The 72089-nt window shown below is 37.2% G+C and overlaps 2 protein-coding genes and 1 long non-coding RNA gene across 5 annotated transcripts; 1 reads left to right on the plus strand and 2 right to left on the minus strand.

Moving 5' to 3' along the window:
• Positions 1 to 16928: 16928 nt before the first annotated feature.
• Positions 16929 to 21686, plus strand: F3 (coagulation factor III, tissue factor). The gene is made up of 5 exons (XM_026057552.1): positions 16929 to 17068; positions 19224 to 19408; positions 19797 to 19978; positions 20103 to 20262; positions 21547 to 21686. Exons 1-5 carry the CDS (start codon positions 16929 to 16931, stop codon positions 21684 to 21686), a joined length of 807 nt encoding a protein of 268 aa, XP_025913337.1.
• On the minus strand, positions 20326 to 28304 carry LOC112961877. Its single transcript, XR_003252149.1, has 3 exons — positions 28108 to 28304; positions 24318 to 24417; positions 20326 to 21651 (listed from the first exon to the last, which is right to left on the minus strand). It is a non-coding gene; the product is annotated as an uncharacterized LOC112961877 (long non-coding RNA).
• A 7606-nt stretch (positions 28305 to 35910) lies between these two features.
• Positions 35911 to 59985, minus strand: ABCD3 (ATP binding cassette subfamily D member 3). Of its 3 annotated transcripts, XM_026057549.1 has the most exons (22): positions 59949 to 59985; positions 57461 to 57559; positions 54814 to 54902; positions 52817 to 52886; positions 51827 to 51924; positions 50985 to 51108; positions 49848 to 49904; positions 46995 to 47137; positions 46590 to 46659; positions 45117 to 45186; positions 44889 to 44986; positions 44691 to 44782; positions 44002 to 44090; positions 43846 to 43918; positions 42523 to 42586; positions 42021 to 42098; positions 41861 to 41926; positions 41667 to 41756; positions 41327 to 41446; positions 40788 to 40892; positions 39836 to 39892; positions 35911 to 39045 (listed from the first exon to the last, which is right to left on the minus strand). In XM_026057549.1, exons 2-22 carry the CDS (start codon positions 57533 to 57535, stop codon positions 38968 to 38970), a joined length of 1806 nt encoding a protein of 601 aa, XP_025913334.1. In that variant the 5' UTR covers positions 57536 to 57559; positions 59949 to 59985; the 3' UTR covers positions 35911 to 38967. The 3 variants fall into 3 exon arrangements, with proteins under 3 accessions (XP_025913334.1, XP_025913335.1, XP_025913336.1); XM_026057550.1 differs by lacking the exon at positions 59949 to 59985 and having other exon boundaries at positions 54814 to 54898; positions 57461 to 57532; XM_026057551.1 differs by lacking the exons at positions 52817 to 52886; positions 57461 to 57559; positions 59949 to 59985 and having other exon boundaries at positions 54814 to 54901.
• Between the last annotated feature and the right edge of the window lie 12104 nt (positions 59986 to 72089).

Below are 72089 nucleotides of genomic sequence, written 5' to 3' on the forward strand. Positions count from 1 at the left end.
ACTAAAGTAGTTCTAACTGAATTAGCTAGACTTACTTTTTTACTAATTTAAACAGGCCCATTTCTATGCCTCACATTTTGTGTAGCCATCTACACTTTAAAAAGTGGATGTATGACACTACAGAATCATAACTGTACATTTGTAATTCAGAAATTAATAATAGCCCATTTGCATATGCACACGGGTTTCTGAGAGCATGGCGATTATAAGAGGGAATGGCAACAGGCCTTTAACACAGATCCATTTAAGTTAAGATCCAGCACAGCACTGGGACATTACAAAGAGTGTCCTAATGTGCTGAAAGGCCACAGCCTCTAAACTTCCCTCTGATGTCATGTCATGATGCTACTTCACACATCCTGTCTCTATCTCTGTCATAGACTTTTGACTCACTGCTGCACATGAAGAGACATATCAAGCAACATTTCTACCCCAAAAAAGAGTGAAAGGGAGTAATAGAATTTAGGTAGTAACATGTATCTAAAAGAGTTAAATATGGATTCATAATTAATGGCATCCAGCAGCTGAACAAAAAGGTAACTACAGAGAATAAATTGGAGTCCAGCTGTCCTTACACATCTTTTTAAAAATAATTTCAAATTTTTATCTTTTCTGCAGCTTTGTTCTTAGGAATGGCAATGAGCCATTACTACTGTTTCTGAGTAATGGCAATGGTCCCTCTAGTAAGGACCTCTTTATCATCTAACCTCAATCAACAGGTTTAGATAAGATTTTTATTAAAATGTGTGTGACTGCCAAGCATGTCAGCTATCCTGTAAATCCTACTGCTGCAACACCCAGGTGTACTTACAATAATTGTGGCAGGTTATGAAATGTCTTAACTGTTATGTATCTTATGTCCCTGTGATAAAACTCAAAATGATGGTCTTTGCTTGTCCATGAATTGGAATGGTAATAAATTTACCAAATGGATATTTATCCATTCATTAAATGGATTATTTTATTATTAAAATGCTTATAGCAGCTGGGCATTTTGCTGGATTACTTAAAACACTATTCATTCTTACCCATAAGGCTAAAAGCATGTATCAGTTCAATTGATTTGCTTCTGAAATTCGGTTCAGTTAACAAACTTTCAGAAATATAAGATCTAAAAATCAAGGATATGTTTACTTATAAGGCAGATGAAACAACTTGTCTATACAAGCTTTAAAGGCTCCTCTGTTGCAAAATATTTTATGGCAGCACAGCATACTCACAGCAATAAATTTTCAACATATAGAAACACATTAATCTTCAATGTTACTAGAATGAAGAGATAACCTTGAAGACAAACGGCAACAATGCTGAGAGCGAGTTTTCATATTAATGGGAAAGAGAAAGTAATTGTCAGCTGTGCTACTAATGCTGCTTCAAAGAACTTTTAGAAATCATTTTAGTTGATTTTTAAAGAACAATATTACTTTATACACATAAGAAATTAGCTTGAGGAATATGTAGCTGAAACTCAACTGAAGAGACCAAACAGAAAGCAGAAACAGTACAGAGTTTTGAAATAATCAAAAGCCTAGGACACAGGTTTGGTGCTGATTATTAGTGGTGGCCAGGCTCTGAGAACAATAAAGCAAGATCACTTGGTTCTTCATATACATTAAAATATGCACTGTAGAATTTCAGAGTATCAATATCAAAATATTTGAAATGGATGCTTTACAGAAAGTTCATCTGTCAAGCAGAAAACTATGTTTGGGAATATTTCATTGCTCTATATTAATATAGTACACAGTTGGGAAATGGGAAAGAGCTGGTTTGGGGATGAGATTCTACCATAAAATAAATGCAGACTCATAGTTATGTCCATATTAAATTAGACCTGAAAATTCCTTAATTTTTACTGGCAGCCTTGTATCCTTATTGTTGGTAGCAAAAGTGAAAATGCACAAGTGGATACGCGCATTTTTATCAGATCACACAGACAAACTAAACAACATGAGGCTTAGAAAGTTCGTAGCTGATTTTCTTCTCCTTTCCATCAGTGAATTAATTCCATAGAATTTAAGCTGTCATATAGCCAGTGTTACCAAGATTACAGTATGCGTCCTTCTAATGGAGTTGCACAACTACTTAAGATTACAAATAGATGCAAATGAGTTAGAAGTAGGAGATTTAAAACTCACTTCCAAGTTCTTCAGATTCAAGCTTGTTATGAACCACACACCTTCAAATTATAAGCGTGCCTTGTAATTGAAAAATCTTCTGATCGTTCTGATAACAATCTCCTCTCTCTCAGATCTGCAGAGAATTCATGCTTCTTTAAGACTGGAAGGTGACTTTTGATCTGCCTTAATAGTACACACTTTCTGAATCCAGAGATTACTGACGTGCAACAATTTTGGTGTGTATTCCCCAAGTGGCACATATGGCATTGCTGTTTTCATGAGATTATATCAGTAGGGTAAATAAAGTTTCCAGACATCAGATGTATCTGAAAAAATGGAAATATTAACTGGGACCACAAAGTTAGCACATGTGAGCTAGCAGTGCAAGAGGAAAATCTCTGAACCTGAAGTAGGACAGAAGCAACTGAGATGACTATTTTCTATTGTCTTTCTTTTGAAAGCACTATTGAAGGGAAATTAGTGAAGGATTGGGCCACTCATCTTCAAAATAAAGACACTTAAAAAAAAGAAGAAAAATAAAAAGCCTTTATACTTATTGTAATAATTCCAAGAACAATGACAAAAATATTTATAAAGCTGGAGTTATGTCTCTGGATATATTCCATTCAAATGTGGTTTTTGCAATTAAAAATGTCATGAAGAAAAAATGAAATCTCCAGACAGATTAATATTTTGAGTGTGAGCTGGATTTACACTAATACAGTTAGACCTTTGTAGCTTTCCCAGACAAAGATTTTCTACAGTTGTCTGCATATGCCACCTTTGCTGTTACAGCTCAGTTCACTTATCAAACACAGGTAAACTGTACAGGAAAAAACAAGAACAGAAGTAGTTAACGCATATTTGACATTTTTTTTCTTATATTAATTACCCTTTTGTCTGAAAAAAGCTAATATAACAATTTTCATCTGGAATTACTGTTTTGAAGAACAAATAAAGATAAAAAAACCCTAATGTTAGCTCTGTCCAATACAGCAACATATTTCTGCGTTATTTTATTTAATGAAAGGTTATAATTTTTATCATCTAAGACATCTCCATTGTATTTAGCAATATCAGTCGCTTTCCACTTCTGTACTGACAGAGAGAGAACCTGGGAGAGTTAGTGGAACAGAACTGGAAAGGAGCTGGAGAACTCAGCTGAGCAGAATGCCTTTAAAAACACAGCTGACAGGGGAACTTGTTGCTGAGCAACAACTATAGAAACTTGTCAAACACAAGTCATAATTGCTGGCTGATCTAGGCAAATATAGAGCTTGTGTGTATGCTAACTAGTGTGTCAGTCCAGCTTAACACCATTTTTATCTACAACATTTCTTTTTAAATAACTGACTTTTCTTTCAGGGTTAAACTAGGGCAGGTTATGACTGTAAGTTACAGCCAACAGAAAAGAGATTGATACAAGCTTCTCCCCTGCCTACCTTTCTCAAATGCAAGTCTGCACTGCTGGTCAGTGAATAACCCAAGAGACAGAACAAAAATTTCCTCTGTTTCATTCTTGGCGGCAAGAAAATGTGTTTCTCCAAGTACTTCTGTTAGTTTCTTTAGACTTCTACCTTCTATGCCATCAAGGCCAAGACCAAGAAAGCGTCCGTCTCCATCCTTTCTTTCAAGTGGCACATAAAAGCTTTTGTGAATCTAGTATTATGTGTGTCAGATTCCTGGTTAGAATGATTCACTGAGTGATGCATTAGTCAAATCATGAACAAAGCAGCCTATATTTATATTCAGAAAGTGTCCATTTTCCAGTTCTTAGTGCTACCTCCTACAAGAGGAAAGTAGTATAATCTTTATCATATGAAGGTTTAGGAATTAGCTGAAGTAATGAAAGAGGAAATTCTCAGTGCATACTTAATCCAAAAACCCGTTACAGAATTGAAACTGTTAGTTAAGCACGTATTTTGCACACCACTACATATGACTTCCCAGTTAATTCAGGCAGTCTTTTCAAATGAAGCAACACAGAATAAACACTCACTGAACTTTGAATGACTTAGTCTTTTGGACAAGAATCCACAGAGTATTCGGAAATATGTGAGACAGCATAGCAGAAGGACTGGAGAGAGCCTTTCGGGTTCTGGGGATATAGTTTTGGACTTGACACAAGATAGCAAGCCTGGATATATGCAGAATTGTGCAGTAAGTGCACGAGGACTGTGTCAAAAGAGTTTGGAAACTGAAATCCAGCCAGCTCTGGCCTCTCATACTGGAATTCCACCTCCCCCGTTTAATGACTGTCTCTGCCTGGCAGTACAATGTGCTTAAAAAAGGAACACCTCAGGATCAAAGGACTACAGAATTCCCCCTGAGATTTTAAAATTCCAGTATTAGCTCAAGCCTCTGCTGTATGTCAAGAGATGCCTATGCCAAGCATGCCTCTCAGGATCAGAGAACAGAGGGAGGAAAGGATCCTGTGAAATATCTGAAAAATGCAATTCAAGATTTTGTTTGCCTAGCCATTTTTACATGTTAATTACAAGGCTCTTAAATTTCCAACCAGATTAACAACAAGGGAAAGCAACATATAAGGTTAGAATCTGATGCTATAGAATTCTATGCCTCCTTTTTTTCTAAAGCATTTCAGGAAAATTTATTGGGGCCGATCATGTAAAAAAAAATAACAACAGGAAAATGGAAATGCTGTCAAGGATAGCAACAGCAGGTCCATAGTCCCTATTTTTCCCTCAGTGGGACTGCTAGCACACCTTTATCTACCTTCAGTCTCCTGTATATACTGCACAATGTTATATTTGGTAAAGCAAAAGATCAGCATAGATGCTACAAATTATTCACAGGGAAAAGCAAATCTATCCATGTCAAGCAAAATCTTTCCAAATCTCTCCATACCTATCAAAAACTGAAGTACTGCTAGGGCAGGGGGTGATTATTCAGTGGATACTGAGTGTATACTCTGAGCTTTGTTGCTGCAAAGGCACCTGCAGAAACTATGCGAGCTGCATTTATGAAAGTCAGGGTCTTCTTCCCTGCATAGGACTTGCACTAAAAAATTGAAACTTCCTCCAGTAAGATTAACTGACGGATATAGGCAGATGTGATTAAGCAAGAGGTATACTGTGCTATATCTATATATCTGCATGAATGTAAGTAAGCCTCTGCATCATTATCAGACACTGCTTTGTTCTACTTGCTCCCTTTCTCTTATGCCCCCTCCCCCAAAGCCACCTCCCCCCAAAAGTAACAATTGCACTGAACTGCAGCAGCAGAAGGTACTTCCTTTGCATACTCTTTGAACATGAGCCTCCCTGGGTGTCTGAGAAGTTAGAAGGGGAGACTTTAAGTATGCTGGTCCTGTTTTGAACCCTCTGCTCAAATGTTGCATAGTGCATCTGCTGAAGGTCAAGCATTCTGCTATTTTTTAATGAATTGGACTTCATCATATATGAGGAAATCTCATTTTGTATTCATGAACTCCAGTGTTTTCATATTTCTCAAGTTGATAAACTTCAAGTTTCTCAAATTCTTATGTCTCTGTCATGCATTTTGAATTAAATATTGCTTTTGTTATGTGAAACATATGTTAAATTTTGTTCAAGTTAAATGTGATTATAGAAAATGATGGGTTTGTTTTTAGGTTTTTTTAATCAAATCTAGTAAATAACCTGCTATATAGTGATGCAAAAGCTATTTTGGAAATAAAAAGTACTGCACAGTAATATCAATTGTCACTTAGGGTCCTAGGAGATTACTATCAGTTTGTTCTATTCGTTATAACTTCTGTCTTTTGATTATGATTGCTTCTTAAAGGATGCCTTCTGAACATCCTGTTCAGGAGAATCTGATTTTCAATGAACACAATACTCAAACTCTAACTCTTCTATTTCAGTCTAGTACATAAATTCTTGAAGTAGAGAATGGTTAAGGGTTGCTTCTTCATAAGGAGGACCCGGAGAATCTGTGCTGTTTCCCCTCTGGATGCTCTCATTCCACATCAGAGTATTTGTTATGGAACTAGGTTAAGTCCACTGGTAGAGATGTATAAAACCCTCTGAAGTCCTAGGGCACAGAGTGTATGAAAAAGACCTAGGCAACCATACTTCAAAGTTTCTGCTAACCTGGGGACCTGTCACCAACGGACATACTACTCCTAGTTCACCAAAGCACTGAGGAGCCTATGTTTGTAATTGGAAGATTACAGGGGGGTTTTACTGTCTAGATATCTTAGATAACCAATGAGTATTTTCTCTTTATATGGAAGGTACTTTTCCTCCCATGCTGACAGTTGTTATGTTAGTCAGATACCAAGCGCACTGTTTAAATCAAGAGAAAGCAAATTAGGAGCTGCAGGAGAGATTCATTGTCCAAGATGTTCCTGCTGGTATCAGCAGGAATCACTATTGCCCACTGTGGTATAGAAGATGAAGACTAGTAGCAGGAAACAAAAATCAGTTTGATTTTGTTTTGAACTTAAGTATCAGGGAGAAAGAACAAGCATAACTGGACTCCAAACAACATCAGCTTTTCAAACAAATAAAAGTGTAGGCTATTTCTAGCTGTTAATAGAATTGTCTGAATACTAAGTGCTGGTTCTTCATGAGCAAAAGCAAAAACATTTGAAATTCAGACAAGTCAGTGCTACCCATTTTTAGCTTTTCTTTGTTCTAATGAAAATATTCAAACTAAGAACATTTTTCCTCTGTCTACTTTACATTCCATTCAAATACTCTCACAAAGCTCCAAACACAGCTAATCAAACATTTCAAAATTAACAGCACTAGAATGCCAGAGTTACAGCTCTATTAGTGACCCTAACTCGACTCCTTACACATTAAAAAACAAAATATAATGGCACAGTTGTTTTAAATTTCTTGAGACTCTCAGGGTTCGACATTCAGTACTTTGCTGCAAACCACAACTTTTTCAGCTAAATAGTGGTTACTGGAAGTTTACTCTTGCCCATGCTTTACTGATGCCTAAGTCAAACCACATAGGTCAGCAGAAGTGAATTCTGTTCACTGTCTGATATGGTGAAAGAATGTGCTTGGGCGCTGGCTGCTGGAGGAGGATTACTCCACACACAGGAATGTAATACCTTAGTTCTTACTAGCTATGCTGTAATCATGCTAACCTTAAATCAGCTTTGTTAAAAGTATTTATGGCGTTCAAATACAGAAAATGTATGTGTCCATAAAGGCAAGTGTACAGATATTAAGCAAACCACTCCAGACCCTACCTCTCCTTCATCAGGACTAAGATGTTTCTTTTTATTTGTACTGGACAGCTAAGAAGCTGATTAAGAAGAGCAATTGCCCCTCCTTTGCATAGTTTGTTGAGAGGGCTAAAATGTTAAGATCATTACACTGATATCCACCATTTGAGTTGACAAACAACCTGAAGCAGCAGAGAACATCTAACGAGGGATACAGTCTCTGCCAGTAGGTTTAGTCAATACTGATGGACATCAGAGAGCTTCAAGACTCAAATCCTTGTTTCGCTCACAGCATCTGGAAGGTAGTGTTCACCCTTTCTTGTCATGATGTCTAAGTCTAAGCTCAAACCAATGGTGCTGCATTAGCCATTGAAATATTTTACTTGTTCTAAATCCTTTATAAGAAGATTCCAGGCCTAACTCTAGGGGGACAAATGCTCTAATTTCACTGAATATTATGCCTAATTTATGTAATTGTTGTTTAAAATAAAGTTGCTTTACAGTGATATTTAATTATTCAATAAATGGTAATCCATTATGTCAAGTTAAATAGATAATATGACTAGTGTTTGGATATTGTTCTTTCTATTATGAATTAAAGATATTATTAAAGAATAAGGTGTGACTTTAGTTGTATTTTTCTGAAAGATATACTATTATTTATCTCAAAATCCCTAAACAAAAACCCTTCTTTAACCAATAGGGTAACTATAATATTTAATGAAGTACAGTTCTAGCTATCATTGGCATACTTGGTTTTCTGAGGAAAAGAGAAACACAGGGACATTAGAATCTACAGATTATATCATATATGTGTTTATGAAGGTCATTGCAATATGAACCTAGAAAGTTCAACATACAAACTGTACTGTGACTGATATGTAATATCATTGCAAACCAGTCATTTCCCATTGCAGAGAAAACTTTCAGAATTTTAAGGGCTGCCTCCAGTCAAGGAGGTAATCAGTGCTGAGCCTTGTAGTGGACTATAGTAATTTAGAAACTGGGGTAGGCAACTGGGCTTGACTAGAGTTCTTTAGGGATGAGAAAAATACAGTATTGTGATGGTATAGAAGACTGACAGAACACAGAAATCTACTGGCTGATAGCTGGAGAAGCAAAACCATATCTATGTTATGTAATTATCAGTGTATAGACTGTAATTCAAAGTACACGATAGTCAAAAGCTGTCTATATACTCCTGTGCTAAACAGGAACTCTCGTGATATATTTTTAAGAAGTCAGCCCTGTGTTTGAAAAGCCCACTGACTCCCCCTTAGTGTGATACATGAAAGCAAACTTTGGAAGTGGAGAAATCATTTCAGAACAAAGTCTTTCGGACTGTAGAACAGATGAGCTACAGCTGGGAGTTACACTGCTGTATCAGGCTAGTTCTGCTGGATTACCAGATCCAGAATTACTCTCTTATAGATAAACTGATCCATCTTCCAAGAGATACACCATATTATCTATAATCTTTTCACCCCCTGGTCAGCAATGAAGGAAGCTTCACAACAGTAATGTAATATCAAGGAACACAGATGCAGCGTATTAAAGAAATTCTCAAGTTTGCTGGGTAGCTTCAATACAGGAATGTTTTTTGTTCATATCAAATGACTCCAAAAAAGAAAGCTGTATTAGAGGATTAAGCATTATAATAGCCAAGTCAAACAGTACAGTGTGCCTTGGTCTCTATTACAGCTCCTAAAAATGGGTGTAATGACAGCCTAGGGACTATATTTTTTCAGACTGAAGCTCTGTCTGTTTTACCTGACCTTCAAGTCATGCTCACAACAAAAATTTTTAAGGAACACTGAATTTGACTTACAGTGTCTTCATGGAGAAGTTATATATGGTCACATCTAATATGAAAGATGAGCATTTTAAAAACATTTATGGTGGGGAAGGAAATATTCTTTATTAGCTGCTGTAAATAACTAACTGGTAGGATTAATTTATTACAATTACTTCATAGAAAAGTCATGAACTGAGACCAGATTTAATATGAAAAAAGATGCCACCATTAATGTACACACCTCCTTTTAAACAGGTTTTATTGTTACTTAATATTTATGTTGCAATTTTCTTAATTTAGCCACTTTATACTCAGAAAACAGCCACAAAATAAATTTCAGGGGAAAGAAAGTTGAGGGTTTTTTGACCAATGCATAAAGAATGCATATTGGTTTATGCGAAAGAATGTTAAACCTCATTCTGATCTACTTATATTAAAATATGAGTACCTCTACTAATGTCAGAGGAGATTAAATTTATAAAACCAAGCTAATTGGGATTAGGACCACTGACTTTACCAAGGAGTCTCTCTTCCTCTCACACACAAGCAAGGGAAGAAAACATAAGTAAACAAGATCTGATAGTTGCATTAGTGTTTGTCATCATTTGGAAAAAAATTCTTATGAGGGATGTTCCAAAGAACTGCAAGATTAACTCCTGTTATTAAGACATTCTGGGGTAAAGGAATTACTCTAAGAGGCTACTCCACTGTTGTGGTGGAAGGTCTGGTGCAAAGAGAGGACTGACAGCATTACAGTGTCAAACAGTATATATGCAATGTAACAACAGTTTGGTTAGGCTAACCAAGACCATCTAGGCACAGGAGAAATTGATACAATTTAGGATTTCTCTCTAGCACCATAGTTTCTGCTGAGCTTTGATGACATTTATTACTACTTGGCATTACTTGCCCACAAGCTGGAGAGTGTCACTCATAAATAAACACAGTTGTGTATAGCACCACATCAGCACCTTACTACTCCTGGCCAACACAGCTGTGATATTGCTATAGCCACTGTTAAAACCAGCTTCTGAAAAGTCTCCCATGGGTCAAACTAAGCAAATGGTTTACATTTAGCAATTCAGCTTAAATTTTTGTGTATGCTTACACAATCTCATTTACCCCAAGGCATCTCTGATGACAACAAAGTTAAATGTACACACATCTGTACATCAAATTCCTTTCTAAGAAATAATGCTCCAAAAATCTTTTTGAAAAGGATGATGAATGCATCACACATCACACTGTGAGTAAGAAACAAGAAAGCAGCCAGCAGTTTTGAATTAACATCAAAGAAATGTCTATGAGAATTTTCACTGTTGGAAAGGCTCAAAGCTTCCCACCCTGGGAGCCCTCCCCTGCCTGCCAAGCAGGCACTGTTACGGCACTGGGAGATCCCGGAGCGAGTCCAGACTCAAAAACTCCCACAAGATTTGTTCTTCTGCTAGTGTCTGTTTTTAAAGTATCGGTATGATAAGTGAGGGAATGTGTGTATGATGAACATGGTAACAAAACAAATTTTAAAAGTACAATATCAGAAACCCATAAAAATATTTCCTTGAAGTGTTTTAATATCAATCAATAATTCATATTGTACATGTGATTCCACTGTGAGAAATATCTGTTTTGTTGATATTGATTTGCTTTATTCATTTTTCTTTCAGCAAGTGAAAGGAAGTTCCATTAATATCAGACCTGGATTTAAATTTTAAACTAGTTTTATACCAGTGTAACTGTGTTATTTTCAGTTAAGTTACATGTGATTTCATAGAATCACAAAATACCTTTAGAATCATAGACTAATTAACCAGACATGCACAAGAAATTCACTGCACTAGGAATTTCATTGGCATGGAGACTTCAGAAATAAACACCACTACTACTCTTAGATATAAGAGATAAGAAGAGTTGATTCTTCACTCCTTTACACTAATTTAATGACATTGCTTTCCATGGGAGACAGTAAAATTACACTAATTCTATTTCAGTACATAAACAGGGGGACTAGGTACCAAATTTTACAATGTCATACAAAACCTCCTAATTACAAATACTGCTGTACAAATTGTAATTTCTTTAACTTTTCTGGCTTGCTGTTCAATAGTGTGCCAACAACCTACAATTCATGTTACAATTACAGAAAATGCAGCTGTTTAGCAGCTATAAAAATTGGCCAGTAATAATCAGAGTGCACAGTGGAATTTTTCAGTGACAGGTTTAACTTTTGACCGCTACCTGTAACTAATGAACTTGCACATTAGTTCTCATATCCACCCTCCACGCCTTGGTGCAGAACATTAGTGCACATCAGTTACTCAGCTTTCTGAAGATTTATAGAAGTATCTAAATACTGAATCTACATTTTTCCTTTATCTTCACTAAAGAATTTCAACAGATATATTGAAATTTTTCTTTGCTTAATAAAAAGGAAAGTATAGTCTTGTGATTATGGCACAAGAACAGAAATTGGTATAAAATCAAGACCTCATACATTCCTGACTTCACCACAGGCTTTCAGTATGTCCACAGAAAGGTGGGGTCTTCCCTACATACAAAATGGGTGTAATACAACTCACAAGATATAATAAATCTATGTGAATTAAGAATTTTAAGGCACTTACATGCAAGGCAGAAAGCATTGATGTAAACTTGCTCACACTTCAAGACTTTTGAAGTCTTTTAGCAAGTTGATTGGAATTGGAAAAGACAGAAAAAACAAACAAGACCTATGCCAGGTACACACAGTGCTATTGAATTTCACAGCCTATTTACTGGCACTACATACAGGTATGTTTTACCTGACAAAACTATTTAGTTACCAAATATATGAATTATAGTACTGATCATAAACAATGTTTAAAAGGTAGTGGTATTTGTATGTCTATGTATGCCTTTATATCACTATATTTGACACAACATATTTCCAAGAGAAATGTTAAGATATTTCTAGAAGCAGGTACCAAGTCAGAGGTTGCTCCCTAAACTTCTCTTTTATCTACTTAAATATAATTAATTGCATATGATAAATTCATTACCCAATAATATGGGTCACTGAGACACATTAAAAAAAGAGATCCGAAAAGAGAACTGAAAGGAGCAAATACCATGAGCAATTTAATTTTGGAAAAAGCTCTTGGAGATTTCAGACCTTACTCACACGAGTGAAATTTACCCTATTGGGCATGACAATATTGCTGACTTTAATGCTAGCATGGAATGATGAATGTTCTATAACACCACAAAATTTGAAAACATTAGTAAGTATTATAAAATTTTACTTAAAATATTGCAGAACTATCAACATAAGGAAACTGATCTGTTACTGATGTTATTTGAGGCACTCCACTTCTATGTCAACAACTATATATGACAGTATAGAAAGCATATGAGGAAATTGCTTTGCTAAGCAAGAAATTATTTCTTAGCTAACTCTAGGCTAACTGGTTTAGAGACCTGGAAGATCATACGATACACAAAAAAATATGCATCTCTCCAAAACAGAAGGGTTTCACAGATTTAGTTTCCCTTCTCTTCTCACCATTCCCATAATCAATATGTGGTTTAAAAATGCCTTGACAAACACTATATAATGCCCAATAACCCATCTGCAGGTTAGTTCCATGGTATACATATTAAAGAACAAAAATTTGTAGAGTCTGCTCCTAATCTGGAAAACTTTCCAGTGGTGAATAACCTTGATTCCAGTGTGAACTCGCCAGAGGTGCACAGAGAGGGCAAATGGTCATCTCCCTACCCCAGGGCATGCAGCCGAGCTTGCGCTCCTGCATGTGTCTGTTTTCTGCATATTCAGAAAACACACAGTAAGATCCTGGCCTCCATCAATAGAAATCTCCCATTCATTTCAATATGTAAATAGATTAATCTGATTTGCTTTAGATGTCTATACTAGGAAAATATGCATTTCACTTCAGGAATGAAATTTTCCTCTGCTGACTGTAAAATGAGCAGAGGATGACTAAATTCATTATAGACATGTACACAGTAGATACTTACATTTTGACATTCCACCATAGAAGCCAAATTCTGAATTTCTAAACAACTTGCAAGAGCTCTAAGTCAGCAAAATGCTTGCCTGCATCTAGAAATGTATTTTTAAAATAGTGGGAAATTTTTCTGTCCTAAATGTGCTTTTGAAATACCACTGAAGTGGACAGGAAATGTGACCTAGAATGTCACAGTGAGATCACTAATTGCTAAGCAGAGACTCAGCTCTGAGAGGCAGCAGCCCATGTCAGGCAAGGCCAGGTTGCTCTACCCCCACTGGTGCCTGGAGTCAGGCAGCGCTGTGCACATCATCCTTTGGTCAAATCTGCACCGAGACCTGATGAAAGAGGAGAAAGAAGAGCAGAGGTGGCAGCAGCAGCTGTTCCTCACCTCAGTGCTTTCCTCCTTTGTCCATCATCCTTTCCCCTCCTAACCTGTTCTAGTCTCACTGTCCCCTTGGCATCCTATCTCTCTCCCCCCATCCCCAGCTTTCAAATTTTCCCCTTGACTTCCTTCCCTCAGTATGACTAGCTTGGTAAAGTTACACTATTTCCCCCAACCACACAATTTCCCGCCCCTGCTTGATCCACACACATCCTTCTCCTCAGGCCCTGCTTCCCACTGCTCTGGTAAACTGATGGCCTCCTTCCCTCAAGCCACAGCATGCAACAGCGCATCTAAAAGCCTAATGTTAGGGAATACTGGAATATCTTGCTGGAATTTGGAATAAAGTAACACTGGTCAACCTGGCTAATTTGGGTAGAGTCTGGAAGGTTCCCAGCCTGTGAACCTCTCAGATACGAGAGGGCATGACAGAGGAAATGGGAGTGAGGAAAATGAGAAGGGAGCAATAAGACCATCTCCAAAAAAAATGGGAACCACAGCTGATTTGCTTTCCATCCTTTATGACTGAACTGCGAAGAAATTTAACTGGAGTTAGAGTTTAAAGGTGATTTAAAATATTATATAAATGTCTCTCCTTTAAACAAATGAGTATCATTTCTCCCTGTAAAGACCTCTAGGAATCAACTGTGATTTTATAAGATCACAATCTTGAAAATCTAGTCACACAAAATAAGTATTCCATAAAAGTTAAGAGCGCACAAGCTTTTTGACTGAGGTAATGCTGACATACAGCTGCATAGAGACAGCACTGAAATTTGATAAAAAAACAAGGCAGAACAATCAGAAGGTGTATGGCTGGATTTCAGTGAAGGTAAGCTGATAATTTAAAATTCTGGATTTAGATGCACCCTGAGACACACTGTATGAATTCTGATGCAGACTCCAGTTGAAACAGATATTGCAGTTTGGTCCATAGCTATTTATTTTACATTATGAGACAGAACTGATTGTATCTAAGTATGTGGCAAGCATGAAAATTAAAAGGCAGTTAAATATGAAACTTCCCCATTACTCTTCTCCTCTTACCTCTATCTTTCCAGTATAAGACATTGTAAAGATCAGCCTCAAAATAAAGAGAAAACTTAGCTTAACACTATAAAATGCTTCTACTCCCTTTCAATTTTTAATAGGTTCTACTACATAGCATTACCTTCCACCTTCCCTGTAGAAAACTCAGGAGCCAAGAAGTGGAACATAGCTCCCTCTACAGCTTGAGTATTAGATGAAAACAGAGCAAGCAAACCTCCACCTCCAAAAGCAGCGTTTAAGTGCTTGGTCTGGCCTCAGAAAGGCAGTATCAGGAGACAGAGCAACATGTATATGAGAGAGGACAGGGAGCATGTGGCAAAGGCTGCAGGCTGAGATTTGGAAAACCTTCTGTCAGAGCCTGTGCAAATGACATACATTTCCAGTGCAAGTTTATAGGAAAATGATTAAGAGGTCCCTGGTTTAAGGGGAAGGTGAAGTACAAATCTCTGAATAGAAGTTATTTTAGCTAGAGTTACAAATCTCTAGCTTGGAAGTTATTTGCTGTCTGGTAGTACAAGTGAACCTCAACAGGGTTCACATATGCATGCGTAAGGAGTGAGAAAACCGAGGATTTGAGTTGGCTGAACGGTCATGTCAGATGGCTCATGGGGTGAGATGGGAACTGACATACATATTTAACCCTCCAGAACTCACAGGGTCTAAGTTAATGAGCCAAACATCACTTCCCCAGGATCACCTGCCCTCCAGAGTCATTTCCAAGCAGAGGCCGCGGTAATACCGCTCGCCCTTGACAGCCAGCCAAAGCTTTGCAGTGGTTGAAGCTGATCCTTGAGTGCTGCCCACTTTCACCAATATTTCAGCCTACGGCCAACGGAGGGTAAACGAGGGGTGGCACAAGGGTATAGCAACCCTGAGAAGGCAGGAGAGGCAGTGTGGGCACTGCTGGTGCATCCCGGTGGGCCTGTGCTGGCGGGACAGCGGCAGGGCTGGGTGCGACCTCTCCCACCGCTCCTGCCGGGGCCCCTCTCGTTACGGGAAGACCAGCTTCCCCGCACATCCCCTCTCCCGCGCTTGCCCAACGCGGCGACGTCCGAGCGCTTCCGCCAGCCCCGCTCCCTCTCCCCGTGACCCCGTCCGAGCCTCTCCGCTCCCACCGCCCGCCTCGCCGAGCTGCCCGCGGGCGAGGCGCCCGCAGTCCCCGCCTCTCCGCCCGCACATAAAAGGCAGCGCCTCCCGCTCCCCCAGCAGCTCACCGCGACCAGCGTCGCCGGGCGCCTTCCAACTCGCTCCGCCGAGGATGCTGCGCGCCGCCGCCGCCGCCGCCGCCGCAGGCCGGACTCTGCTGCTGTGCGCCCTGCTGGGGCGCCTGGCCGCCGCCGGTGGGTAACGGAGGGGGCCGCGGCCGGGGGGGGCCGGGAGGGAGGGCGGCGCCCGGCGAGAGCCGCGCCGTCTGAGGGGCCGGGGCCAACGGCTGTGGCGCGCGGGGGCCAACGGCTGTGGCGCGCGGGGGCTCTGCAGGGTAACGGCTCCCGCCCGGGTGCCCCGGGGACCCCGACTCCCCCCCGGATATGCCTCAGTACCCGAGTGGTGGTGGTGGTGGTGGTGGTGGAGCGCTTGTGTCCCTAAGGGCTGTTGGGGGGGGGGTGGTTCTGAAGGGGATCCTTTATTTTCATAGCTGGGGAGGCGCTGGGGAACGAAGAAGGGGCGCTTCGTAGGTCAGTTGCTGAGCGACGGTAATAGAGAGTGATTCGCTCCGCTTCTTTTCATTGTCTCCAGTTTCCAGCTTGAGAAGGGGCAGAGAAGGCAGTATTTAGAAAATAATTAGGATATCACCAAGGGAAGTCCTTAATGTTCAGAGGCTACAGAGGCTGCGGCGCTTCCCTGTGGTGTGGGGTTTTCCCCTGCGGTTCTTCCCTCGCAGTTCCCAGAGCCGGTGTCGCCAGAGCCGCCGCCGCGGGCGTGTGGGACGCCTCTGCCGTTCTTCCCGTTTGCCCAGGCTACAGCTTCATCCTGGGGTAGCCCTTCTCCGATATAAGCATGTAGGGCAACTATTGTGTTTTGGGTTTTTTTTAAGAATTTATCTTCCTAAAATAAATCGGGAGCTACCAGTTAATGGCTACTACAACTAGAAATGAATTTGAACTATACCACATTTGTTTTGGTGCTTCGGCATTCTCATGAATATCTTCAAGCTTTTGTAGCCTCTTAAGAGGTCTTGTATTAAAAAAGTAGAAGGAAGCATGAGGCAGAACTCCAGACATGTTTCATATTTCTCACTTCTGCCAGGACACATTCCTTTAGTAAGACAAGCATGAGCCCAGAGGGCAGGACCAAGCCTTTGCCCCCAGAACTTCAAGTAGCAACAACGGCTTCTTTTAACTAAACAGTGAACGCAGGGAGCCAGGAGTTGTATGTAATGTGACTGATGGCACTCTTTTCTGTATTTAAAGGCAGTCCAGAACTACCAACAGCAGTTAATATAACTTGGTCTTCAATCAATTTTAAAACAATTCTACGGTGGCAACCAAAACCATCTGATTACTTCTACACAGTAGAAATACATGGGTAAGTAGATAACATCAAATGTGTGTACATTAATGACAATTGAAGAAGATGCAGATGGAATGTGTCTGAATAATTTTGAGACTGAGCGTAACGGGAAAATAGACCCAAAATGAGGATTTTAGGAAAACTGCCTACCCAATAGTTACATCTTCTTCATACCCAACTGTAGGAATATCTGATTCATGATTCTGGTTTCATCCACTTTAGAAATGGGTAGTTCAGCTTTAGATCAGTATTTCAGTTCTGGGGTTCAGTGCAGGCCGACTGGACTGGAGATCTGGGCCAGGGTACATTGAAGCAGTTGGCTATCAGACCATGCAAAATATACTTGATAAAACGTCACCTTTTTATGTCTTTCAAGGTGTCTGGACTGAGTCTTTGTTCTTTCTTTAATCTTGGGAGGTGTCTGATAAATGAGTCTGAATTTTATACTAATCAGTGACTCAGCATCAACGAAATGCTGGGAGATACTAAAAATTACCTTTGTTGGTCTAGCTCTATCGAAGCATTGTCTGTTGTCATGATTACAGTGGTTATGAAATACTGTGGACCATGAAAAACAGCCAGCCCATATGACGTGTCTAACATTTCTTTTAAAACTTCAGTGAAGTTCAATAATAAATCTGTGTGGTACTTAGCTCTCCTGTTAATTCACAGACCATTATTAAACATGCCCCAAAGCGAAACTGCATCAACTCTCCTACATGTAATGAATACATGGTACTGTAGCCACTTCTGTCTATAAAAGTTGTCTAGAAATGAGAGTTCTCTCATGACTAATAAATGAAATACCTGGGCAATGGTCCAATGTTCTCTTTTATCCTTTAATCTGAAAAGAGTGATTAAATGAATAGACTTTAAAGCATATGCTTGAGCAGAATGGCACAACATAGCTTAAGAGCTTGATCCAACAAAAAGGTTTCTCATGGACACAGAACCTTATCCAACAATCTGCCAGGTGAACTGTTTTGTGAACCTGGAGTTTCTTTCCAGCCATTTGTGCTTGCAAAAAACTGAAGTCTGTTTGCCCAAAATTCAGTACAGAATCAGGTATAGTTCTGATATTGAGGAACTTCTTTAGACAGGATTGTCTTAAGTACATTTCAATTTTTGCTTTCTGATCCATAAGTACATTTAAAAGCATATGTTTGTTTTGTTACAAACATCAAATCTCTTCTGTCCCTTCTCAAAGTATCTGCAGGCCACTGAGACTCACAGATTTGTGGCATCATATAAAATCTGGTGACGTGGGAAGGGAGTTCAGGCAACTCTTAAATAAAACTCTTGCTTGCCAGATCTTAACCTACTTTGAGGAAAACTTGTTTGTTAGCTTCCAAACACTCAACACTCTTGATCTTTCAACTGAGTTCACTAATTCTTTTTTGTTCTTAGTTCACCAGCAAAGACAGGGAAAAGAATCAGTAATATCAAATCTACTTTTCTATTTCCATTCATTAAGAAGCAAAGTGGGGTGCTAACACTTTTTTTCTAAGTTTAGTTATTATTTCTCAAGTAAATGACCCTGCTTTTTATCATTTAAAAATCAAGAGAACTTAGTAAGTCATGGGGTTTTTTTTTATTGCTTTTTATAATGTAACTCTGTAACTGAAAGTGCTACTGTCTGGTTCTTAGTGACATTTATACTTACATAGATGGAAACACAAGTGACATATGAAGAGACATTTTCATTAGATTAAACAATTAATATTCATGTGAGCAGAGCTTCTTAGGATAACTGATGTTTCTTTAGGCAATAGTATTCATATGCATCATTAATCAGGGATAACACTTTCAAAGTGATTTATGTATCTAAGTCCCCTTATTTTTATTGCAAGTCAACTGCAGAAAAAGCTGGAATCCAAACTACTGATGGCTTTCTATCACTTTTAATTCATATATGTATCCAATAACATCTTTTTTATATAATGAACAGCATGACTGTTTGATTCACTTGCTTCCACTTTGAACTATACTTGTTACAGGATAGTGTTTTGGGTTTTTTTCCTTATGCATTTCAGATTAGTACACCTGCAAGAATGTTGCACTGAGTGAGGGAAATCTGTACACATTAGAGGGGAGGAAATATTATTTTATGTATATGAATAGCTTTAAAAAAATCTGCTTAGAAAGCATTGACACTTCTTACTCTTTTCAGACAGACATCTGACACACAAAAAAAATGTATTCTGACAGCAGAAACAGAGTGTGATGTTACTGATGTGCTCAGGAACGTAAGAGAGACCTATACAGCACATATACTGTCTGTAACATCCTCGAGGATGGATAACTTTGAAGAACCACCTTTTGCAGTTTCAGAAAAATTCACACCTTATAATCGGAGTAAGTAGGATTGCCAATTTAATCTTGTCATAAACTTTATCTCAAAATTTCCACTGATTTAAACAAGGTTTGGATTGGGCCTAAAGATTTTTTCTGTAGGTTCTTATAGTAGCACTACTAATATCTGAGAATAAGATTTTCAGGTATGAAGCTTTTCCCATTGCAGGGAACTGCATATAATCTTAGTTATCATTTGTCCCTCACATCATTGAATAGAGCTTTTTATTAGCATTGTATACTAGATACAAATATTTGTTAATAATCTTGGATTTGCCTGTACTATTTTGGCTCTGCAAACTTATAATAGAGGAAGGAAGAGGAGTACAGGAAAGAGAAAAAAATATATTGTATGATGCCAGTTTTTTAATTCTTAAAAATCCTTGTTTAGCTATTCTTGGAAAACCAGAGATCCAGAATTATACACAAAAAGATTCTGAACTGAACGTTGTGTTCAAAGATCCACTTACACCATATACGTTTCCCAATGGAAGCTTTCAAAGTATTCGAGATATTTTCAAACATGACCTGCAATATAAACTCTATTACTGGAAAGACCAAAGTTCTGGAAAGGTAAGGTCTTACTCTACTTTTCACGTATTCTGTAGCTTTACTATAGCTACACAATTTCTGTGCTTCCTTAACAGCTAAAGCTTTTGAAGAGAACATCTTGAAGTATTTTCTTTTTCTTTTCCAGAAAGATGCAATAACAAAAAGCCATAAATTTGAAATAAATGTTGACAGCACAAAGAACTATTGCTTCTACGTACAGGGAATCATTCCCTCTCGCAGAGAAAACCGTGGTGGTCAAGAAAGCGTGGTGCTTTGTACCAGTGTAGGAAGAAGTATTTTAGATGGTATGTATCTGAGGAAGTCTGTCACAACATCTTCAGCATTCTAACAAAAAGACACTTCAATTATGAGTATATTTTTATATGTCTTCTAAGTGTGGTGCCTAAGTTATAAAACAAACTATTTGCTGTTTATATGAGAGGACAGAGACTGGACGGAGAAACTAATGGCAAGAACTCCCATTAAGTAAGAGTCACCATCTTTAGCTAATTGGAGTTGTTTTTAAGGTTTTGTTAAAACTGTTTTGATTTAGTTTTAAATTAGCTGAGTTAATGATGGATCACTGAGGTTCTAGATTTAATCACTAGGCTTCAGCTTCTTTTTTTGTTTTTCTCATTGCTTTCTTCAGATCCTTCCAATAAAGAGTCCTAGGGTAAGTGCTTGAAGCACTAGCTGTAAAATATAGGAGTGCTGGAAAACTATGCAACAGGTATTTTCACTGACTTGTAGTTTAAACTGACCTGGGGAAACTCTCACTTTTTTCCCCCCTTATGCTTTAGCTATTATCTCAAAAACAGGTGGGGAGACTCAGCCTTTCTTTACTGTTACATTGCAAGCTCAGAGATTGGCGCCTTGACTTCTTTACTGGTAAACAAATTAGTGGACAGTCAGTGAACCAGTTATCCAATCCCAGACAAACAACCTGGATAACATTTTGTTCAATATTAAGTCAAAAATCTTTATTAAAATAATATCATATTTCTGTATCGTATCTTCTTTCTCCACCAGGAAGGAAGGACTATTTTCACTCTAAGTGAAAAACTCTTCCAAAACTGTTTTTCCCTCTGTCAAATGAATATTCTTTTCTAAATATATATTTTTATTTATTACAATAGTTGAATTCTAGTAAACTATAGCTTCAATAAAAACTCCTTTGGTTGGTCTTTTTCAACTTCTAACCTAGAACAAATTTCTACTTGGACCTAATTTCACGGAGATAATGTGGTAGAAGGGGGGATGATTGGTCTTACTGCTGTGGTGATAGCATGGTAATTTAGTGGACTAACTATACTAGATTAAAACCTGGCTTAAACTAATTGAAATCAAGCTTTAATACAGTTTAACAGATCCACATTAAAGTGAGTTATGTTCACACTGAAGTGATCACTCCTGTGGTACTGTAAAATACAGAAAGTATTTCTGAGTCCAGTAGAATGGGTTCTAACAGTTTGTAGCACTAAAGGAGAGGTATTCGACACCTCAGAATGGGGACGCAGCCAGACACAACTTGAAGGAAAATCGCTATGTCTTCTGATTACTGAGTCTTGGATTCTTTTCCTCTCTTACAGAATATGGAGCTGAAGTCTTCATTATCATAGCAGTGATAGCAATTGCAATCATCACTCTTGCCGTTGTCCTGTCAGTGATCCTGTGTAAACGCAAGAAAGCAAAACCTGCAAGAGAAAAGGAACCGCTTAATGGTGTTTAAGGAGTAACTGTTGTGGATACTAGTGGCAGTTCTGAAGAAGAAGAGGGGGAAAAAAAAAAAAGGGAAATTGGGTGGACCCTTTAAGCTCTCTGCTACAGGAAACTGTGAAGCCAAAACTTCCAAAATTTCTGTGGATTCAAAACTTCATGAGACAGTCACAGATGAAAAATACATTATAGGCACAAAGAGATTAGAAAGCCCCTGTGCCACTAATAGCTGGAAGAGTATTCTGGGAAGATACTACAATATGCTTACCCTGTTCATATACTCTTCCCAAAGCAGCCTCTATTTTTCTGTCTGACACAGGATCCTGAACTAGACAGACCTTTGATTTGACCAGGTACGGCCATTCTGAAAGTGTGGCCTTAATGAGCCAAAAAACTTACGGTACTTGTGAGGGGAAAAAACACTACTTTTTCTAAGTACTTGTGTCCTTTACCTAATGAAAAGGAACATTTTTCTGTTTCTATGAAACAAAACCTGTATTTATCTGTCTTTTATAACATTATTAACTGGAGAAATGATCTGTTAGTTCAGATTTGAAAAAGATACTACTCTTTCTGCACTTCTTGGATAAAACTGGCTTGGTGTATTTATCTTTGGATATAGACAATCAAAGCTAAACAAACTGAAATCACTGTATTGGTAACCTCTATGGAACACTCTTGAAGTAGGTAGCTGCTGTCCATCTGGAAAAGGCATATGCAAATTACACTAGAGTTGTACAAATAGGATAATCTGATAATTCCAGGTTAGTGTCAGGATAAATACTTTGCAGTTTTTGAGTCAGCAGTAACTCACTTCATGCAAACACTGAGTAGGTAGCAGTATTTACTGCATATGGAACACTGATCTTTTAATTAAACCATTGGTGAATCAATAGTTTATGTTGGTATAGATTCAAACAATCCTGGTGATGGGATTTGGAGGTACCTTTTGCTATGACTATTTTAATATTTATTTTATAAAAGAATTTTTATACTGGTGATATCTGTATTTATGAGGGTAATTTATACTTTTCTAGTGAAATAAAGGTGACTGGGAAAATAACTTTCTTTTCCTTATTTTTAAATGAAGTGCAATATTCATTCCCGAACTGAAATTAAAAATATACTTAGGAAATGTACTCTTGTGACAGTAGTGTAGGCAGGCTGAGATCTGACCAGGACTATGTAATAGACTATGAGAGCAACTACAGTCTATAAGCATAAAAATAGAAGAAGCCGCAGATCACAGAACTGATAAAAAGATTTTGAAGAGTCCTGAGTTTCTGCTCAGCTGTCTGCTTATCTGAGTGATTATTCAGTGCTTGCATTCAGTTTCTCATTCTGATAGAAAGTATATTGGATGCCTACTGAGATGTCTCATGTAGGGATTCCCATACTAGTGCTCTACCTCTTGTGGTGCTAGTTTATTCAAAATGGCATGGGGCCTGGCCCAGAGAAAGGAAGTGCTGCAACTAATGTTGGTATCTATTGCTGCTATTGGCATCTATAGGCACCAAAAAAACCCCAAACCCACCCTAGATAAAGCAAAAATGCATCTTATAGTTGACACTAATTGGATGTATAGCTCAAAGCCTATATGCCTTACAACAGAATAACATTTGTGTTTATGAAAAGGAATAACATTCTGTAAAATGATTATCCCAACCTACTGATTTTTACAACATTTTATTCTATATTTTTCATCCTTATTCTATTATAGATAATTCTCTGTATGGAGTAAGAATACTGTAGAAGTGAGAGTAGTTTGCGAGCTTTTTTTTAATTCCAATTTTACAGATAGGGTGGTGTAACCCCCAGAAAACTCTACATTTTAGCTAATGCTGTGCAATAAATGCTTAATGCATTTTCTGCTGCACGTATAAGCCTTGTATAGAGGGGGAACCTCACAACAGGAATCAAAAATATGAGAGCTTGTATGAGTAAATTTAAAGGCATTTTAAAGTGGTGATCACTCCTCCCCTTCCCCATGCTGTTCTGCTTCCTCAGTTTCATTCAGTATAAAGCTCAGAGAAGCAGAGAAATTATAAGAAAAGGAAGGCCTGTGGAGTATGACACAGCAGTTATTAAACTAGACCATGTAGCCGATATTGCCATAATCTACATAGAATACGGATATAAATCATGCTTCAGGCAATTAAGAGATTTTTGTACAAAGATTGTTTTTATTAAAAGAACGAACACCAACAGAGAAGCAAACTACCTTAAATGGCATAAAAATGACCCACTACTGCGTAAGTTCTGGAAACCCGCAGCACTTCTCTTCCCTGGCCACGTGACACTAGTTACTCAGCATTTTTGAGGAGACAGAGTTACTGGGTCCTATTCAGAAAGGGTTTTTGCTATTGGTGAAGACAGTTGAGAATGATGCTTTTTTTTGCAAAACTTCTGGAAGTATTATCCCTTGGGCCAGTGCATACAGCCTGTGCAAAACATGCAGAGATTTTACTTTCTCAGAGTATCAGGGTAGGCATAGAGAATCGCTGGATAAAGGTATTGTCAGTGGGAAGAAATACGAGATCCTATCCACAACATACACCCGGCCAGCTTCAGCACTGTGCTGTTTTAAGAAGGAACCAGGTGCCCAGGGAAGCGATCTCAGAAGGTGAAGGCTTTTCTTTCATACCTTAGTTCCCCAGCTTATCTTCTGAACAAATTCTTGTAAGCAAGGGTGTTCCTACTGACGGTCCTAATTCCTCCTCCTCCTCCTCTTTGCCCCTTGTCATCTATTGAAGAAAAAGGTATGCCAAGTAGAAAGAAACATTTGCATACTTCACTGATACAGTACCTGTGTTTGCTCCTTATACAAGTGAATGTGTAACACTGCATACTGTAATAAGCCACTATCATTTTACAGTATTGCTTTAATACCACATTCTTCTCCTTCATGTAAGTGAATAAAGGATGATTTCTGTCTGTCCTAACAGGACTACAAAGAGTAACATTACTGCCATTACTTAAAATGAACATCTGTACAGGACTTCATAAAAGTATAAATGATAGGAATGACAGCAAACAGCCTAGCTACTGTATTTCTAGTATAGCAGACTCAGCTTTTCCCTGTGAGAAAGCTGGTGCTGAAAGGCATGTAATTAGAAAAATGCGATTATAAGCTTAACTTGGATCACAGTTCTTGTGACAACTCAGGACAAAGAGTTTCTGCACTAAGTGCAAATAAACAGCTGTGAAAGATTACCTTCTTGGTTCAGTTTTGTAATGCTGATTATTTTTCAGCTTGGTATTGAATGCTACACAATTTCAAACCTTGCAATACACAGGAATGATACACCCTTGTGTAACAAGTAAGATTCTCCTTACAAGCTAAAAGTTAAAATAGGTAGAGATGCCTAGTATGTCTTCACCTGGGCCTGTATAACTCTGCTGTCTTCAGGGGGCTTTGGCTGTACAGTACTAGACCTGAGAGTTAATTCAGTAATCTCCAGTTACTCAGTCTTAGTGCCTATCCACATACTTGTAACCATGCTTTCCACAGCCTATGTTTGCCACTAAGGGAGAGAGAAGTCCTGGTATTTGTGTTTGAGAAAGACAGAAAACAGGTACAGCCTGCTATGGAGGACAGCGAAAGGAATTGCCCTGGCTGAGTATCCTTCAAGACCCATGAGCTGTGGTGCTATGCACCACACTGTATGCCCCCTCGCATCGTATCCCATCCTGCTCACAAACAGCTCCTCTCACAGAACACTGACCCTTCCTTATTTGCTGCTCTGTGTAGCTAGATTAGGTAAATTCAAAGGAAGATTTGCCTCAGGGGTGATTTTTTCCAGTAAAACCTGCCACTACCTGGGAATAAGCAAGCAAGTATATTCACTGCCTCCAGGGCTTTTATAGCTGGTGCTATTTTCTATACCCAATTGCAGGGTTTGTCACCTTTTTGCACTTGCTCCTCTCTCATCTAATCAAGAATGGTGTCCTATTAGTGAAATGCTTCAATGTTTTGCTCCTGCAAGCAGCAGGAAGGACCCAGCTTTGTTGCTGCTTACTTCCCTTCTCCTTTGTTGCTGTTTCCATTCATTTCCCCCAGCCCCTACACATCCCCTTATGTTCTTCCCCAGAGATGCAATCACCATCTCCTTTCTGTAACCAGCTTGTTAAGATCTATTTTAAATTAAAATTTAGCACCTGAAAGAGTATCTATCCTTTAATCAACAATGAAGAATATGTTAATAGCATGGCAGCATTTTTTGCTCTCTTCAGCTTCTCTTGACCTCCATAATTAGATCAACAGCCTCCAGAACATGCACTAATACTGTTCTGAGTGGCTTCCTCAGAGCACAGACTTACCTTTAAATAGTAACTTTTTTTAGTAACTTGTTTAACTAGCAGTGAAGTTACTAGTCTGAACTCAAAGACTTACAGTTCTAGATCTCAGTTACCTGTGATGATGATGTATGGTTTTTTTCTTCTATTTTTAAATACCCTACTATATAACTTCAGGAAATATTTAAAAAGCAAAGTATTCAAACATTATTCATCTATATTTACAAAACTATTTTATCAGAAGACTAGTTTAATTAAAAACCTCCTTCCTCTGAATAGAGAAATATTTTCCAAATGAGATCACTTTATAATTTTTAATTAATTCTTCAGTAATCACATAACTCAATTGAAAATCCAGTGTAATAGGAAGACCTAGAACGACAAGCACAATTTTAAAATCTACTCCAATAAAATGCACTCATTATTCAAGGGAAAAAAATTTTGTAACTAAAGAGCACACTCCTGATTAACTGAGAAGGTTTTCCCCCTGCTGCCTGCATGCTTTACCATCCATTCACATTGAAGACATGTCTCTACAGAGATGACAGTCAATCTGATTTCCCATATTTCCACTTTGTTCATGAATATAGTATGTTCATTTGTTTCCATAAAGCATCAAGTTGTCAGAGTCCAATACTCTCTCACCAGGTTCTTTTAGATATTCCACGCATGGAGGGTGTAATGTTTAATATCTAATTTACTTATCTGAAGATATTTGACATTACATGGGATTCTGACTTAGCAGAGTGATACAGCAATATACTGAAATCACAAGTGTAAGTTACACTTAGCAGAATATAGCAATTGCAATATACAATTGAATCGCAATACAAATCTGATTCCCATTACCAGTCTCTATCATATGCTCCCTGTCCCAATGCTAGTTGCCCCCAGTCTCTGGGAAGCAATACATGAGCTGAAACCCGCTCAAGCCCATTGCTCTCTTTGAAGTTCTTTTGTTATTTGTGCAGTTTCTATACTCCATGTTGGGCTGAGCCATGTATACGCTCTCCCCATGCTGGTCTTGCTAACTCAGGGAGGCAGTCACACTCCTCTGATTAACTCGGGGAGAAACATTTACACAACCAGTTGATCCACTCAACTATGATATAGTCAATTGAACCACAACTGACAAAGTCGTGTATCTAAAAGAAAGGTTGCCTTCCAGTCCCCTTTGCGTTGAGATAAATTCAGCTTTCTTTGCAACAGCTGCGGTCAGTCACACCCTGCCTTCCTCCCTGGGCACCTCACCCTTGCCCATCTCCTCCAAGCCTTCTTCCATTGCTGGGGCTTATTGGTCAGTCACGTTCCACCTCTTGGCTCAGACCAACATTTAGTGATTACTGGTGTTGCACAGTGAGCTTCATAAATTCACTGTATGAATGACCAGCCCTTGTGCCTGTGCACAGTGGGGGTAAGAACTTATATATATGGGAAAACAGTAATTTACAGTAGTTTTGTATGTGATTGAACTTGAGTTAATATTTCATGCATGTGTACTACTCAATTTTTAAGATAACAGATCAACATCAAGGTTGCAACAAATAACGATACAGTGATTATTAACAGTATGAGCATAGGATGTAACATCAGCTGCAACACATTGGTAGCTTTTGATGACCAATTTTTAAAGATACTGTACCAATGATGTTCAGTAAGACTGGTTTCCACTTTTGCTAACCAAATAAGTTCATTATTATCATATATCATTTTTCTTCTCTTTCTTCTAAGCATTTTCCAATTTCAGACAGATGTTGAATAATCTTGGTATTTTGTTTGAGAAAGTTGTCTTGTTGATGGAAGGTTACTCCAAGTGTTACTGACGTATTAAACTGCAAAATAAGACGCTTCTTGTTCAGTCATATGAAAGCTATCCAGCAAGTCTGCTTGATGATTTGGTCAAAAATATACGTCACATTACAATGACAAATGTTGTTTGCCTTACATGTCTGTAGTACCCATTTCACTCTATGTCAAACCATGGGCAGCTTCCCATCCAGTGTTATTACATATAGGTACATTTAGATTAACTTTAGATCTTGATGTACCATTATTGCCTACTATCAGTCCTTAACCTCGTGCTACTACAGATGGTGTTTCTCCTGGAATTGTAGTTTTAAAGGTGGATTGTGACTTACCTTCAGTACCCAGGTTGTTCCATAGGCAATGTGAAGAGGCAGGTTTCAGGTATCCATTCCAGTTATCAGTCTTTCTATGGTGATAAAATAACACCACATTTTCCTGCACAAGCAGACACCTAGGTCTTGGACATAATCCAAGCCTCAGTTATGGTCAACTTACTCCCTTTAGTGCCTACACCACCACATTTTTTTTTTTTTTTTTTTTTTTGTAAAACAACAGTGACCTGGATTGATCCCTGTTGGCTGTTTAACCACAGCTTCACCTCCAGGACTTTGATAGGGTTTCACTTCTGCTTTAACAGGAATGCATGCAGCTACTGACAGGAACTCCCTATCTATAGGACTTCCCATGGGGGTTTTGTTGCTTATTTAGCTGATTCCCCCCCCCCCCCCTTAGAGGTATTAACAGATTCACTCTTGCATAGCTGTTGCTTTAACAGTCCATTCCATCATTCTTCCGTCCCATTATAAAATTCTGAGGCAGAATGCATGTCCTGGGCAGATACCTGTCCTATGGGTACGTTCTTAGATTGGGCTACATCCTAATTTTTTTCCCAGTGTTGTTTTGCCCCATAGTGTCTAGCATTTACTTGCCAATTGTTTTTCACCCAGTTCCCTAGCGACTGGATGGCACCAGTTCATACAGCACAAGTCCATACAGACACAAGGAGCTTCTTGCTCCAGAGCCAGCTCCACAGCTCTGAGCCCTGTCACCTGGGCCAAGGTGCTGATCTCCTCTGGGGAAGCCTCTGGCCCCTGCCCTTTGACCGTCGCTTAGCTTCCCCGCCTGTTCGGCCCCGGCACACGCCACATTCCTTGATCATTCATTCCCTTTATTCATCCCATCGCATGTCACCCAGTGATATATGTATGTACAAAGGCCACTGCTGCATGGTAGTCTTTTGTGCTACCCTTCAGGGTAGTGTCTTACCAGTTAAAATTGGTTTTAAAATAGGAATAGGCACACATAACTTGGTCTCCCTTTCTTGAGTCACTGTCTCAGTAGTCAGAAGCCCTTTCTATGCTGCCAGTAGTACTTTCTCCAACAAAGTGTAGTTCTGATGGGAGCCGTGCCAGAATTAAGAGCCAAGGTAACAGGGTAATCCTTTCCACCTTGCACATCTCACTGCCATAATCCCCACTGATACCCCTTACCAGCTGTGCCTATATGGAGTGTAAATGGGCACGGAGAGTGCAAGGGTCCCATAAATAGGTAATCAAAAATTTCATCTTTTAAAGCATTTAATGCTTCATGATGTTTCTGTTCCCAGTTCCATACTGCGTTTTTCTTCATCAAATGATAGAGACGTCTTTCTAGAATACTGAATCCAGGAAAGCATGACTTCCAAAACCCAAAAGGTGCTAATAAAGCAGAAGATGCCACAATGCTAATATAGATCCAGGCACAGTTTTCCACCCTCCTATTCATCAGGTACCTATAAATGTAACATCTTGACTTGGTCCTTGCCCTTCTGAGTCAGGAATGCTAATATTTAATTCTTGTAATATGCTGGACAATAGCATTCATACTTTGGCAAACCATTTCCTCATCTGGTCCTATGATTAGAATATCTATATATTGTAAAATTGTTAGTTGAAGTGGGAGGATGATTGATTCCAGTTCTTTAGCTAACATAGCATAGTCAATGGTGCAGCTGTGTTTAAAATCTTGGAGTAGGCTATTAAAGGTGTACTGTATTCCACCCCAAGTAAAAGCAAACTTTGGTTTGTCCTGCTCTTGTATTGGGATCATAGAGAACTTACCTTTTACACCTAACACTCCCGTCCATGGAGAAGCATGTTTATTTATGGTATTAACTATATCTGCTATGCTAGGAACAGCGGCAGTTAAAGGGTCAGTCGCTTTATTTAAAGCCATATAGCCAATAGTCCTGTGCCACATCCCAGGAGTTGAAGTACAAGCTATGTTAGGAACTACGATAACATGCTATTTGTCCAGCAACTAGGAAAGAAAGTGAGACACAAATAGGAACAGATTAGCTGGAATGCAACTGTATTTGTAGTAGGGGCTATTTTGGGCTTTATGTGCTTAGAGTTCTGAGTTTGTCCCATAAAAAGCAACCAAAATAAAATCTTTTGAGGGAATGACCTTCCACGCTAGACACAGTGGCAGGAACAAGAAGTTGACAGAGAAACAGGTCCTCAGAGAGAAGCTGCAATTCTGTTGGACTGTGTCTCCAAGTTGCATCACTTGGACCACTACATTATATAACAGCCTTCAAGAGAATAAAATATATTGTGTATGCAGGAACTACTACTGTCTAGAAGACTCACCTATATCTCTTCTTGTGTCTAACCAGCATGATGTACCCAATGCCTCAAAAAAGGTGCAAGGAAGCTTACAGAGAAAATACTGAGTTTTGTGTAAATCTTGAAGCATTAAGTTTAAACAATCTTTCCAAAATCCTCTACTCAGAACTATTATAAATACAGCTGCTCTAATACAGAAAATGTCTTTCTGAATTTTTATTGTTCAGATAGCATTTGTGGGTATCAAAAAAAAGTGGGCCTTAACTGGGCCTTAATTCCCTTCTATATACTAAAAAAAGTTGCTAATGGTCTCTGGCTTTCTGGAAAAGTCCTGTTGCAATATAAAAGATTACACATGAGTTTTACGATGTTTCCAGCACACTCGCTTTCCTTTTTAACCACTGCTTCCCTAAATACTTCAGCCCATTTGCCATTCTACAGACATCTTTCAGTGTTCTGTCATGTTAGCAGCTTCTGAGGCAGCTGTTTTTAGCTCTGTTGCTTTTGTGCCAATACATTTCTGCAGTAGTATACCATAATAAAATAAATAAGGTTTATTTTGGGGAATATCTTCATACTTTTAAGTTAGTGAAAAGGTTTTTAGTACCTGCTTGCAATAAAACTTTCAGTCCAAAGAAATAAAGCGCATACTCAGTTAAATGGATGATTGCATGTAGTGTGACTTTAAGAGTAGTGTTTCCCAAACTTTCTGTACTCAAGCTTGGGCACAAATCACAGCTTATTTTCTTAACTGTAAAGTTATTTTCATCCAGAAAACTTAACTCGGTCATGCAGGTGCAGTTCCATAATTCTACTCAAGTAGATCAGTCTCAGTACTTAGTTTTGTCCGAAGAGCATCGACCTCATTCTTCTAGCTCTGTTGTACTTTGGTGTGGCATAATGTCTACATGCCATCTGTTTCCCCGAATGAGGAGCGGCTGGGGAACAGGGATGCTAGCTTGTGGATAGCAGACTGAGGAATGGGGCTGGGCAGTATTACACAAGAGCTCTTTTTGCCAGTAAATTCATCGTATTAAATCTTTATACTACAGACTCACTGAAGGTCACTAAGAGTGAACTTTCTAAGCAGAGTGAGGAAGATTGTGATTATGTCAAACACTGTTTGTGACAGATATATCCCACATAAATGGAGTGTCCAGGTTCCCCATATTTCATATTTAAAAATGCCAAGTGCATGATTATTATTTTACATGCTGCATTCCTCACAGAATTATTGGCAAATGTCTTCTATTTCCTAAGTCAATCCCCATGGAATTTTTCCAAATGTTTAGACTTGTTATTCCTACTTAAAGTTTGAATCTGTCATGTTTTTTACATTTTTTCTTAAGACAGCTTCTGCCTGTGGAAATCTGGGCATTTAATCTGGCTCTGCTTTTTGTATCCGAGGAAAGAAAATGATGCAGAAGTTCAAAGATGACTGAGCATCTTTGAAGATAACTTGTTTTACTAAAAATTTTTTTAACTTAAAAGATAAATTGCTGCTACAGTAACCCAGCTTGGCTGTATCTTTGTTTCAATATGAAACCTGTTCCTGTTTGGATGCACATGACAGAATAAGTTTCATCAGAACATATAAACATACTGTAGGACCTACAACATTCTAAATTTCCAGGAGAAGTTTAAGGCATCATAATAGAAGTCTGACCATATCTGGAAGGGGGTGGTGGTAATCTGTTCCCCAGTGAAGTCGGGGAATAGAGCTGCAGGTTAGCTAACTAAAAAGTAAACTAATACATAAGGAAAGAATGTGCAAACGAACCTAAAACAATAACTGAAAGATACCTTCAAAAAGGCTAAAACAAATTTGCATTTGACAATACAAAATATATTTCCTGCAGCACTTTGTTTTAAATGCACCATCTTCAGCTTTGCATACTCACAACAATTCCAGATTGGGCAGCATGGATGAGAATCCACATACACAACTTCTCCACTGACAGTGTGAAGGAGCCAGTCCTGCTGAATGAGACATGTTTAAACAGCGAGAAAGAAAAAAAAAAAACCCACACCCTATTCTTAAGTATTTCAAGTATTTTACTTGAATAAAGCACAAATGTTTCTGTCGCAAAGAAAAGATGCATTATGCAATTTCTCTTCAGTGAACACCACTTGCAGTCTCTGAAAAAAACATAACCTCAGACTTCTTACCCGTTTAACTTCTACCATAAAACTTTGAGGTCTCTGCACCAGCTGTCCCCAGTGCTGCTGAGTTTGCTAGAAGCAGACATAACTAGGAGTCAACCAACCCTAAGTGTGAAATCAGATCAAGGAGATCATTCATTCTTGCCAGACTCCAACTGTAACAGAAGTAATGACTAGACTGCAGAGGGGACAGGGAAGGCAAAGGTGCTCTGAGAGCAGGCAGGTTCTGTTAGCTCCAAACCACCCTCAGCATCTCAGCCAGACATTACTGGCTACCCTTTCCTGAGAAAATGGGAAAAGGGTGGTCATCAGCCTGGGCTAGTTTGTAGATCAGCACAGTTCTCCCAGAGCAATAGCAAAAGACTGGAACTATAACCTGTGAGAAGAAAAACAAACAATCCATCCTCCCTCCACCACCACCACCAATTGCCCATCATTAATTTATAAAACAGAGCAACCACTGTCCATGATCATGAAAGGGACTGGAACAAATCAACTGCTGTCTACAACTAATGAAGAAGCAAACACATCATACTTAGAAATAAACATTATTACAGCATCTTTGTAAACAGAGGAAGAATTCAAACTTGTACATTGTTGACTTTCTTCTTGACATATAAATGAGACCTAATAAAGTTGTGTTTGGTTTTATCTATAAACCAAGATAATAATTTCCCTTCTATTTTTCACACTTGAAGTTTGGGTCATCATTATCATGGAAGTTTCTATAGACATCTTTCACAGTATCTATGATACAATTTTGTATAAATTTTAATAATGGATTTTTAGCTCATATCTTAAAGACATATCTGTTTTTCACATTTTAGGCCACTTTATAATCCCAAAGAAGATTACATGGTGCACTGCCATTTGTTGAGCCTGCAGAGGGCTGAATCCTATGGAAGAATCACTAAAATAATTCCTTCTCTGCAATTCAAAACCATAGACTATTTATTCTTTATGGATTTGCAAAGCATGAAGATTGAATTCCTTATGTTGTGGAAGCGTAGTAAGTCATTCAAGTTGTAAATATTAGCTGAGACTTAACGGCAAAGGCTGTCAAGTGACTGTCACAGTAGCACTTCGTGAAAAGAAGAACATGGAGCATTTTAACTGCTGTTCTGTTTCTCACTACACCATCTCCTCTTCTTGTACACAGAACAGAGCTAATGGAGTGGCAATAACAACACAATTCTCTTTATAGTATGAAGCACTTTCAAATGGTGCTAAAGTAAGTAATTTTATATTTTGGTTTACAAGACAGGTGACTTCATTCTCATCCGCGCAACATTTGGACAAAGAACAACGCGAGTATTGGCCATGACATGTAGTTCAGTGTCAACCTTTCCCAGAAGAAAATTAGACAGGTTGGGTAGCTGGGGTTTTTAATGCATTTCCTGGTGGTGTTTTTGTAAGAAAAACATATCCTTGTTATGTAGTGAAGCATGCCTTGAATTTGAGATGAAAGACGACAAGATTCACAATGATGATTTGTTCACCTACAGGAGCTCATTCCACAGTCTCACACTAGGCATCTAGAAAGCATCCTCACCTCCCAACAAACCTAACCTTCCTCAGGAAAGTTCAATTTTTGCTGAGAGCACATAGCTGTCTGGAGCTTTATATAATCTTTCAAAAGTACTGGACCAGGGCTTCTAAAGGTCCTCAGAAAAGGCTGAAGCTATAAAGATTGTTTCCTGAACATGCTTTTAAATTTGTTGCTCCATAATTTCAGTTTTATTGTTCCATAAACTGATGTTTTTTCCTAACATAAGGAATAACTAAAGTGTTCAGGCAAGCAAACAAAGCATTTGGAGCAAACTGGCTATCAGAGAGCCAAGAGTTGCACAATTAACAGACTTTACATTGCTCTATGTATTAAATGTCACATCCACAATAGAAAATTTCCCAGGAGGAACCAGTGTGGATTTCTTCTATTCATGAAAGTTAGCAACATAAGCCACGCCTACAGAGAGAAAAGACTTCTCAAAAGATTAAGTAGAAATATTAATTCTGCTGTTCAAATCGATTCAATAGTTGGAAGAGGTATGCATGCATCCTATTTACACATTTTCCTGCTAACAGGTTTAACAATCCACCTACTTGTCTCTAAAGCTAATGTAGAACTGGCTTAACTGCTGACATCTGAGGAAAAAAAGCAATTGTCAATAGATACGTTTCTGGCCCTTTTCAACACCATCTCAATGCTTTGCTTCAACAGTGAAGAATGTAATCTACCACCATTCACACCTCAAGCTGACCCTTCTTCAAACAGCAGCAAGTGTAGATTTGGTCACCACTGATTCATTTCCTTAATGTACACATATTCTTCAGTCAAACAACTAAGCCAGAGCTAGGATCTGTAGTGAGGTATGAAGGTACGTAAGGAAAAAACAAACAAACAAAAAAACCCACAAGCCCCAGTTCTTAGGAATAGGAATCATTCTAGAAAAGGAAAAAAAGTTGAAGATTAATGAAAAAATGCTTTGGGAAGCTTACAGCTGGCTTATGTTGAAAAAATTTGAGCAGCTGCAAGTTCTAATAATGTTAGTACTACTACTAGTTACTTTAACAGTGGTTCTAGCATTTTTTCCCTATTAACCAGCTAAGTTGAGCCACATTATTAAATTGAAACCTAGGTTGAGGAATTTCCTACAAAGAGGGCTCTATTCTAAGAAAACTACGCAATACACTTGTTGCACACCTAATGCCAGCTAAGAGAAGAAATTAGTACCAACATTAGAAAGCACCGATTACAAGAGAAGACCCTTAAAATCAGTTCATTCAAGTAAAGCTTGGTTTCACCCTACATTACCGAGTTCCAAGTATCTTGATGGTGGGTACGTCTACCACGGGAATGGATGGTAAACAGAAGAAATGGGAAGAGGGGAAAAAAAACAAACAAAACTCATGAATTCAGTAAATAATCTGTCCCCAGTCACCTTTTTTTTGAAGTACAAGAATCAGGGAACACTCAATAAAGTTACCACATAAGTACTGATATTATAACCTTATTCAGGTCTGCACCTTTCTAAAATCAGTAAAGCTGAAGGGAAAAGAAATAGCCAGGGCGCAACAGAGAGGGAGGGGAGATCATAAGCGGTGCTGACTTCAAACGGATTAATGCACCTACAATCTGATTGCTATATGTGCATATCTACAAGTATTTACCTCATCTTTCTGTTAAGCCTACAACTGGATGGCACTGCCTGGCTGATTCCAGCATGAATTTCAGAGAACGCCACTGACCTTAAGCCGAATGCAAGTCAATAGGTTCAATAAATAACTTGAGATTTGTTGAACATGCATTCATTGTACTGTTACAAAATTCCTAATCACACCAACAAGAAATATAAAAAGTCTAGGTATATTTTCTCTTCAGATTTATTATTTCAGAGGCACTTAATGTCTTACATTTATATAGCGCCATTTCCCCCTCCAAAGCACTTTACAGTATTTACATACAGGAATGTTTCCCACCACTGTTGAAATGCAGCCATCTGCCTATTACCGGCACATTTTCAAAGCACCAACAGTTTGAGACTGAAGACATTTATCAGTTCTTTGTCTTACTAGGATAGATTAAAATTCTCATTTCCAAACTTCAACTTGTGCTATTAAAAAGACCTAACAGCTAAAATATAGTATCACAGTGCAATTCTGCAACAGAACTGAGACTTGATCATTTTCATTAGGTTTTACATTCCTTCATTAGACAAAGTCTATCTTTAAGTAGTTTAATGTAAGGCCTTTTAAGAACACCATTCCAAAACATCACTCATTTTTGTATTTTCTTTATAAGCCTCTTTTACAATCAAGCTCTGAAGAATACTTTTCTTTCCTCCCACTATATTTAGAAAATTAAAACTTTTAGGAATCAAGTTCCTGGCCCTAAGAAGATATTAGCATCCTCAGTTTTCATGAACTTCATGACATCTGTAAAGGCAAACCTATTCCTCCTTGGTTATGGAACTGGATATATTTTACTTTTTAAAGTAACTTTAAGATTATGCAAAATTCTGTTATTAACCAATTTATTGTAAAGTATTGCGGGACCAGTTGCTGACGTGCTACATCAGTGTGCTGTGTGTGGTTCTGCTTGTCACTCTAAAAAGAAAGAAAAAAAATTAAGCTATCCCAAGTCCACTATTCCACTACAGAATTCACCCTGCTCACAAGGAAAATAGCAACTTTCTCATTTAAAATTTTTTTTTTTCTTTGTCCTTCTAAAAGGCTACTAAAACATTCCTTTAAAGAAAAGTAGTTGCATTTGTGTTGACAACTTTCACAAAAACAGCTGTCTGGCAGCCATATTTCATGGTTACATTGAAAAGAGACTACAACCTCACATACAGCATGCTGCTATCTGCTACATTATAAAATTAGGCTGATGTGAGAATTTGAGTGTGCAGAAAAAAATTAGTAAAATATGACATCTATTTGCCTTCTTGTGGAACAAGCACAAAAATTTATTCTGGTGTCTTATTCTCACAAAGATGCTAGACTTTGGACAGGTGTTTGTGTTTTTCATTGATGTCCTCCACTATCAATCTACTGTGGTCACTGTATTCTTATACTAGAATAGCTGTTGGCATGAGTACTATGAAAGAACATGTTACTAGTAACAAGTAGCGGGCAAGAATTATGATAAATGAAAAATATTAACAGGCAGCAATCTCAATATGAAAGATAGTGACTAATTAAACTCGGTAAATATTAACAGACAGCAGTGCATCCAAGTACCTATCAATTTTATAAGATTTTAAAAAATCTAAACCCTTGATAATAGATGTACAGAGAGCACATTTATTGCATATTTTATGCATGCCTTCATGTAGTGCATTCCTATGTTGCATCTTATGTGGACCACTAAAGAACTACAGGGTTTTTTTTTTGTTTTTGAGCCCGAACAATAATTCAGTTTATATCTTTGTATTCCCTGATCATAGAAATCATTTTGCTGCATTTGTGCTTGTCAATGTGATGTGGTAGCCACAATAATCATTTATATGAAGAATTGGTTACAGTAAGCTGTTTAAAAAGTTTAGTTTCTTTAATGAGATTTGGCATTTGGAGTAAGAAAACCGATAGGGATTAGCGGCCATTGACAACAGTGAGAATCACTGGTGAAAAATTGGCATCAGAAATCAAGAACCCTCTGGACAGAAATGAGAAGAAAATTTGAAGGATGAAAAGCATCACTTTAGGCTCTACACAGAGTAAAAACAAACAAAAAGTACCATCACCACTTATTTTCAAACTCAGATCTGAACAGCAGCTAAAACCATGAGGAGATCTGATTTTTTTTTTTTTTTTTTTAATTAAAGAAGGAGAAAGGGAGGGACTTTGAAAAAGCAACTGCTGTGAGTATCACAGGACTGAACACACAGGACAGATGACAGTCTGCTACTCCACAGACTAACATTATTTTCCAGAAGATGGACAATTTTAGGAAATATCTGAGTCCATTCCAACTCCTACTGATTTCAAGATAAGAATGAGTGATTCCACATTCTTTCCTCTACTATTACTTGTGGGAGCCATTCATTTCTTCAGAGCTGAAAATATGAACAACCCTATGTGAAAAAATATTCAAAGATCCAGTTTGATACACAGAATGTCACTTTTCCTGTTTTTTTCCTGTCAGTCCTTTCCTCCCTCAACTACCTCTCAACTCTTCATTATCACAGTATTTCTCTGACAGAAGGTTGGGGTGGGGGGAACGATGAAGCTCTTGCTAAGCTGGGAGAGAGATAGAGGTGAGCAGCAGACAGAACCCTAAGCACGGACAAAAGCTAAAGAGATTCCAAAACCCACCAAAGAACAAGCTTAACTTTCTTAGCCAAGGGAATTAGTTCCATCTTTGAGGTTCAGTTCATCTTTTACAAGCAAGGGCATATTGGCTACATCACAAGGTTTGGTCAAGGAAAAGGCTCTTTCATCAGTCTAACAGGGCACAGATCTGAAGATGGGAGACCGTCCTGCACCACGTGAGATAACTCAGAAATATGCATAGAACAGAGAGCAAAAATCCAAGACTGTTTTGCAGGAGCAAGAGAGGTAGCAACCCTAATTTTAACAGGGCTTTTCACTGAAGGGAAAGAAGGTCTACAAAAGTCAAATCAGCCGATTTCAAATGGTTTGCATCCCAGGATGAATCAGGTTACACTGATTTAAGCCCAATTTAATTTAGGCAGGTTTTTAAACCACAAGAATAAGGACATTCTTAGTACATATTAATAATTAAACCAACATATACACAATTAGCAATATCCTACATAATAGTAAATACTTAACAGCTTGTTTTAGGTTATCCTAGTTAATTTGTTTAAAAAACAAGCTGAATAGTTTTATTGTACAGTGTCTGCCATTCTACATGTTTCCTGTAATTATCAGTCTCTGTAGCAGTGCAGTTTATGAATTTTAAGATCCAAATTCAACTGTGTCTTCAGTTATCTTCTTGAACTCGTAATTTCCTCTACCATCCATGTGCAAGTAAAACTGTGAAGTGAGAAAAAATACACGTTATCAACTTCCCCCCAAATTACTAGCTCTATAAAGCACAAAAATTGCATTTTGAAGTAGTTTTAGTGCAAAATCTTAAACTCAGCTGGCCAGAAGATAAGCTTCTCCTACCACATGTTTCAGTAAACTCAATTACCTCTGACAGAAAAATAAAAAAGCTATACTGTTTTTGTTCATATCATTCATAAATCTGCTGATGGTTATACCTAAACTTAACACTGATAATCTTGTTTGTTAAGACAGTATAATTTAGGTACACATTCATCCCTGTGTATTAACTCAGGATTTTTTTTTTTCCCCCTGACAGTTTGTCTGTGTAAAAAATTATCATACTAAAATCTTAATTTGGAGAAAAACATCTCCATATATTAGAGGTGAGCTTATATATATGCACAAGTATATTAGGTTCCTTTTGAAAGCAATACTTTATGCTGTTTTACTTGACTCTGTTCCAAGTTTTGTTTGAGGCTAAAAAAGATATCCAAGACAGTATCTAGCAAGCTAAAAACCTTTCCTGTTTTATAGGCTACATTTATAGATACATTTAAGGATTCCGGTTTCTTCAACTTTCATAACCAGAAGTGTATGAATATTTCAATTACTGCAACTGGACTGTGAAAGTAAAAAAGACAGAACACAATCCATTGGAAAGTAAAAATGAGAACACTACATTTTCAAGTCAATTTAATAGAGGAAAAAAAACCCAAAAACAACAAATCCCCCAACCAAGCTACAGATATCCTTAGCAAAAGCAAAGACTACATACATCATGATGTTTCCAGAGTGACTTTCTGTGGGAGACAGTGAAGAGAGTGATGCCAACCTACAAGAATAAAATACACACAATAAATAACACCTAACCCATAAGAAAAATGAAAATAACTGCTTTATTTTTCACCTTACTAATAGCTAAAAACATGCAATTCATAAATACAAACTTCAAGACTATTGACATGTAGTCTCAACACAAAATTTTACAATAAAAAAGGGTGGGGCTTTGTTTATTTTTTGATTTCCACATTCTTTTCCTCCTAATAATTTGGTAAAACATGAAGTGACCTGGGCAAGAGAGGGAAGGTAGGAGGCACCTAAAAAATAATGAACCTGGTGTTTGAGAACAGCAACTTTAACAGCAAAAAAAAAAAAAATTATTAATTATAAACTTAAACTGACGATTTAAAGGTGAATAATTTTCCTTGGTTTCCTAGGAACTCAGTTAACTAGGCTTCTCTACTATCTTCTCAACTATGGACTTGTCCATAGTTGAAGGATGCAGACTGGCCTTCACAAATCACATGAAGGCAAAAAGATTATCTTTCTGTAAGGTGCCACAAAGACATGTGGACTGTCCTGGATTATGACCAGATGGTGAATAATTTGCTACACAAATAAAAAAAATGGCTGAAAAGACATAAAATAGCAGTGGGCATATTCTACTTTAGATATGAATATGTAGAACACAATGGAGAACAGGTAAGATGCAAGATTGTACTCTGTAGGCACTACTACATGAAAAAAATTCTATACTCTGAAGTGATGAAGTGTATGTGCATCCATTATATGAGGCCTATCATTCAAAGACAGAGCAACTGCTATGGCTAGCAGTTTTACTTCCGCAGTTCAGTGTTTTTATACTAGAAATTGTATGCCACAGAGCAGTGAGAATGTACCAGTGCTTTCTCACCTTATTTACTGGGAAACAAAAAGAAAAAGCTTACCTTACGGCAATGGCTGTAAATGTAGCCTTCTACATCAACGCTAACAGCACTGGTGCATTCATCCAGAATTGCAAACTGGGGCTTATGATAAAATAACCTTGCCATCTGGAATGCAAACCAAAAAACTACTGTGGACACAGAACCACAACCAATAATGCAATATTAGAAGTTAAACTAAGAATTAGCATCCAGAAATTTACTGTGGCATGACTTTTTTTTTTAATTGACATTCACTGAAGACTGGATATTTGTGAGCTGTATATTATCTTTGCAGATTTTTGAGAAACCATTATTTCGCAAATTTTGCTTATATAAACAAAAGCGTAAGCAGTGATAAATGTTCAATGTTTCCTGTTAAAATAGGAGTACAGGTAGGCATTGTTTTAGGTAGATCTCAATATTCAGGTATTTAGGGTTTTTTGTTTTGTTCTTTAAATAAAATATTAATAAGTATTTATTAACAAAAAAGATGCTTACAACTCTGATTTCATTTTTAACCTATTTCCAGTACTTGGTAAATATTTGTTTTTGAGACATACTGCCATTCTCTGTTTTTCTCCCCCGCTGAGTACATCCATCCAATCCTGAACACTATCCCAGCCTCCTTCACGTTCCAAGATTTGACCCAGCTGGACATTATCCAAATACTCCTTCAGTACCTTTTATTGAAACAGTAATGACAAATAAAGATTAAGTGAATTTTAGATAAGAAACAATTGAAAAAAGCTATAAGATGTTATACTATTATAAAGGTATACTATCAACCATACTACTAATATTAAAAACAAACTATGTGCAATATTTTTAATAGTGACTTATGTATTTTTAAGATGAGATTTAAGTGAGATAAATAAGGGCTACTGAACTAATTATTATTACCTGGTCAGAAATCCCTTTCTTTCGTTGATCTTCTAAAGTATCTGGATATATAACCTGATCTCTGAGTGTTCCAAGAGTCATATATGGTCTCTGAGATAAAGTTACAAATAATAAGGTATGTCAAATATTTATAAACAGAGTCATCAAATTAAGGAGCAAAAGAACGCTACTGTCACTAAAGTACTTTGTCCTACCTGAGGAACATAAAACAACTTTCCTCTTACAGGTTTAGTTAGACGCCCACCAAACAAAGGCCATAACTGCAACAAGAAAGTGTTTAAACTTGAGAAAAAGAAGTCTGATTACAACAGTGTTTTGGACTCTCCCACCTTTTATTTGAAATCATTCCCTTACCTCACCAAGAACACGAAAAAGTGAGCTTTTCCCACACCCATTCGGCCCACAAATCAGAACATTTGCACCAGATCGAACCTAAGAACGTAAAGACAACACATAGAAATGGTAATGAGAAAGTACCGTTAAAAATTTGTATGGACAATAAGACATGCTATTGCCCTCACAGACTTGTACATAGTAGTTTTTGACATTACACTGAGTAATTTCCACCAATAATTAAAAACTTTCCATCCAGTTTAGCACTAACTGTGGCTTGAATAAAACAGGCTTTTAACAATGAAAACATTTTGGGGGGCAATAGCTTATTACAGTTTTTTAAAAAACTATCACCACAATGAATTTTGTTCAAACATTAAGCGTACCATATAAACACATTGTCTTCCATTTTTGTTCACTTGCTTTTAATTTATTCTTAATTCAGAGCAGGTCTGAAACAATCACCTTCACTTTAAAATGTTTTATGAAGCATAACATTTTTCTACGATATTTAAAGCCTTACCTCAAAATTAAGGTCTTGAATCAAAACATCTCCATTAGGTGTAACCAAGGGAACGTGATCAAACCTATTTGTAAAATGATATGGAAAAAAAAAAAAAAGTGAGAGTAGTTGCCTAACAGCAGCTAGTATTGAATACTTACTGAAATACTTTAGGAACAGAGCAAGACTTCAGCAATACTTTGTTCAGTACACTGTCCCAGCTTCCAACTATCAGCAGCTAAGGAAGTTCTTGAACCAAAGTGATACCTCTGTGTTTAGCAGACCTCTACTGATTTTTTTTTCCCCCATATATTTATGCGATTGTCTTCTGAATCCTTCCAAACCTTCGGCCTCCAAAACATCCTGTGGATGTAAACTTTAACTTTTAGTTTTGAACTAAATTCTTTAGTTGACTAAATTCTAGTTCTTTAGTTTTAGTTAAAATTTAGTTTCAGTTAAACTGAAGAACTAGTTTAGTTTAATTGTCTTTAGTTTTTGATTAAAGAACTAAATTCTTTAATTTTTAGTTTTAACTAGATTTTTAGTTTTTAACTAAATTCTATATTTAAGTTTTAGTTTTTTTTACAAGCCTTAACTAAATGTAATGATGCACTTTGTTTTAAACCTGCTAGCAAAACTGGATTCCATCAGTCCTAGGACATACAGCAAATGACTTCTCTACTGACATCCTCCTCACCGTTCAGTTTATAGTTCTATCATTTCCTTCCCTCCACACATTATCTCTTTTCACAGTGACGAGATCAAGATTATTTAATCTCTTAATTTGCTTTACTTTATTCCTGTGCTTTAGTAGTACTACTACTATGTCAACACTATGCTTTTCATACTGCAAAAAATTGAAAAATGGATTGCTACGTCAGTATACTAATGAACTATCAAGTACTTCAAAGCATACAGAAATATAAGGAAATGTTTTGAAAATGAATACAGACTTGCCACTGATTTTTACAGCTGAAATATATATATATATATAAAATAAAATCTGTAACCAACAGATTCCTAAACAGAAATCTCATAGAAATGTTAACAAAATCATCTGGGAAGTAGTTTTTCAAAGGAGAGCAGGAAATATTATTGAAAAGGCTAAGTCCATACAGCAGATAACATAATGTCTTCTGCTAACATTAAAGGAAAAGGATTGACTTACAGAACAGGAATGCTGAGTGGGGGTAGGGGGAATTATTTTTAAGTAAGCTATTGTACAGCACAAATTGCATATTGTAATAACGTGCATTAAAAGCTCTACTGACAGTGGTAGAGGAAAAGACTAAAAAGCAAGACTAGTTTAAAAATATTAAAGTTGGGGTAACTTTGTACACATACTTGATAAGGTTATCAGTGTTGATAATTTCTCCAGATCCAGGAATCAGAGCAGAAGCTTGCGTTCTATCTACATCTTAAATTAAGAAAAAAAAAAAGTATTAGAGACTGGACTACTATGAACAGATGCAAGTATTGCATATTATATGCCACATTTACCCTTTTCTTGCGATACCATAGTACGCTGATATTTGCCACTGCTCAAGTCCTTTAGAACCTGCATTAATTCTGTAATTCGAGCTGTGAAACTAAAAAACAAATAAACAAACAATAAATAATCTTTAGAAGGTTTAGGAATTATAGTTCTCCACATAAGGTCTAAATGAGCTCTCTATTAAATTCTCAAAACAATAAAGTTACTCAGCAGATTTCAATAAAATTAGCCCAGCACAGGAACAGAAGTACTTATATTTTAGAGTTGCACTGAGGGTCTCCAACTTCAGCAATTTTTTTACAAGAACCTCTTTTCATAATAGCCAAATATTTATACTTTGGAAAAGAACTTTTCTTCTAAAAAAGTAAACTCAAGAACTTAAATATTTTGGTAAAATAAGTAATACAGAATTGATTTACATGTATTTGACAATGCTTTTTCAATTAATCATTCAAATTGTATGCTGTACTATTCAAATATGAAATTACTAGTGGAGATAATTAACATTGCTTCAACTACAATGTTTTTCAAGTCAAATGCTTCTAACCTCTAGATTTTTAGGGTGCTTCAAAGAACAAAGCACATAAGTTCATTTTATTTTAATTCTACAGTCTCCTTTTTAAAAAGTGAGATGAAAAATGGCAACAACATAAATTTAAGGGATATTATTTTACTCATCTACTATTAAGTTTACCCAGCCAATCTTGTCATTTCACGACCCGCTAGGACTATTCTGCCCAAAGCTTGAGACATTCTCAGTAGCATTCTTCCACTTTGGTAGTAATCCTAAAGTAGGCGAGGGAGGGGAGGGGTGGGAAGAGAGAAAAAAAAGGGTTTATGTGGACTGACAAAATTTAAATTTAGGAAATTGTTTTTATTCTGTACTGTTTACCTCCAGAAGTTCTGCATGGGTACTATTTTGATGGCGAGGATCAGCCAGGTTCAAAAATGGACGACTAACAACCAGGTAACCAACCACAGTGGCAAGGTCTGCAGTTTTTAAGGGTAAATATTAAACTACACATTAAGTGAAGTAATAAAAAAAGAAAACGCTCATGTAAAAATTTTAGCACTTCATTTGTTATCTGTAGAAGACCATTAGCACTGGGCAAATACTCACATTTGGCGATGATAGTATCAATGAATCCCATAGAGAACCGGAATAAGATGAAATTATGCAAATGTTCCACCTGATAAGTTACAGAAATAGAAAGGTCAAATTAAATCAGTACTTGTTTTACTCACTTTCATCACATTACAGAAGTTTGATTCCAAATGTAGTTATTTGTTTTTCAGTAAGCCAAAAATACATCAAAAATGCCTGCGACCTAACCATGACAAGCATTGCACAAGTGTCCCTGCTAGCAAAGACTCGCACTCTAGACCAAAACAATCTACATTTGAAAGCAGAATAGTGAGAGAACAGTAGTTGTGGTGGGTAAAAAGGACATAAGTGGCAAAATAAAGACCATTTTATCAGAAGGGTGTGCTCTGCTTATGGCCTACAAATTTATTTTTAAATTTGATGACTGTAGCAGCTGAAACACCAAGCCACCATAATTTGATGCACATTAATATACACACCAAGACTAAGAAAAAGGCTTGAAGAGAGTTCTACAGTCGAGATTAAAGAACACACAATAGAATTTGCAAGAAAGAATGAAATTGTGTGGCAGGAAGAGAAAGAGGAAGAGGGGACAGAAATACTAAAATCTGGCAAAACAAACACCAGAGACATTGAGGAAAAAAGAACTGGTAGAAGAATGAACTGAGGGACCTTTAAACTCTGAACATGCAATTTGAAGGTATGGGAAAAGGAATCAAAGACTAAGAGACAAGACTTATATAAGTAGAAAGCAAAGTAATATTAAGGATCATTATAATTTTCAGTGTGCTAATGGTATTTTAAAAAATCAGTATTAAAATAAGAATTAGAAACACAATTAATTGGAAAGCAACGGATTTAATCATGAGAGCTACGAGTACTTTTAAGTAGCTATTTCTGCCTATGTACAGCCACCTTAGACATTTCCACTTCTCAGTTTCTCCCTTATATTTTCCATATTCATTCTATTATTTTTGTTTGTATTCAACAGTAATTTTGAATGGGATAAGAGATAAGTCTTTCAGTTAATTTTAGTTGTTTTTTAATTAACCAAAAAACTTCAGTAGAGATTAGCACGTGACAACTTTTCAAAAGGTCAGATACTGCAGGATTCCATATCCATTTCTGTATTACACTATTATCATTTTTCTGACCAAAACATTCATAGAAAGTTTATGTAATGCATTTCAATTACAATAATTACTGTAATTGAAATCACAGTACCAACTGCCACACAAAAATTCATTGAAGTGAAGCTGGCAACCAGTGAAGCGAGTTTAAGATTGCCAACACATCATCAATGGTTTCAAGAACATAAACTTAACTGAAATTGAGTTAAATAAACTTTAAAACTCTGACAATATAAAACTGGAGAAAACATTGACAGAAGATCAGTGAAAAAAGAAAAATTAAACTTTATGAATCATCATGACAAAAATTCATTACAGTTTTTCTTAAAATGTTTTAAAAGATGAAAAAATATCTTACCAGTTTACGGAAGGTTTTGTGAATAGTCTGTTTTTCTCTTAAGTTTCCATTATAAAAAGCAATTTCTTCACTTAAAAGAAAAAAAAAGAACGTTACTATTTCGCTGAAGACTTTAAAGAAGTCAACTACAAAGCACAGGAATATTAATTCTTTCAGTTACCTTGTGAAATAAGAACAGTTTTTACTTTTTCACAACATTAAAACATAGATTTATTATATCACAGCTACAGCTGTCTTTTGATGTAGGCATATAATGCACACAGGAATTATTTAGTAGCAATCTTCATAAAGATATACACACCTTGCTTAGGACCAATTGCATCAGATTTTTAAAATATATTTTAACATCCAGCCTCTATTTATATGCCACATTACTTATATCTTACTATCCAAGTAAATCTATACCTGTTTGTAATAAGCCGTGAGTTGACATATCTGTACTCTCCTTCATATTTTTGTTCAATAATAGTCATCTTGCCAATGGGTCTTCTTAAACGCGTAAGGAAAAACCCTGAAACAATCAAGTATGCCATCATGCTAGCTGGACCCTGTGAATATTAAAAAATAAATAAATAAAAACTCACCATCTAGATGGTCTCAGAATGCAACATCTGTACCCAAAATTCCCAGAAAGCATTAGTTCCTTCATTCCTGCCTTATGGGTCTCCAACATCAAACTCTTGCAATTCCCATTACATGCCTCTTTCATGCCAGAGACAATGCTTTTTCTCCTAATTCCCTGTCCCCAAATTACCTCCTCATCCCAGCCTTCTACACAAGTTTTATCTTCCCCCAGTGCAATCTCCATGTCCTACTCTCCCTGCTTATTACAAATTCCCTGGTTCTTTCTCACTTCCTTCCATTCATTTCTACCTACTTCTTTTTCTATATTTTTGCCACATTTATAATTGTCAATATTTCAATCCCCCCGCCCCCTTCTTGACCCATGCATCTCCTGCTTCTCACAAGTGGTCCTGGTAGGGATCTCTTATTCTTCTGAATCCCAAGCTTTGGTCAACCAGGGCTCACTAACAGCAACATGAGCCTCTTAAGCTGTAACATGCTTGAATATCACTGAAGCACACGGCAAAAAGCTAAAAGCATAAACTGAATTTGACATAAGTTTCTTGCAGATCTGTATCAGGGAGAGCAATGCAACGACATCTGAGTGACTATGGAAAAATTAGTTAGGTTCAGCTAGGCCTATCAGCTTAGTCTCAGAGATAATGTTGGCAAAGCTGGGTGCTGGCATAAAGGACCAAGCAGAAACCTTTGGATGGTGCAGTAGGACCATCTGAGGTACAGAGCATTAGCCAAGCCTATCTTTGGAAACTTGGCAAGAGAAGGTTCGCTATCATTGCATTAAAGAAGTTTCGTGAGATATTAAACTACTGGCTTACAGATACAAGCTGCAACAAGCAACCCAGGTAATCCGAGCCTTTCTTCTACTAAGACTTTTGACAGCCTTCTAGTTTTACCAAAAATAGCCTGTGCTTAATAATGCCTAAAATATTCCTAGGTAAACTTAAACTGATTGGATATGATTTTTCAATATTTATTTGATACAAACAAATGCCAGAGACCTCAGTGCTAACCCTTGATTTGTCAGCCAACAGGGAAAAACCTTCCTCTTAGCAATAATTTCATAACTTCAAAAACTTTGGAGTAACAGTAGAAAATTGCCTAATATGTTGTGAAAGTCAAGAAAACACACACATGCTTATTTGGATCCTAAACAAGATCTTGGGTTTTTCCTGTATCTTAGGTTAAGCTTGCATAAAGCCATGCCATACAAATAACCCGAATTACAAGTCAAATACCTTTTCTTATAATTCCTGCTGCATTAATACACCCATACAAATAGAGAGCCACCAGAAATCAGCAACAGCATTAGTTTACTAACATAGGCTGGCAAAACTTTTGCCTGCTCTTGGCAACTTAAGTTTACAATACCTTACTCCAAAATCTGTATCACGTGTCCCAGAGCTACTTCTTGTTGAAACCTGAGTATTTTTGATAATGCATTATTTTGCATTTTTAAGTTTAAGAATTATTTTTGCAATGATTGAGCTTATTAATTAAAGAAAAAAGGGGGCTGAATATAATGGTCATACAGGATTTAATAAAATTTGTTTTTATTCCTATTATTTAAAATTAGCTTTTTTGATTTAACATTTAAAACTTCAGCAACCTTGTGACACCAGGAAAAAGGCCACTATTATTACCAAGTGCTTTTCTGTAGATTCACTAAATGGAGGAAAACACACTTTTTGGCAGCAACACAGAGTAGAATCCAAGGTAGATTGGTTTTTTTGTTTGTTTGTTCCCCTCTGCCCCAATTTTTGCTATTTAAGAGATGCGATTGTAGTATTTAAATGCCAGAGTGCTAAATAATGTTGGTTGTAAGCTTCCAGACAGCAATCTTAACAGAAATTGAAGTGTTTTGATTTTACAGTTAAGTTTTTTGCAGCTCATGTGTAGTTTAAAATACCCTTATAATTTTTTCCCTTAAGGTATTTGAGCACAACATATAAGCTCACTTGAACAGATTTCAGAAGAAAACTATTGAAATTTATAGATAATTTAAACCACGGAATAGGTGAGAATAGTATGAATCAAGCAAGCAATTGGGGAAGAAATACAGCTCCTGCCCTATAGTTTCTTTAACCTTTTCTCATGTCTGGAAATATATCTATCAAACAAAACAGTTAATAGCCTGTCATTTCAGAAACAATTTTTGTTTCAGCGGTACAGGGTCTCTTTTAATTGCTTTCCTATCCCATCTTCCCCTTCCAAGCATTGAAGAAAAGCATAATATGCTGCTTCTCACATTTCGTCAGTGAGAGTACTAAGCTCTATGCAAGTAATTGCTCCACCTTATGTGAACTATAAAGAAAAAGAGAAACTCAGGTTTCTCCCTTAAAGGAAAGTCATGCAAGATATAATACAGCCAGAAAGGACACTTTAGTAAACAGGATTTTTGAGTAACTGCTCGAAGAAAAAAGAACTTTCTTGTGTTTTATAATAGTTTGTTGAGTGTGTGCAAATTCTGGTATTTTTATTTTCCTTGAGTCAAGCTAGAGAGCATTTAAATGTATTAAAAGTTAGTGTACGAGCATATTTTCGACATATCCTTTCAAATAATGGATGAATCTATAATCAACATCTAGTGTTTTCCTCAAGACTCCAAACGGGTGCAAAGCTATAGTCAAAGAAGGGGAAACTTGTTTTTAATACTGAAAATAACACTCAGTTTACCTGTGCTCCTATTGCACTTGTTAGCTTGAAGATATACAAAACTATATCCAAAAAGGGCTGCAACAGAAGAATAGAAAAAAACGTATTAGAACACCAAGATAACATCAGTATAAAAGTGTTCCAAACCCACCTTCTCCCAAACAGTTATTGCTCTGCGTTAAAAGCATGATATTTCAGTTAACCTACTATGCAAACTAACTGCTAAATAAAAGGAATCTCAGCCACATGACATTTTCCTGGCCACGCTCATGCAAGAAGTGAACATAACACCATGATCTTCAAATAAAACACTAGCCATAAAACAAACAAAAAACCACACACACACACACAATACTTCACTATTTTAAATCTATAACATCTTCGTTCACGAACCAACAAAAGTTGGACTAAGCCCCTTTCTTAACTGAAGTAATTGTGAGAAGCAGAAACACACAGAGCGGAAGAATAACGCCATATAGTTGCCTATGTACCTGAGGGAAGCAACGTTCCAATCTGGAACAATCCTGTTCAGTATGTTCTCTCCCCTTCTCTCAAAGCTATAGCAGCTGAACTATGGATTCAGTAGCCAGAAGTTTGTAAACTCAGTAACCTTTTTCCTTTACACTTATGCTTACATAAACAATAGAGCCCCAAAGAATACTAAAAAAAAAAAAAAGCCTAAAAATTTTTTCATTAACTGAAAAAGGAGAAAATAAAAACCACAAAACCCCAAGATTTACACCTGAAACAGAGGGAAACACATATTCAAGCCATCTCCCTACCCCAAATTGTAATCATATAACTAAAAAAATTGTTTTTCCTCTGAAACCTAAATAACTAGCTAAGAAAGTTTACTCATTAGTGTTCAACTGCCAAAGAATGTAGCAGCTTTTTTTTTAAACGAACGTAATAAAAGTATGACGATCCACAACAATGCTTTAGAAGGGGCATGGAAAAGTGAGAGGCTAAATCAACAATATAATATCTCACTCAATTCTTTTCGGCACCATACTCTGATCAACACACATGAAGTAAGACACTATTACAAAAAATGTATTGTTTAAAAACACTTATAATTGCAAACTATTATTTTGAGCCCTGACATAACATCCTAAACATGCACAACTATTACCCAAAGTTTTCTTATAAAAGACTCACCTTGCTAAGGTTTGAATATAGGTCCACTACACTGTTACAGAATTTTTCTACATCCTGGGTAAGGAGTTGATCTGGATTAGCTATTCTGTTGTCCAGATTTCCCATTTTGTAGTACGTATAAGCTCTGAAACGAAAAAAAGGTTGAGTGGCAGAAATTAATTACCTGGGACCTCAAATAATTGGAAAGCCCCTGCATCATACAACTATAGGGGAATGTAGTGCAGACATTCAGTACTGTATGGAGCCACCATAGCTTGTACTTTTGCCTGACCAGTTTCAGATTAAATCCTGCAGAAACATTTAGGCTCCAGGATGTGATCTTAGCTGAAGCTGAGCCCCAGGCTGCTCTATGCACAGGTGCTGCATTTGAGTTAGTAAACCCTCATGAAACCCTGCTCCAGCACACCTGACAATCAAAATTCAGTGCAGAAAGGCACAGGCAGCCACTCAGGTTCATGCATCCAATTCAGTCTGCAAATTTATTAGTACAATCTCTTTACTGTGTGAAAGTACCTAAAGGACTTGGGGATTTGACCCAGTAATGGAAGCAGTACAGTGCATTCACATACAATTAAGCTTTCACACTGCAGAATCCAAACTTTTTTTTTTTTTTCAATGGAGCCAATTTTGCTGTCTTCATACGTGTGCCAGGGGCAATATACAACCAGGAATAAACCACTCATGCTTAACTGAAAGTTGACTGCAACTAGAAGCCCTTTTTAAACAGTATACATACTAAGCAGCTCACTACTTTCTTACTATGTTCTTGAAATGCTTGGTTTCGTTTTAATCAAAGAACTTCATTTTTACAACCATTAGACATTTAACAAGTTGTTACTTACTTAAGGTATTCCTCATAGAGGTATTTGGTGAGTCTTACTCGAAAACAAAGTTTCAGTTCATTTAAACCGTACTTCAAAAAGTTATTCACTAAAGAGATCTAAAAAACAAACAGCAACATAGTAATTTAAGACACAGAAATTTAACCAACAAGAACGAACATTTTTAGATCAGTTTTCACAGATCATGCAAGCACTTAAAACAGGAGAATTGTCCCCTTGAAGTTAGTAATACAGTTAACACAATTAAGACCAACTGTACCGAAGTGTCTGTAGGACTACGGATTAGGTCCTGGTTTACATTTTTAAGAATCCCAAATCTCAGTGGATCTTATCACATCCAAAGATATGATGTTAAACAGTGTTCAAATAACCTATCTTTATATCTCCTAATAAGCTCTAGAAAATAATCACCATTTGACAAACACTATCTAAAACTGGTTGATTCATTTTCAAACCTACTTTAAAACAGCTACATTATCTATTAATTTATAGTAGTAATTTATTCCTATCAGGTGGGGGGTCGAGATGTTGACAGAGTGAAGGAAGGCTGAAGAGTGGGAAAAAAAGAACAAGATTTAGAAAAAGCAGTAAGTAGTTTAGAAAATTAAAGACTAAAAAGAAAACCTTTATTTTCAATGGTGTCAAAAGAATCCAAGAACTGGAATATTTAAACATCAGATCCCAATCCATAAAATATTATTATGCTGTACTACAGATGACAAGTTAAACTGTTTCTCAAAACTACTATAAAACAAACCTAAAAGCCTAAATACTTCTGTCAGCAAAATTGTTGTAATCAATATGAAAACTTGTGCTGATACAGTCTCCCACATACTGAAGCCAAAAATGAAAATCTATCTTAACACAGACCTGCATGTGGAACAACTGATTTTGTGGATTTTGAGGCATTCATTTGAGATATTTTCTCAGTTTCTTAATTTATATTTTAAATATTTTCTACTAAAAATATGGCAACAAAAAAGCACTTACAGCAGGCATTGCAGCAATGAAGTTGAACAAGTATTTCTTGAAATCTTTTCTGCTGCGACCAATGATGGCACTGCAAAGGACCACAAGCTAAGTGTTAGTTGCAAGAGAAACTGTAAACTAGCATTTCCTAAGCTGAAAGCAGACGAATAGGCTACGCAGTGGATCACAGAAAGGAGGTCACTGCAGAAAACCATAGTGCCAGCTGTGGGATCAAGTCTTATACTTCTGTAATTTAAGCTGTAAGCAGCACACTAGAAGCAATTATCTCCCTGCTCCTGCAGAAGCTGCTTGCATTTAGTGTTCACCATTGCAGCGGCCACAGAATACTAGTTCCTTTCCTTTCCTTCTCGGCTTTCAGAGATTCTGGTCAGCCTGGAGTGCTGCAGTAGCACTTACCTCTTGTGAGTTTTAAGAAATGTATAAAATTGAAGGAGAGGTGTGCCAAAATAAACCCCAAAAATGCAAGAGAAGAAAAAAAAAAAATCAAAGAAATGAATAGAGAAAACAGGACAATAAGAAGCAAAACTGAGAAGAAAGTGTACCAATTGCTGCATCATGATTACTTGTCAAATTCCTACAACAGGGGTGGAGACAAAATATGTGATTCAAAAAAACCAAACCAAAACCAACCACAAGTCTGACTGGAACAAGAATTAAAAGAAATTAAGGATTTATTTAGACTTATTTACAACAAAGTAACTCCAATTAAAAAGTAACTCTGTCCAGTTTCTTACAAGTTTTTAAAGAAAAACTATAAAACACCACTTAGACCTGAGAAAAAGTCTAATTTCAGATATTTAATAAAAAAAAAAAATCAAGAACTTTTCTAGAAAAGTGATCTCAATTAGAAATAGATACAAAATAAAAGTATTCTCACCTTCTCCCGATAACCTATAAACTCTCTTCTCCTATATAAAGGATCTAACTACTGCAGGAAATCTTGAGTCTTCCTGACACTATAGAATTGAAGGTGCTAATTAATGTATAAGCTAGACAGAGGGAGTAAGCTGCTGTTATTGGCTGACCAACAGCTTAGAAAGAATAGAAACTGAGTCCTCCATCTGAATAGAGGAAGTGATAACAAGACAGAACTTTATTAGTGTTCCCATACTTAAAATCAAAATCAGTTCTGAATTGTAAGTATTTTTGGCAAGCATTAAAAAAAAAAAAAATCTCTTTGATGTAGAGGGGGGGGGGAAAAAGACCAACAGTTCACAGGTTCCAAAGTAAATAGGAGAAACATGTAGCAACAGATTTTTTTTTTTTTTGAAAAAAATAAAATCTAAACTTGTTTAAAGTTTAAATCAATTCAAGGATAATTGCTTGAGACCCAAAGAAGTTGCCTCAGTGCTGCACCAGTTATGGAACATTAGCAAAGCACAGAACTGCATATGCTTTCATCTTCAACAGCTGTTTACCATTGGAACAGCAGCTATAAATTTTAAAAGAACATCTTGGATAGTGCCTTATCTCTGCTTACAATTGCACTACGAAAAAATGTATGTATAATTTAACAGCATTACATATTTCTGATTATGATTTTTAAATTACTATACATGTACACAGATCAAAAGCCTCAAAATGCATCTCACTGTAGAAGTATAACAGAATACTGACTTCATTCACTGTAGAATCACTATAGCACTACAGTATTCTGAAGTGCTCTCTTATCACAGAAGTTCAGGCCAACATGAGATTGAAAGTTCTCAGTGTTTTTTGTCATGTGACAAAAAAAGACCAAAAATAATTCCAGGAAAAAAGAGGTAAATTTGGTTAAAAAAATAAAATGAAATTCTATCCAACAACAGAGAAAAATATTTTTCTTTCCAAAAATATAGGATTCCCCCCACCCTATAAACTTATGACTATACCAGTCTTCCAATTAGCTTTATATAAACAAAAAGAAAACTATAGAATGTCTGAACCTGTGTTCTAATATAGATCACTTTCCCTGTTAAATGCAGGAAAGTGTTTAAAATAAACAAGTTTATATATACCTTTCAATGACCGTTCCATTTTGAATCATCCAAATATCACAGTATGTGCGGACTACCAGCATGACAGCAATAAGTAGCAAATAACCTGTCTAGTACAAAAATAACAGTGTAACAGTTCACCAATGAATACAAATCACATCTATATTTCAGTTAGTTCCTATTCTATCTGAAAAAAAAAAAAAAAAAAAGAATATTACAACCTTCTACTCCCTCATCCCCAGCTAACAAATTGTTAGCTTACCTTGCAGGAAATACATTAACATACAATATTTTTAATAAATAAAATACATTATTACATTTTTACTCAAGAAAATCTCATTATGGAAAAAGTTTGTCTTTTAAAAAGCTACATTTGGTTGATATATATGCCCAGCTGGAAATGATTATATCATATCTACGTGTTATTAGATGGAGGGAAGTGCAGAGACAATAGAGAAGTTTATGCATCAACCGTTGCTATCATGAGACACCGTTCTGCCATAAGCATAAGAGTCATATAGGTTGGAAGGAACTTCTTAAGGTCCCTTAGTCCAATTCCCCACTCCAAACAGGGGCAACTTAGATCAGTCTTGCCCAGTCATATTCTAAAGGTCTCCAAGGATGAAGATTTTGCAACTGCTCTGGGTGACCTGTTCCAGTGTTTTGACTACCTTTACAGTGAAGAATTTTTTTCCTTGCATCAGATCAGAATTGCCTGTGTCCCAACTTGTATCCACTGCCTCTCATCCTTCCACAGAGCATTTCTGAGAGAAGTCGCCATCTTCTCCACACCTTACCATCAAGTAGGTGTGGACAGCATTATCATCTCCCTTTATYCTTCTCTTCTTAAGGTTAAAAAAAACCCTAGCCCTCTTAGCATGCCCTCGTATGTCATATGCTCCAGCTTTCTAATCATCTTGATGGCTCTTTCCTGAGCTCCCTCCAGCAAGTCATTGTCTTCCTTGCACTGGAGATTCCAAAACTGGGCACAGTACTCCAGATGCCGTCTCACGAGTGCTGAATAGAGGGGAACATCACTTCCCTCCAACAGCAGGATGTCCAGTTGAGCCTTTTACCATTGATCAAAAACCTTTAAGCCCAACCATCCAGCCAGTATTCCACCCACCTCACTGCACCTACCTAGTTAATTTAGTTTGGCTATCAAGACTCTATGGGACCCATCAAATGCCTTGCTAAAGTCAAAATATATAACATCCTCTGCTTCCCCTTATCCACACAGACAGTCATCTCATCACAGAAAGCAATCAGGTTAGTCAGATGTGATCTGCCCTTTGTAAATCCATGCTGGCTGTTCACAATCACCTTCTTGTTCTTCATGTGGCTGGAGATGGCTTCCAAGAGGATTTGCTCACAACCTTCCCAGGAATGAGGTAAGGCTGACCACCCTGTAGTTTCCAGTATCCTCCTTCTTGAAGACGAGCATGATGCTTGCTTTTCTCCAGTCACGGGTAACCTCTTCTGATTGCCATGACCTTTCTAAGATGACAGAGGTCAACTCCCTCAGCACTCAGAAATGCTTACTGTCTGGTCCCGTGGCTTTTCCAACAGCCTTAAGCACTCCCCAGCTGCATCTTTCTCTACTCTGGACAATGCTGTATTCCTTACAGACTATGCTAGAAGACTCAGGGAACTAGGAGGCCAGACAGCAGCCCTTGCTAGTAAAAAAAACAAAGCAAAAAAATCCCATTGAGTACCTCAGCCTTTATGTTCTTTGCACTGGGTCCCTGCTCCACTGAGCAAGAGGCTCACATTTTCCTTAGCCTTCCTTCGGCTGTTGATGCACTTACAAAAGCACTCTTTGTTCCCTTCACATCCCTGACTAGTTCTACTTCCAGCCAAGCTTTGGCTTTCCACTCCATCCTTGCATGCACAGGCAAAAAATCTCTATATTTCTCCTCAGTAGCCTGTCATGCTTCCACCTTCTGTGTACTTCCTTTTTGCATATGAGCTCAGTCAGAAGGTCCCTGTTCATCCATGCTGGCTTTTTGCTTGCTTGACATTCTGCATGTTGGAATTCACTGTGCTTGATGTATTTTGAAATTCCAATATATTTCAGTCCAGCACTTAAGTTCTGAGCTCAACTAACTCTCTCTCTCAAAAAAACAAAAAAAACCAAACACCCCCCCCCAAACCTTAGTGTTCTGGAAACCATGACTAGGATGTTGAAGCGGATAACTTTACCTTGCTAAGTTCTACTCTGCATAGCTTTCCTGAAATGATGCTAATATTTAGATCTAGGCAATCCCTTACCAGAGAGTCAATTTGCCAAAATGAATTACAAAAGCAAAATTTGGAGAAACAGCATGCTATTTCAAAATAGGAAGCATCTACCTAGAGAAGTGGATTACCTTGCATCAGATCGAGCAAATAAGCAACATCCAGATGCCCTTTTAGAAGATATGCTACAGACAGTAGTTATTAGCTGACAGTCAATGGCTTATGTCATAACCAGACTGCAATTTCAGTGGTGTAACTACTGAACACGCATGTAGATTTTTATATTATTTTAATGCATTATGTTGACACTTTAAAAAAATGTAGCACGCTTTTGTCCTATTGAAGTGAGGTATATGCTTTCATTTAAATGATATAATTTGTAAAGAAAACTCCAAAACCACTCATTTTTGTTACTGCAGATAATGCTTACCTCTTTACAAAAGGTTCTAGGGACCATTATTTTCAGGATTCGACATATTCTTGCAATGAACACTCTGTCCACCATTGCTCGCTCCTTCTTTCCCTCTTTCTGCATCACACAGAAGCAGCAAAACAGGAAAAGTGAATTTTTTCTGTATTGTAATAAGTTGTTTAAATGTTGATGTGATATTTTTCCTTATCCAGGTTATTTGCAGCTACCTTTTTTCTGCAGCACATTTGCAACATTTCCCTCCAATTTAAGACTTACTCACACAAGTCAAATGAAATACAAGAATCAGGAGTGTATGCCCTCACAGCTAACAAATTGTAAAGAGAACTGAGTTATTGTAACAAATTGCAATAGGAAATAGCTGCTATAATCTAAAAAAATTATTTCAAATTTGTGTTAAAAACAATGTAATACAAACAATGCAGACCACAGCACGAAAATGTCCAATTACAAGTTGTAATGTAGTATTAATAAAAGCATCATTGTCTAGTAACAGATATAAATTCTGTCATCTCTTAAAGTTGCTTGCCTCTGGAAGACATCATCATGCAGTATTTTAAAAGATGCATTCCATCTTTTGTCTAGACTACCACAGGTCTGAACTCCTTGACTGTACAGATCAAACGTGCTTCAAGTGAAACCTAAATTTGTTACTGCTTTACCTCTTAACAGTGCAACCCATTCCTGGTGGACTACATCTACCTGATGAAAAAACACCCCCTTCTACAACCATATGACTTCTATTCGGGTCATTTTACACTTGTTTACCCCATATAGCCCTATCTTCTGTCCTGACTAAACTGAATACTTTTTAACAAGCTAATGTTCCAGATCACTTTTCTTTCTTCATCTCTACAGTTTTTACATGAGAATTCAATCCTGAAGCTAGACTAAAAGAGCACACACATGAACTTAAACTCCCTCTTACCAACATAACCCTGCTGTCTTTGATACTCAAGATTCATGTGAAACATTTTCATGCTATATGATAATGCATTAATTATCAATGTCTATAGCAATACTATAACACAGACAGGAAATCTGAAAGAAAAACCTGGAAAGGCAGGATGGAAGAGAAAGACAGAAAGTAGCCTGTGATTCACCATTAACCAACTGAAACAAAGCTAGCAAGCACTCACAATTTTTTTGTTGTTGTTGTTTTATTTACAGGGATAATTAAACCACAGAAACTTTTACAGAGAGTCCAACTGAACCCCTTCCTTTACTGTTTTCATATGAAACACAATGGGCAACAAGTGCAAGCTCTGAGATCCAGCAAGCACCAATTTACTCCAAATGTTCTCAGAGGAAGCCCATGGAAAGAAATTAACTGCAGTATTTTCCCTTTCAAATAAAAGTGTTAATAAGAACTACAGACTGATAGGATGCTATATGGCAAGTGCAAAAATATTTAGTTAAGAATAACTTTTACAGAGAAATCCAAGCAAGCCCAACAACTACAAGATTACTGTTCAGGCCTAGTGAATTACAGCCCTACAGAAATTATTGCTTTTCCTTAACAGGAGTGCCCAATACAATGCTGGATGTGTGAAATTCTTAAGATACCCGATTAAATGTATTTGATGTTTCAGCTGCACCTATTCTCCCTTCCTCTTTACTCACTTCTTCCCCATCTCTACCCGTGTTGCACTTCCATTAATTCCAACATCCTCTTTCCCTCAATTTCTTTACTTAAACTGTTAATCCCTCATTCAGTATAATTACACCCAAGAATTGTAAGAATACAAGAAAGCTAGTTAGGTTTTTACAAATGGATATAGGTCTGCAAAACACAAATGTTTATAGAATGTAATACAGTAAAGATCTGGCTGGAAATTAACACGATGTTTGTGTATAATATTGTATTTACTCAAAACAAGCCTTTAAGTTTTCAGCAATGCTAGAAGCATTTGAAATAGTTCTTTATTCATACCACCATAAGACCCAATATTTCTAATCATGGGCTCTGCCCCTCGGGCTTAACTATTGTATTTTATTTGAACATGAAACAAACAAAAAAAAGTGGCTTAAAGGGATACATTCTGTTGAAAACAAAAGAATTAAAAAAAAAAAAATCAGGAAAATGTCAAACCTACCAAAAGTTTGAATTACTTCTTAAAAACTGTCAGACTCTGCATCTATTCCCATATTTTTTTTAAATCAAATTAACAGCAAATGCAAATGACATCAAATCTACAAGCAACTATTTGTTACAATGCACAGAGCTAGTCCTCAAGTATTCATAAGGCACAAAGATTAAAAAAAGCACATGGTAGGCATCAAGCACCATTATCATTATGCAGTCAAACTTCAGCCATACATGATTAACCAGTCTTCCATTTGTTTCACCAATGCAAATTTGAAGCATCTTTCAGATCACATTTGCACCATACCCATCATTCTGTCCCCAGTAAAACTTCAGTCATGGTACTGAATGCAAACCAAATCATCAGTATTATTTAAAAATATTACAGGAAGAAAAAATTACCTCATTGTTCTGCAATGCTTGTTTTCCACTTCTCTTACTGTAGAGGAAAAATAAAGTATTTTACTTTTTCTTAGCATGTATTTTTTTTTCCTTGATCTCTGTTTACACACAGCAGGCAAACAGTAAAGCTAGGGACTATATCCCTATCCAGACTAATACAGTGCCTTCACAGCGGGCTACCTTTTCTGTCACGTGCGTGCTGCTATTTTACTGTTTTAACAAAACCTCCTTCCACCATTTAGTTTCATCTAGGGAGGTGAAGTCTCTCTTTCATCTTTGAATTTTGTTATACCTTGTCTTCTGCAGCATGAGTTCCTAGTGTTTTAGTATTTCTAACATACACTTTGTAGGAATAGCTACATGGTTCCAGGGACCACAAGTGAAAACTACATAAATGCAGATTCAGCAATCCAAAAAACACAGGTTTGATGTTTCGCATTATCTACATAAGCCAAACAGATTTGTTTTGCATGATATTTGACTTTTAAATAACACATTTTACTATATATTTGTTCATAAGCCTGTTACAGGGAAAAAAAATCCTGTGAAACCAAGTTTCTGCGAAGGTGTGCAATGGAGAGCAATTTTTTCTTCTTTTTCTTCCCCTGCATCTTTCAGGACAGTAAGAGGAAAAATAATTCCCAATTAGTGCTAAACAGACAGTCAGAAGTACAAAGCTATCTCTTTCCCCTGCTTTTAAAACAGGCAAGCTGGCATATTTTATCAAATATGTTATAGCTTGTCTTTTTTCCTTTCTGTGTATTCAAGCATTAAATAAGTACATGAAGCAGTTGGAGAATTTACGTGTGTATGAAGCTTAAAAGTGACAGCTATCCAAATTAAATTGTAACCAACCATTTTTCAAACAGCACACTAAAATATCTAGAGCAGGCTGGCCTTGAAACTACAATATTCATGCAGTTTCAAGACAGTACGAGGGGAAGTCACAGGAAAGAATGAACAGAGAAAGGCATTGTTCCTTTGCCTCTAACATCAGGACTCGTGCAGCCACTGCCGTGCAACCAGCCATCCTGCAGCTCTAACAGCAGCAATGTTTTAAGGCTCCTCCTTTAAAGCTCTGCTCTGCAAAGAAAGCATGTAGGATGAAATCACGTCTATTTTAATTTATGATCATTAGAAAGATCTATCAGTGACTTAGCCCAATGAAGAGAAGTAACTTAATTACAAGGAAGGAAGAGGCAGGGCAGCAGAAGAATGTGAGTAAAGAAGGGAAGGAGGAGACCAGGAAAGAGAGAAGGGAGAGATGCCAGTTTAACAAGAATTTAATTAAAAGGTAACGGTGAGACAGAGGGCTGAGAAGATAGAAATCTTGTAAGACTACTTGTGCAAAAGAGAGAGCAAAGGACATGAAGGGTAGCAGAGGGCAGAATGTGGGAAAAAATAACTTAATAAGGTTCAAAAGACATGTAACACCATGATTTGGTCATGATGGAAACATGTCTGTGGAAATGGCAACAGTGTGCAAAGTCTAAGAAACAACTTAGAGACTAGATCTTGCTGATGCAGGAAGACCGAGTGTTGAAGGAGTTTATTGTTGGTACAAGAAACTGCTTCTCCTCAATATATCTCATGATTTTTCAAAGTACAAAAGATCGACTTACTAAAAAAAAAAAGTTTTCATCAGTTTATGAGTACAATCACAGCTGGTTTGGGACAAGGAGAAAAGCAGTATTGTTAGGAAACAGTAAGTCATAATCATACCAAGTCAGTATTTTCCCAGATGATCCATGACTTGCAATAATGCAAAATTAAAGTATGCTGCTTTTCCAGATCTGCTATAATAATTCCTAGCTTTGCTACTATGGCTGGCCAACATTTGAAGTCACATCACTCATTACACACAACTATTTCAGCTTTAAAAGGATCAGAAATGAATACATTAAATAGTAATATTTTAAGAACAAAAGGCCCAGAATTGTTTTGGCAGCTGAATACCTTTGATGTATTTATTTAAACCTTTTTTCCTACAGTAGCTTTAGAAATAAATTCAGTAGCTGAAACTATTGAATTCAGCTGAAACTGATTATCCGGTAAAGAAAAGGAATTCAGAAATTGTGATCTCATATTTAATTGTGAGCTCACAGTATAATATTTACAAAGTTTAAGATACAAATTAAGTATCTGTAAAATCAAAACCTGCAGAGAAAAGCTTTAACAGTGTTTCTTTTTTTCTAAAAGAGAAATTAAAGCAAACACAAAACAAGATTAATACTTCAACAAGAAAGGAGACAATCTTATCTATAAACCATGGGTTAAAATAGATGAAAAAATAAATGTGGCCACATAGCTCAAAAAATTGCTCTCAAAATTAATCCATTGCTGTTTTAACAAGTAAAACCATTTTGCTTGCAACAGAAGACTGTGTCACAGTTCTGCCTGGAATAAACTTCTACAGGCCGATTACTGCAGAGCTTTTCCTTCTAACAGAGAGTCTTACTTCTCCAGCCCAGTACCTACTGGCGCTACTCTAGACTCCATCATACTACTGTAGAACCTTTTGTGAGGACTGTGGTTGCATTTTCAATGAATTTAAAGACTAAATAACACCCTCAATTAGTCGGCAAGAGTACAACAAGGCTATCTGGTTACAGCAGAGAGTTCTAGCATTTGGAATAGATTCAGCTCTCTACTGTTCAGGCCTCTCATTTATTTAATGATGGAGCATCACACACCTTGTTGCTCAAGGAGAGTAAGTGCTACACGCTGCCAAAATTCTCTAGTACAAACAACTCTGGTGTAGGGACCATCTTTGAGAAGTCCAGGGTAAGGACTGCTTGAAATAGAAACACAGGGCTGCTTTTTACTGCAATGTTAACTTGACATATTACCCGAACTACAGGTAGTGCTCTCTGGTTTGAGTTTAATGGTGAATATTTTTAATAGCCCTATCATAAGCCTTGAAGCTCAAGTGCTTGGTAGGATATGGTAGGATTACAGACACAATACAGCTCAGGTTAGCACAACTCATCACATGCTAATCCAATCACTATTACAATTCAGGCAGCTACCAATCAAACTGCAGAAGAGCTCTACTTTTGATCTTTAGTGCAGCTGCTCTCACTTCACCACAAGGTACCTGCAATGAAACCCTTGCCCGAGAGTGCATATATCAAGACAGGCTGGATTGGTTGGGACAACGAAAATCTAGTACAGTGAGAAGAACTTCCACAAGTTTGAATGGGAGTAAAATCAAATTCAGGAGTGATGTGAAAAATGTCCTTATACAGCCTAGTGTATCTGCATCCATAAGGCATATCTCTGTTCCTGTTTCCCTCAAGGTCAGAACTTTGCCGTGATCATTCACCATTCATCTGCCCTTTTTTCTCCTATATTAGGAAGTCTTGAATTGTTTCTCCCACCCTTCCCTGTTTTGGGGGGCTGCTTTTTTTCTTCCAGCCCTGGGGCATTATATTTGGTCAAACAAAATTCAACAGTTATATTACAGAGACTAAGAGAATACAGGACTTTGATTTAAGCACTCCCCCCCTCCTCCCCTGCAAAGTTAAGGTGACAGAACAAGACTACAAGAACAAATATTAAAAACCCTCCTTAGCAAGAAGAGAAAAAACAAAATATATGGCATACGCCATAAAGCAATCGCACCCAGAAAAGTTTTTATTGCATTTATGAACCTATGAATGCCTAACTTGGCAATTTAAAAATAAGAATGTGATTTTAAACTGAACCATGACAATTTTCATATGGAGAGAATATTTTGAAAACATGACTCAAGCATTAACTAATACAGTAACTTTTACCTGAGCCTGCACAGAAACTTGCATACTGAACTACCCCTACTAATTTACTTCTCTGAAGTAATAAAACCTGTAGAAACACAAGAGCTAGATTTTTCAGGCCATTCACTGTATCAACAGAACACAGACTTCTGCAGCAGAATTACTTCTTTTCTTCTTAACTTACTACAACTTATCTGTGATGGCTGCTTGCTTTCTAGTTTTTCCACCCAGGAACACACCGACTAAAACTCACTCAGTTTACAGCCAGAGAATAACAAAAACACACTGGCCAACACAGGAGCGAAACAGACTTCAGCAAGTAGTAGAAGATAGGCAGACTTGAACTTCTGAGCTTCCTTCATGCCCTTGCAGACAATGAGGGCTGGCAGTGGTGGTGAGGTTTTTGAAAAAGGTTATCCAGACAGTGTTTATAAAACAGATAAGGAACATCAGAAAAAGCATGGTATCCATACAATATTTCTAATTCTGAGCCAAATCAAACATTTTTAAGAATACAGATTATTCCAAGAAGAAACAACAGCATTAACAATCTGAACTATATGCAACTCTTTACCTGTAATCAGCAGTTACTACTACTACACTAGTTAAGTCTTTCTCCAGACTTCTGTCATCTTAGGCTTAAATTTTAAATCAACAGATCAAACTTCATCCTTAAAGAAGGAACTTCATCTATAAACCACCATAACTGCTGCAGTCCTCTCTGGAGCAACACAGAGCACAAAGCCAAGGCCAAATCACGTAGAATGAGACACAAAGTACTTTTGATTCAGTGATCCATCTATGGAATAAACTTCCAGAACATCTACATTGCCTAAGTAATTTATAAATTTTCCTCTTTACTGGGGGTGCGGACAGAAGCTCCTATAAAGACCGGCTCCTATAAAGACCGGCTCCTATAAAGACCGGCTCCTATAAAGACCGGCTCCTATAAAGACCGGCTCCTGGTTTCCTCTAACTGCTACCTTCCTGCTAAAGGAAAGAAAACACTCTGAAGGTGATCCTCCATGATCTTGGGGGTAGGAGTCAGACTTAAAACTGAAGCAAAACACATCTAATATTTAACAGATGATGCTTTCACATACCTCAACAGAGCCTGTACAGCAAATATACATGCAAAAAGCCAAGAAAGGCATCAACGGTACCAGGATGACAACTACACCAAGTTTTTCATTCATACATGCATGGTAACTACATAGCAACTCACTAAAAAATAGGTAAGTACTTACGCAATAAGCAGTAGGTACTACAACAAAACACCTTTCCCCAACATTGCGAAACTAGGTCAGGCAAAAACAGCAATACATTTTAAAGAAGCTGACAAAGAGTTTCAGGACTCTGTACAGGTATTTGGCAGATTAAAACCAATCCTGCTTTGAGGGTGGCAACATATCACAGGGGAACAGCAAAAAACATGATGACGACAATCCTTTTTACTAACCACTGCTTTGCATTTTGCATTTGATGAAAACTGAATCTTTTGCCCAATTTAAAGTTCTTGAATTCATCTCCAATGTCCTGAATATTCTAGGTTTGTTACCTGAATCCTCCTAACTGAAGGCAGTTTAGCTGACAGAACTTTTCCACCACAGAATTATTCTAAATTAATCTCTTGCAACACTGAAACATTTTTCCACAACAGATAAAGCAAGCCATACTCTCACCTGCACTTAAAAGATGCGCTTTCAAGAAATCATCCCCTCTAAAGAAACATGTAGCAATGGTGGTTACTCAAAAAGGATCATCCTAAACGCTACTAAAGAAGAAACTGATTTAGGAAGCACAGGGAAAAGACTTCAAGAGACCACTAAGATGAGTCTAGTTATTGAAAGGTCTCAGGAATATTAATTGTCATATTTCTTGGCAAACAGGAAGTTAAAGCATTACAGTTTCTAGAAATATCTGTCTCCTTCCAAAACAAAGTTCACCAAGACTCAATGGAAGTGATCCACACTGACTTAAGCTAAACACATGGAACTGCAGACAGAGAGATGAGCGAGTCTTCCAGTTTAACGATGGGCAAAGAGGAGAGAATAGTTTCAAAATGCATCTTGTGCTTAACTATAAAGGAGCTACAAAGTTCAGGACATGCTACCTTCCTTCTGCAGAGCAGGGTGACTAGCTTCTGCTCAGTACAGTGCAAAGGAGGAGTATCTGTTTTAGGGATAACTGGTGCTTTTCAGAAAGTTACATTTAAGCAACTTTGCCTTTCCAAGTCTTCAGGAATTTGCATTTTGCAGACCTATTCTATTGCCCAGTTGCCAGTTTTCACAGTTTTTTTTTAAAAATGCATAAGACAAACAATCTCATAACAGGTCATGATTATTATCTAGCTCCCAGGTCGGTTTTGCAGTCAAGACACTACTTTGTCAAAGTAATCAAAGACAGAATATAATTCCAATGTTTGTAAAGATTGAATGCAATAGCATACCTTGTTACAGTGTGAAGGAATAACAGCTATACAGAGAAATGTATAGTGTGCAGTTCACAACAATCACTGACACAGACAGCTTCAAAGGGCATACCCCTCCTCCCCCCACAGGAGTACAGAGCAACAGTAGTTATTTCAGGTCAAGGGCAGCAACCTTACTCAGAAGCATGGGCACAGTCCAAAAGCATGCCCATTTGAGCAGTACGCTGGGAGCATGCACAGAAACCAAGGGAACAATTTTCTTGGCTCTACATTGGTGGCTAGTTGCAGCATAAATAAGACTAATGCGAGGGAATGCATTCAGGCAACCAAGAAGGGGACTGAGAAGGTCAGACAGCTATGTTGCTGCAAGCTGGGGCTCAGATCTTTGCTGCATTGCTAAAGCTTAAAAAGTTTCTGCATGTGTTTGAGGAGAAGGCAGTGAAGCTGAGCTGTAGCAGAGAAAATTGAGTTCAGTAGAAGCTGGCCTCACAATGGTGGAATAATATGCAAGAAAATATGTTAGAGTTATTGCTTTTTCCACAAGCTTGAGCTCTGGTCTGAGCTGCAGTTGTAGCTCTCCCTCACGGACAACAGTAGAAAAAAGATATACTTCTCATTCCCTGCTTCCCCAATTAAAAAAAAAAAAAATGTTTCACATTCTTATTCTAGATCTTGGCTTACGTAACAATTATTTTATGCAATTTAAGAAGAGACAAACCACTAATTAACTACCCAGACCCAAAACAAAGGCAGTCTGAATGCTAGGAGTAGGGCTGAGTCATCTGGTTTCTTCTTTTTCCATATCCCCCAGCTGAAGACAGGTTTTCTGAGCCCCAGGCAGATTTTTCCTCAAGATTAGGTTTTAGATGCATTTTCTAGGAATCCTATCTATATGTTTTATTTTTTGATGTTACTGTGTGCGAAGCAAGGAGTGGTCTGAACAGTCACTTTCACATTCTGGATAAAACTAACACCACTGCTGTGATGAAATGTTTTGTATAGCTTTTTCCACCTTTACACAAAGGAGTATTTTCCCTTTGAAGCTGTTACATACACGTAAGCAGTCTATTAAATCCCCCCAATATATTTTCACCCCCCTTGCCAAACAGTCATGCAGGATTCCAAACTACAACAGGTTCCTTCACACAAGGTTCACAAACAAGGGTCTGACACAAGCATCTTCAGAACCTGAAGAAATGAGACCAGCTAAGGAAAGAGAATAATATCCCAAGTATACAAATACAGAATAATAAATAAACAAACAAAACAGGACTTGCTTAAAGTTACAACTACCACTTGCTATATTTAAAGTTTTGTATTATATTTAAAAGCTCCTCCAAATATTTGAACAAGTTTCTATCACTTCAGACTGATACAAGTACAATCATTGCCAAATTGCGAGTTCATAAGCAGTCCAGTTCATAATATCTGCAGGACATCTACTTCCACGCCATTAGAGGAAAAAGGCTGAGAAGCCCAGTGACAGGCAAATGCATAGGCTGTGTCACCTAATATGACTTGTGTAAAGCCCTATTTGATGTACATTTTGTGTCAACAGCTCTGGTGACTCCACTAAACACAAACGAACCTCTCCCCTTGCTTTAGCCAAACCTAAACAGCAAAGCCCCAAGCATGCATGGTTCTTCCCCTTCACATTTCTTCTCCACAGGAGGGATGGAAAATACTTGTGTTTCATATATTTAATTTCTACTAAGTTAGATTTCCATACTCTACATCCTCTTGGATTCCAAGAAAGATGTTGGGTGACAGAGAAGGCCAATGCATGCAGGAGCAGATTCTAAAATCCATTCCACCACCTTTCCATGTACTGCAGATTCCTACTTCCCATTAACTCCCTTCTGTTTTTTTCCTTTCCCTAATCTTAGTAGTTCAAAACTCTCTACCCTAATTCCCTTCCACTATTCCTAGTCACTCCTTCCAGGGGAATCTATTTTCTTTTTGCAAGCAATTCAAGTATATTATTCAATTGTCCCTAGCATGTATTTTATTTTAAAACACACAGAGATCGAGGAACAATTCTAACCAGATGGATCATAGTCAATATCAAAAACCTTTAAGAAATATGCTTTAAGAAATACGCTTTAAAATTATATTTTTGAAGTAATCACAACTTAAATATTCTGCTGCTTGTCCTAAGTAGTAATGTCTGACATAAGAGACAAAGGTTATAAAACAAAGTTATATATTACCTTTCATCCACAGTAATCTAATCCCATATCTGTTTTATTTTATACTTGTGTTATGCATCATAGTTTTTCTTTTACAATCCTACACTGTATAACTATTTCTACATTTATCATCTTTTTGAGTGTTTATATCTAATACGGATTTTATGTCTTTGTTTAAAAAAACAAAATAAAAATAGGTGAATCAAATTGGAAAAGCAGAAATGTAAAGGTGGAGGGAGAGAATGAGGCTCATCTTTTCAACTATTTTGGCCTTTTGTTTAATATAACACAAAAATGAACTATGACTCCTCCACTCACGCATTGTTAGTAATACTGAGGCCATTATCATTCAATTAATATAGTAACTCATAGCAATACACTGCTATCTGGTAATACAAGCAGCTGTTCAGAGAAACATTTGCTATTTGTACTTACACACAACCAGACAGTACTCATATTATAGCAAAATACATCATCACTTAGGAAAAGAGTAGTGCAAATTAGTTCAAAGTTTTATTTCAGTACTATTTATTACTTGAAAAAATATCCATTCCAAAAATCAGTCTTTCCAGATTTTTCTCAGTGACAGTATCTTGGAGATTAAACTTTCTTCTTGATTTAAGCTGATACAGAACAAAGTACAAAGACTACTGATTTGATTTCTGCTGATTTTTCTTCATTCCTCCACTCTTTAAATCTTCCCGCAATACCCAACACTAAAAAAAATAGAACCATTGGTCTTCAAAACAGATTTTAAGAGTCATTTCCCTAACTGGAAGCAACATTTTCAACTGTCAGACCCTGATCATCAATGGTGAGGTCACTTCTGTCTGCAGAAACAGTTCATGATAGATTCAAGTCAGGATTGTTTTTTCCTGTATCATGTACATAGAATAAAGTAGTATTTCAAACAAGATCACTTCTTATGGCTCTAAAAAAAAAAATTATAACTGATGCCATAATTGTATTTACATAATAAATTTCATGAAGAAATGAAGGCTTTTCAAAGGAAACGGACTTTTTGAAAAAGCAATTCAAATGGAGAAATAGTGCATTTTTCTTTCAATACTTCACACAGAGGCTGTAACATGGAATACTAACAAGTTACTATAAGCAGTTTTATATTGTGTCCTTTTGAAGGATTTTAGAAACTTGTGGTTAAAATATATTGTAAACTGGAAGTGATACCACCTCTCAGTTCTGCAGACATGATGAGTGATGTAATAGCTCGTACAGAAGAACAGCTGTGACTAATCCAGCTAGTACTAATTGAATGATCTTTGACCTGCTGAAGTGGGTTAACATATACAGCTTAATTATTCATACATTACTATTTGATACAAGTTGTACCAGACCTTGCCCCTATTGTCTGGCAGCAGAGAAGTGGGTGAAAGTTGTCTCTCTTTTTCCTGCTATCATTTCTATAGCCAACTGTTCCATATTAAAATTAGAAAGGACACTCTGAAAAGTCTGTGTAAGCTAACTTTTTATTACGCATTCAACAAGCTAACATTTGCTTTGCTAAAAGAGGATGTTTCTTTAATTTGTGTGCTATTTTTCTTCTCAACTTCGGTCAGCAGAGCTATGAGTGATACCAAGCCACTGCTGACATTCCAGCAAAAATTACAAAAAAAGCAGAGAGTTATTCTAGCAAGAACTATGATATAACAATATATCTTATTGCATTTATGTATAGGTAAACAAACTATGCTGTGAAGGAGGAAGTTTCAAAGGTAAAAGTCGCAGTTGTACTAGAACACTTTCACGGTTCAGTTGAATATAAACAGCAAAACATCAGTTTACATTCAAGTCTGCAACATTCATCTCTGCCTTTAAGGTGCTCCCCAAAGGGAATTTCACTTTCCAGAATCTGAGAAGCCGAAATTCATTTCTCACTAACAAAACCAGGATTTTCAAACATTAGGTAGAAAGGTGAACAAAGGAATCTACAACATGCAAAAATAAACCATCCCACAGGTCATCGCTATTCCTCACACGCTTTACTCTGTTAACAACTTCAAGCAGCAGATATACTACCAGTCCTCTCCCAGATTATTTAGATTACCAAGCAAAGTTCTTCTGCTTAGTAGCAAGGACATCCACACTCTCCTAATTTCTCTCTCTGCCCAAAGCAGCAGAGGGACAAAAAACATGGAAATTAAAGGGTTCACTAGGCCTTGGACATTTTTATCATTCTGCACAAAAGTTCACCACTTATTATATGCCAGTATCATATACCAGCGCAAGTATGTTGGAATATATAAAGATTTTGCATAATGACAGCCCCTTCCAAAACTATGCTATAATTTATATTAGCAACAAAGCATTAGGAAATGAATGATACATGAACTAATGAGACTGAAGGTGGATAAGGCAATGGTCATAAGTGGATGCTTTTGTCTAGGCTGGTGGTGTAAGCAACATGGCTTACCTACTGCCTAGTCTTGATAAGTAGCATTCTGTAAGGCTCCTGGCAAGATTTGCCTCACAAGGAAACATTGGGGGGGGGGAAGATTGATGGACAAAAACATCCTCAAAAATAGCACTCAAATAGGGGAGTCCAAAAGCAGCACAGCTATTTTTCAAATAACTGAATGACGGATGTTAAAATCTGCAATTCATAAGCACAATACAGTAGCAGCAGTAAATATGAACTAAGTTGTGGGGGACTCAGAAGCATAAGGCCACACATGCACAGGTGGAACAATCAAGTTGACAAAGCATGGTGATTATTTTAGCAACTGCATTTCTAACAGGTTTGAGAAAGCAAAATGGCTTGAGAGAGGAAAACCGCAGCAGTAGAGATAAAAGACGAGGTATCAGAAAGATTGTTTGCAGTATGGATAGTCTGACCTGATCCCTCTTCCTCTATCTCAGCTTCATCCAACTGCTCAATTAGCTGAAACATCCTTTAAAAAAATCTCCCCCCCAAACAACCCTATTTTTATTTTTTAACATCATACCTAACAAATCCAGAAGAGTCATATGAAAGGAACAGATTTGAACCATAATTTTTAACATTTATGCTAAGGCTCAATTTCAGTATATTCAGTCACTCTCAAGCTAAAGGCACAGCCATTGTCAATTACTACAGACCAATAGCAGAAGATTTGCAAGCAAAATAGTTGGACAACCCAAGACCCTCATTATATGTACGTTGGGAGAAGAGAGATTACTTTGGACTCGTTCTGGCCTCCTCCTGTCAACTGAACAGCCATTAGTAGTTGTAGAATATTAAATGCACTTCAGAACTACTCTGCACTTCCATTTACATTGGAATATGTACTCCAATCTGAAAGTAATCTAGTTTGTGTGCTCCAAGATCACTCTTCAATAAAAGGGAAAGGCAAGGTAAGTGTAGACAAATCAGGAGATTCACTTAAAAAGTATATGCTTGATCTGAACGGAGTATTAATGCAGATGCTCCCAGAAGGTCTGTCTGACCTAGTCCTTCTTACACACATGATCATAATACGTTACGTGTGAAAATCTTGCACTGTAGTATCAGCAGCTCTCCCAGCTCACCACTTTCATGCCTTTCTATATAACTTTTCACCTTTTTACAACAGTATTTCACTAAATTAGCCAGAGACACCTGAAAGATACCATCCTTCCCTATGATTTTGATAATACAGTAACTCTCAGCAATAGTTTGAGGTCTTGCTGTTTCTGTTATCATGCAACACAACTTAATAAATTCCAGAAGTTGCTCTGCTGATCACAGTTCATGCATGTTACATGACAAAGGTACCTAACTTTATGA

The sequence above is a fragment of the Apteryx rowi genome, unplaced genomic scaffold, assembly GCF_003343035.1.
Source record: "Apteryx rowi isolate R43461 unplaced genomic scaffold, aptRow1 scaffold_14, whole genome shotgun sequence".
Taxonomy (NCBI): Eukaryota; Metazoa; Chordata; class Aves; order Apterygiformes; family Apterygidae; genus Apteryx; species Apteryx rowi.

What these genes read in the sequence shown, in the direction of transcription:
- F3 (XM_026057552.1), top strand. Translation starts at nt 16,929, where the DNA reads ATGGCACTCTTTTCTGTATTTAAAGGCAGTCCAGAACTACCAACAGCA. An exon ending in TACACAGTAGAAATACATGG is followed by an intron (nt 17,069 to 19,223) that starts GTAAGTAGATAA and finishes TACTCTTTTCAG; the next exon opens with ACAGACATCTGACACACAAA. An exon ending in AGGAAGAAGTATTTTAGATG is followed by an intron (nt 20,263 to 21,546) that starts GTATGTATCTGA and finishes CCTCTCTTACAG; the next exon opens with AATATGGAGCTGAAGTCTTC.
- ABCD3 (XM_026057549.1), bottom strand. Translation starts at nt 57,535, where the DNA reads ATGGTGGACAGAGTGTTCATTGCAAGAATATGTCGAATCCTGAAAATA. An exon ending in TTTTTCGTGTTCTTGGTGAG is followed by an intron (nt 41,927 to 42,020) that starts GTAAGGGAATGA and finishes TTCTTGTTGCAG; the next exon opens with TTATGGCCTTTGTTTGGTGG. An exon ending in AGTTGTTTTATGTTCCTCAG is followed by an intron (nt 41,757 to 41,860) that starts GTAGGACAAAGT and finishes ACTTTATCTCAG; the next exon opens with AGACCATATATGACTCTTGG.